Raw genomic sequence first — 72,089 nt, 5'->3', positions numbered from 1 at the left:
GTTGGATCACCTTTCTTGGGAATAGGCATAAATATTTATCTCTTCCAGTCAGTTGGTCAGGTAGCTGTCTTCCAAATTTCTTGGAAGTTAGAGGAGTGAGTGCTTCCAGTGCTGCATCCGTTTGCTCAAACATCTCAATTGATATTCCCTCAATCATTGGATCCTTGTTTTTCGCCAAAGCCTTCAGTGCAACTTGGACTTCTTCCTTCAGTATCATCAGTTCCTGATCATATGCTACCTCTTGAATCAGTTGAACATCAACCAATTCTTTTTGGTATAATGGCTTCGTGTATCCCTTCGATCTTCTTTGGAGTCTTTCTGCATCGTTTTACATTTTCCCCATAGAATCCTTCAGTATTGCAACTTGACGCATGAATTTTTTCATCAGTTCTTTCAGCTTGAGAAATGCCAAACAATTTCTTCCCTTTTGGTTTTCTATCTCCAGCTCTTTGCACATATCAGTATAATACTTTTTATTCTTGAGTTGCCCTTTGAAATATTCTGTTCAGTTCTTTTACTTCATCATTTCTTCCTTTTGCTTTAGCTGCTAGACGTTCAAGAGCAAGTTTCAGAGTCTCTTCTGATATCCATTTTGGTCTTTTCTTTCTTACCTGTCTTCTTAATGACCTCTTGCTTTCTTCAGGTACGTGTCCTTGGTGTCATTCCACAACTGGTCTGGTATTCGTTCGTTAGTATTCAACGTGTCACATCTATTCATGAGATAGTCTGTAAATTCAGGTGGGATATACCCAAGGTTGTACTTTGGCTCTCATGGATTTGCTCTAATTTTCTTCAGTTTCAACTAGGACTTGCAAGTGAGCAGTTGATGGTCTGTTCCATAGTTGACCTCTGGCCTTGTTTTGACTGATGATATTGAGCTTTTCCATCATCTCTTTCCACAGATGTAGTCAATTTGATTCTGGTGTATTCCATCTGTGAGGTTCACATGTATAGTAGCCATTTATGTTGGTGAAAAAAGGCATTTACAATGGAAAGGTCGTTGATCTTCCAAAATTCTATCCCAGGATCTCCATCATAATTTCTATCACCAAGGCCATATTTTCCAACTATTTGTCCTTTTTTTTTCCAACTTTTGCAATCCAATCACCAGTAATTATCAGTGCATCCTGATTGAATATTCAATCAATTTCAGACTGTAGAAGCTGGTAAAAATCCTCAATTTCTTCATCTTTGGCCTCTGGTTCTTGCATAAATTTGAATAATAGTAATATTAACTGGTCTTCCTTGTAGATGTATGGATATGATCCTATCACTGACAGCACTGTACTTCAGGATAGATCAGGAAATGTTCTTTTTGACCATGAATGCAATGTCATTCCTCTTCAAGTTGTCATTCCCAGCATAGTAGACCATATGATTGTCTGATTCGACATGACCAATACCAATCCATTTCAGTTACTGATGCCTAGGATATTGCTGTTTATGCATCCCATTTCATTTTTGACAATTTCCAATTTTCCTAGATTCACACTTCACTTACTCCATATTCCAGACAGTAATGGCTGTTTGCAGTTGTTTCCTCTCATTTTGAGTCATGCCACATCAGTAAATGAAGGTCCCAAAAGCTTGACTCCAGGGCATTAAGGTCGACTCTACTTTGAGGAGGCAGCTCTTCTCCAGTTGTCTTTTGAGTGTCTTTCAACCTTGCGGTCTCATCTTCCGGCACTATACCAGATGTGTTTTGCTGGGATGCATAAGGTTTTTACTGGCTAATTCTGTTCTGAAGTAGACTGCCGGGTCCTGCTTCCTAGTTTGTCTTAATCTGGAAGCTCTGCTGAAACCCGTCTGACATGGATGACCCTGCTGGTATCTGAATACTGGTGGCATAGCTTCCAGCATCACAGCAATATGCAAGCTCTGACAGTCCAACAAACTGACAGACATGTAGGGGGTGTGTACCATAAAACCTTAAAAATAATGGCACAAGTGGATATATGCCCAGCTCCGTTCATTGCTGCTTTATTCAAAATAGCAAATAAATGGAAACAACTGAATTGCCCAACAAAGGATCCATTGACAAACAAATTGTGGCACATACATACAATGGAATACTGGGCAACCATAAAAAAAAAAATGCGTCCATGAATCGTATTATAGCATGGATGGATCAGGAAGTTATAATGCTAAGCGAAATAAATCAAGCATACAAGGACAAATATTGTATGGTCCTTCCTTTATAAGATGACAAGCACAGATATAGTGAGACCAATATTCATTGATGGTTACCAGGGAAGGGGTTAGGGAAAATAAGGTTTATGTAGCAGAGACTAGTTATTTTCAGTGATGAGAAAAGTGGCCTTGAATGTGAATATAGTCAGCACATTACAACCAAAGTAAAAAAGAATGTTTGAGCACATATGCTAGATATAGGAAAATTGATGTATGAGTAGGTATATGTGTGTATATACATGAAAACAGATAGAAGTATCTATAACCCACTGCTGTTGAGTTGAGAGGTATCTATCGATATGTGTAAATACAAAAATGTGGGTGCAGGCACATATATTCATTGAAGACAAAAATATGAATACTCCACACACATAACCAAACACCTTTCAACGTTGATTTGCTGGGTTTTCAGGCTTAAGACTATAGTTTCCTGGGACAACTCAATGTACTGGCATTAACAGTTCACGAAAATAGTGATCTGAATTCTAGTAAAATGAGTAGTGTCTGGGCTTTTAAAAGCTTGAGGTATAATAGTGAGTGGTGCCATTCTCATATGCACCCCTTGATTCCCAAGAATCCTGGCTATGGGAGAAACACCATCATATATTGAACACTGGCTTAGAGCATATACAGCCTCCTGGAGAATATTGCCTTAGCCTCTGGCATCTAAAAGGGTGAAGTTACAGTCTCTTAGGTTTTAAAGGGTAAGATCTTCACCAACTTGGTTCCAGAGTGTGGGGCACTGTTCACTTGTCCCAGCAGGATGGAGGTGGGTGTGCTGCCCAAATCTGAGGGGGCAGGGATGCCATGCCCAAGGGGCAGAAGAATGAGCACAGCCAGGGCTGAGGGGGTAGTGTCACAATTCAGAAGGACTAGACAAATGAGGCCACCCAAAGTCGAGGAAGCAGAGTTCCAATGGGCCTGAAAAGCGGAGCTGAAGCCCAAGGCCAAGGAACCTCCTCCCAGAATCCAGAGAGTGTTGCTAACACCCAGAGTCTGGGGTGCAGAACAAGTGTCTAAATGGGCTCAGAGAACAGAGGATTATTTTTAAGCCTTGAGAACTAATGTAAAGTATTCTGCTGGCTTGCTTGGTGCCTGTTACCCTTTTTTCCCTCCAATTTGAAACGGAAATGTCTACCATGTTCCTGTTCCACCATTGCATTTTGGAAAGAGAAATGGTCAGGCATTTGACTGTGTTCTGATTCATGGGCTGAGGCCACTGGTTTGCCTGGATGGTCAGGGAATTGGAAGGAACATGATTGGAAAATTGGAGACAAGGAGTTATGGGGAAGAGACATGCAGATAGGCCTATCTGAATGGGCCAAAGTAGTGAAGATATTTGTGTCTCATGTGAAGGTTCATCAAAGGGTGACCTCAGCAGAGAAGGATTTTAATGTGAAGTGGATAGGATGACATGTTCTGTGAAAAACAGTCATCATTTTTCCCCAGCCACTCCCATCATTGCCCAATGGGCTCAAGACAAAAGTGGCCTTGATGGCAGGGATGGAAGTTATATATGGACTCAGCAACATAGAATTCTACTCACCAAGTCTGACTTGGCTACAGCCACTGCTGAGTGCCCAATCTGCCAGCAGGACAAAACAACACTGAGTCCCTGATATGGCATCATCCCTCGAGGTGATAAGCCAGCCACGTGGTGGTAGGTTGTTGGTTACTTTGGACCACTTCCATCATGGCAAAGGCAGTGTTTTGTTCTTACTGGAATAGACGCTCTGGATATGGATTTCTTTCCCTGCACGCAGTGTTTCTGCCAAAAATACCACCCATGGACTTACAGAATATCTTATCTACTGTCTTGGTATTTCACATGGTATCACCTCAGATCAAGGGACTCATTCCACAGCACATGAAGTGCAACAATGGGCCTGTTCTCATGGAATTCACTGGTCTTACCATGTTCCCCATCAAACTGAGGCAACTGGCTTGATAGAATAATGGAATGACCTTCTAAAGACACAATTATGACACCAGCTAGGTGGCAATACCTTGCAGGGTTGAGGCCATATTCCCCAGGAGGTTGTATATGCTCTAACCAGCATCCAATACGTGGTGTTGTTTCTTCTGTAGTCAGGATTCATGGTTCCAGGAATCAGGGGTGGAAGTAGGAGTGGCACCACTCACTATTACCTCTAGTGACCCACTCAAAAAATTTTTGCTTCCTGTCCCCAGGACAGGAATGCTCCCACCTGAAGACACATCACTGATCCCATTGAACTGGAAGTTAAGAATGCCAGCTGGCCATATTAGTTATCCTTATGCCTGTGGATCAATAGGCAAAAAAGGGAGCCACTGTATTGTCTGGTGTGACTGATCCTGACTAAGGAGAGGAAATCGCATTGTTATTACATAAAGGAGGTAAAGAAGAGTATGTCTAGAACGCAGATCTGTAAGGGCATCTCTTAGTACTACCATGCCCCGTGATTAAAGCCAATGGAAAACTATGGCAACCCAATTCTGACATGACTATGAATGGTCCAGACCCTTTTGGAATGAAGATTTGTATCACCCCACTAGGCAAAGAACCACTACCAGCTGAGGTGCTTGCTGAGGGTAAAGGGAATATTGAAAGTGGAGTGGAAGAAGGTAGTTCTAAATACCAGTTACATTCACTTGACCAGTTGCAGGTGAAAGGATACAACGCTGACATGCACCTTTCTTGACTTTAAACCATGAGGTATTCCCTTGTTCTGTTTGAATGACTACCTCTTGATCTATGCACAGGTTACTCATGAGCATAATTAAGTGTTCTGGAATTCCCATTCTTCACAGTTTTATCCATAATTCGTTATGATCTACACAGTTGCATGCCTTTGCATAGTCAATAAAACATAAGAAAACATCTTTCTAGCATTCTCTGCTTTCAATCAGGACCCTTCTGACATCAGCAATGATGTAATTCATTCTGTATACTCTTCTGAATGTGGCTTGATTTCCGGCAGTTCCCTGTCGATGCACTGCTACAACCACTTTTGAATGAACATCAGCAAAATTTTACTTGTATGTGATATTAATGATATTGTTCCATAATTTCTGCATTCACTTGGATCCCCTTTTTTTGGAATAGGCATAAATATGAATCTTTCCCAGTTGGTTGGTCAGGTAAGTGTCTCCCAAATTTCTTGACTTAGACGAGTGAGTCCTTCTGGTACTGTATCTGTTTGTTGAAATATTTCAATGGGTATTTTGTCAATTTCCTGGAGCCTTGTTGTTCACCAATGCCTTCACTGCAGCTTGAACCTCTTCCTTCAGTACGTTGAATTCTTCATCATATTCTGTCTCCTGAAGTAGTTGAATGTTGGCCAATTCTTTTTGGTACAGTGACTGTGTATATTCCTTCCATCTCTTTTGATGCTTCCTATGTCATTTAATATTTTCCCTGCAGAATCCTTCAATATTACAACACGAGGCTTGAATTTTTTCCTCAATTCTTTCAGCTCGAGAAATGCTGAGCTTGTTCTTCCCTTTTGGTTTTCCGTCTCTAGGTATTTGCACGTTTTATTGTACTACTTTAATTTGCCTTCTTGAACCATCCTTTGAAATCTTCTGTTTAGCCCTTTTATTTCATCACTTCCTCAGCTTACTTAACTACTTGATGTTCAAGAGTAAGTTTCAGAGTCTCTTTGAACATCCATTTTGGTCTTTTCTTTCTTTCCTGTCTTTTTAATGACCTTTTGTTTTCTTCCTATATAATGTTTTTGACATCAGTCCACAACTTGTCTGGTCTTCGGTCATTAATGAAAACTAAGAATAGCTTATTATTGGGATAAGTACATTCTCACGAGAACACAGTAACCAGGAAATATAGTAAGGAGGCTTATTTCACAGAAATAAAGGAAAGATGGTAACAAGTTTAGAAAATTCATACATTCAGGATGCATCACCTAATACAATGCTCAGTCTACATAGTAATGAGGCTCTAACTCTGGTTTCCTGAGTTTCACATATTTCAAAAGGCACTCATCTTGAGGCTAAATGCACTAAAGCTGGTAGACCACTTTACCAAAGAACTCCATAGGCTTAAAAAGTAGGTGCTCAACCATGTATTCCACAGATCATGAAAGGGATTTATGAAATCATAAAATACAACACATAGAAGTAAAAATGTTTGTATGTACTCTCCAGAACATCTTTAGGTTATGTTGCATTAAGTAAATGGTCTTTCAGAATAAATTCTTCTTTGAGATTTCACTGTCTCTTACTGTTGATGTTGTTGTGTCAAGTCAATTTTGATTATTAGGGACCCTATAGGATAGATTATAACTGCTCCATAAGTCTTCCTAGCATTGTAGAAAAGAACTTGAATGCTGCTTCAAGTTAAAACAGAGAGGTTTAAGGGTTTAAAACAATTGCAGTTAGGGAATTCCATAGCTTATTGAAAATGGAACCAGGTAGTCCTGGAGCAGGTTCTTTATACATGTATTCTTACGGGGTAAAAGAGGAACTAAACCATAAAAAAAAAAAAACTAAACTAGTGCCATCAAACCATAGGGAGGGCAATTACAGGAAAGTCAATAAATATTGTAATAACCACACTCTGGTTGGTTATTGATTATTAATAATATAGTTAGTGACTACAAATGGTTTCACAGGATGCTTAGATCATGGTCACAGGATGCTTACATGTATTTTCTTTGTCTGTCTTGCAAAAGTATCTTGGTAACAGCACCCAGACAGCACTCTTCCTGAATACATATGTTCTGAGGGATGCAGAGAGTCACTTGGTTAAAACCCCTAGGGGCATATGGTTTTACATCCTTGTTTTGACCATCAAGGAAAAACATGTTTTTCCTCAAAAACACAGCTGTTAGTCTAGAAATCCAGATTAAAACTAGATAGCATAGCCAGCATATTATGCCTCTGTCTCACTGACTGCCCTGAAAGTTGTCTTTTCCTGAAACACTAGGCTCTAATCTTCACAGGAGTAGATTACCATATCTCTTCTCCCACAGAGCCACTGGTGGGTTTGAACCACTGACCTTTGGGTTAGGGCTGAGTGCTTAACCGTTGGGGTATATAGTATCGAGCAATTTAACCTCTGAGAGTTTTTGTTTCCTCATATATGAAACAGGATATTGATAGTATGCTATGTTATGTAATTATTTGGGTCTTAAATGTGATAAAGTTTGTCAAAACTTAACTCAGTGTCTGTCACATAAAAAGCATCAAAGAAATATGTTATTATTAGTAATAGTATCATATTATTATTATAGTTATTTGTCTTTATTGTGATTTGTAGTATTTGGTTAGTTTTCAGAAAATTTGAAGAAGCAGATAGATACTCCATGGATCAAAATCCTGTGGAATTCACTCCAGAATTAAACTTCTTTGGCATATTCAAGGGATTTGAACTTCTCAATTCACAATATATTAACATGATAAACATTCATAAACATCTTGTACAAATACATCCTACAGATTTTAGAAGCATTGTAGGGTCTGGTCCAGTTGCTCATTGGGACTCCAACCGTGTTTTGAGATTGGGTCAGTGAACTAGGACTTTCGCACCTATTAACTTCCAGAAGGCATCTTTCACATCTTTGTTCCTCAGGCTATAGATGAGGGGGTTCAGCATGGGGTTAACCACTGTGTAGAATACAGAGGCCACTTTGACTGTCTGCCAAGAGCTTTTGGAGTTAGGCACACAGTAGAGGGAAAGGATGGTCCCGTGGAAGATGGTGATGGCAGTCAGGTGGGAGGCACAAGTGGAGAAAGAAGGCTTTGCGACGTCCACTGGCAGATTGGATTTTTAGTACACTCACAAAAATAAAAACGTATGAAGTGAGAGTGATTAGTAGTGTACTCACCTCATTGAAGGTGGCAAACCCAAAAAGCAGAAGGTGAGGAATGTGTATATCAGAGCTAGAGACAGCTATGAGAGCAGTATACTCACAGAAAAAGTGGTTGATTACATTGTGTCCAGAGAAGTCTAGAAGGAGAGCATAGCAAAGGAGTACCAAGGAGCCAAACATCCCCCACAGATATGAGCCAGCTACCAGCAGGGCACAGAGTCTTTGTGACATGGCCACTGTATAGAGCAGAGGATTGTAGATGGCCACTAAGTGGTCATAGGCCATCACTGCCAGCAGGAAGGACTCAGTCACCACTGCAGTGCAGGACAGGGAGAACTGGAGCATGCAGCTAAAGTAGAAGATGTTTTATCTGCCATGACCAAGTTTTCAAGTAGCTTTGGAGTAACGATAGAGGAGTAACAAAAATCAACAAAAGAAAGGTGACTAAGGAAAAAGTACATGGGGGTGTGAGATTTGGGGTTAATCTTGATGATCACTATCATCCCAAGATTCCCTACCACGGTGACAATGTACGTGATCAGAAACACAAGGAAGAGAGGGATCTGAAGCTCTGGGTAATCTGTGAATCCCAAGAGGGCAAAGGTTGTCTCCACACTCAGGTTTCTTTCAGCCATCACTGTTCTTCCTTTGAAGGGAAAGGGGTGGGAGGAGAGTGTTGTTCCTGTCAAAGGGGAAGGTTTATGGGGGTGAATGACAAATATGTTTTGTTATGGTAGAGAAAAGAAAGTGAGAATAAAAAGTTATTGGAACTAGTTCTCTCCATAAGGAACATACCTTATGCAAATAGCTGCTATGTGTATGCCAAACCAAGCTGGTGTCTAAAACATTTATGAATTTCCATTGCCCTTTGAAATATTAGAATACGGGTTTCCATAGAAACACTGGTGATACTGAGTGTGTAGGAGTTATATTCACATGTACATTAGCTTTTTCCTTGCAGGCACAAGTACCATCAAAGGCACATAACTGACACTAAGCCAATACATACATACATATAGGACATACATACAGTACATAAGCTAGCTCGATTCTGTGAAAAAAATGTAAAATGTTTGTCTCAAAGAATAAAATATACTGCTGCTATATTTTGCCTGTATTCTCAAATCAATTAAAATATTTAAAGGAATATGTTTGTATTTTAAGGAGAAAATGAAATACTAAAGAACCTAGGAAAAAAGCAGTGCAATTTCATTAGCACTTTTTATTCCATGAAGGCTACTACTCCTTTTGAATATCTTGATTGCCCAGTGATTGAGGCTAAGGGGGATAATGACTTCCTTTTGACATGAGGGCCCACTTTATTAAGGTTTATGGCTTAGGTTGATGTAAGGCTTATCTTCTGTTACAACCTAGGCATTATATGTATATATACACACACACACACACACACACACACACACACACACACACAGATATATGAGGAGCCCTGGTAGAGTAGAGGTGGCACGGTGGTTTAGAGTTTGGCTGCTAACCAAAAAGATGGGCTGTTTGAATCCACCAGTTGCTTCTTGGAAATTCTATGGGACAGTTCTACTTTGTCCTATAGGGTCGCTATGAGTCCAAATCAACTGGATGGGAATGGGTTCAGTTTTGGTTTGAGTAGAGTCGTGGTTAAAGTGCTCGGTTGCTAACTTAATGGTCAGCGATTCAAAACTCCAGCTTCTCCATGGGATGAAGATATACTTGTCAGCTTCCATAAAGATTTACAGCCTCAGAAATCATATAGGGCAGTTCTACTCTGTCCTATAGGGTTGCTATGAGTTGTAATTGACTCAACAGCAGCTGATAAATATATATGTATATGTGTATGTATATGTATATGCACACATACATGCGTACATGCACACATGCACACATGTATCATGTATACATGCATGTATGTATATATTTTAGCGGTTCCAAGATTTATCAAATTAGAGTTATAACAGGACTAAGTAGAAAGTTATGTTTGCATATAAATTATAACTTGTTGACTCAATTCTTAGAAAAGTTTATATACCAATTTAAGGTGCATGTAAAGAGGATAAGGATAAATATCCATTTTTAAGCAGAAAGTTTATTCTATTCCTTGTGAAATTGCTGTCAATGGATAATAAAGATAAATATTTCCATATTAACTTCTCTCTTTAATATGATGGGGCTCAGACTTAGCAGTTACAGTGACTTAATATTGAAAGAAAAATCAGAGAAGACCACAGTTAACACATCAGGAAAATAATATTTTCACCGGTTCATTAAAAACCCTGAGGCAACTCACCTGCTGCAGAGAAACAGGCCACCACTGTCCTGTTTCTCTGTAACCCGAGTGTTTCGGGAGCACTGCAGCTATTACGTCTACCTCTACAGCCCTTGGGACTCCAACTCTGGGGAATCACTAGCATCTGTGTCTCAAGCCAATTAATTAAGGCAAGTGCCAGGTTCTTTGTACCATTGTTAATGACTGAAATTTCCTTGTAATCACATCGAAAATTTGCAGCATGAAGTTGCCTACCAGGCTTTATTTGCACATTACTAAATGTCCTATGGAATTAACAAAACTAAGCTAATTTTTTTAAGGCAGGATTTCTCACATCAGAGATCCTTGCCACATCTATAATACAACTGCCTAGAATTCTAGGTTATGAACTTTCCTAGGCCCAAATCAGAATTCCTAGGAATGGGACACAATCATATCCACATTTAAGAAGGAGCTTGGGTGACACGTATAAACATTGAGGCGTAAAAACCACTGCTAAGTGCTAAAATCACATTGGTAAGATGGTAAGATCTGGTGCTTTTCTTTTTTTGTAACAATCTTGGTGGCATAATGGTTAATAGTTTGGCTGCTAACCAAAAGGTCAGCAGTTCGATTCCACCAGGTGCTCCTTGGAAACCCTATGGAGCAGTTATACCCTGTCCTATAGGGTCGCTATGAGTCGGAATTGACTTGACTGGCAATGGGGTCTTTTTTGGTATATTTAATAGGTTTAACTCATTCATCCATTAAGTCAACATATGTTTTAATATCTTATCATGCTGATTATTTTACATTTGCCTCTACATGTCCATTTTCTGCTTTTCTGTCTCTTTCAGTGTGTTCTTTTGCTCTGATATGTATGATATCAGAAGGTTGATATCAACGTTTAAGGTTCTATGTCTTTAGCAGCCGGTATTCTTTCTAAAATGATGTTACTAAGAAGCTATTGGTGTTAGGAAGGAGAGAGTTTGACACATTAGACTGTGAGGTTCATAATTATGATTTTTAATTTTTGTTACCTTGGTTACCCATCAGGACCGTCACATAAAAATCAACATTTTGTCTTCACACTCAGTGATATCATATTTACCATCACTTCCTGTACAATAACAAACATATATATACGGCCTTGGGGAAAAAGGAATAAAGAACTTGGTTGAAGTTTAGGGATAGTGCCTCCAGGCTCTTATTGCTAATTCTCCTATATGCATAACCCTAGTCAGTTATAATTTTTCAGAATTTCTCTGTAACTATGACACCCATATTGCTTAAGTCGGATTGAAGAATGTTTTTTTGTTTGTTTGTGTTTTAATCATTCACAATGTCAATATGTGAATCAAGGAATTTGAGTTTTACAGTTTGATGTTTACTTATTGTATTAGTTTCTTAGGACTGCCAAAAGAAATCACCACAAGCTTCGTAGCTTAAAACAACAGAAATTTATTTGTTTGCAGTTCTGGAAGCCAAATGTTTGAATTCATGGTACTGGCAGGGACATGTTCTCTTTGAAGGCATCAGGAGAAAATTCTTCCTTGACTCTTCCAGCTTCCGATGGTTCCTTGTGTTCCAAGGCTTGTAGCAGCATAACTCCAAGTTCTGCCCCCATCTCCACATGGCCTTCTTCCGTATGTGACTCTGTGTCCTTGGCTACTTCTCATAATGAGATTCTCACTGGATTTATGGCCCAGCCTAAGAGAGTATGAAGGATTCCTGGTGGCGCTGCAGTTAAGAACACGGCCCAAAGTTTGGCAGTTTGAATGCACCAGCTGCTCTACAGGACAAAGATGTAGCAGTCTGCTTCCATAAGGATTGCAGCCTTGGAATTCCTATGGTGCAGTTCTACTCTGTCCTATAGTGTTGGTATGAATGGGAATTGATTCCATGGCAATCAGTTTTCATTTTAAGGAGGTATGATTGTATTTTTAATCTTTAGCTTAACTATGTCTTCAAAGACCCTATTTCCAAAAAGGTCATATTCTGAAGTTCTAAGTGGGTATGAGTATTTTGGGGGGAGACACTATTCAATCCACTACACTTGATTTACTTCACATACGATTCAAAACTGTTTTGCTAAAGATTCAAGTAACTGGAGATCAAATTATCAGATAACTGGTGTATTGTAATAGATGTAAAATTCAGATGGGTATATTGACTAGATAATTTGAATTAGCATCTCTTCTAGAGACACTGAACAATATTCAACATCATAAAGCAAATTCTTTCCAGAAATAAATCAATCTTCAAGATTGTATTGTGTGGCTCGTTAACTTTCTGGCAGTCTCCTTCACATCTTTGTTCCTGAGATTGTAGATCAGGAGGTTCAGCATGGGGATGACCACTATGTAAAGCACAGATCCTACTTTGACGATGAGCCAGAAGGTTTTGGAATGGGGTACACAATAGAGGAACAGGACAGTCCCATGGAAAATGGTGATGGTGGTCAAGTGGGAGGCACAGGTGGAGAAGGCTTTTTGGCACCCCCCGTCAGAAGGCATTTTTATGACAGTAATGAAAATGAATATATAAGTAGTGAGGATGATCACCAGGCTGCTCACCTCATTGAACATGGCAATGACAAAACAAAGCACCTGGCTGATATAGGGATCAGAGCACGAGACAGAAACAATGACAGAGTGCTCACAGACAAAGTTATTTATGATAGTAGAACCACAGAAGGATAATGCCAGAAGAAAATAAGTAAGTGTCAGGGAAGTAACTATACCCCATGCACAGGGCCCGGCCACTAACGATGCACAGGTCTTTGAGGACATGACAACGGTGTAAAGCAGGGGGTTACAAACTGCCACAAAACGGTCATAGGCCATCACTGCCAATATGAATGTTTCTGCAGTTGCAAATATAGAAGCCAAGAAGAACTGCATGATGCACCCTGTGAAGGAGATGGTTCTGTCTCCCACAACCAAGTTTTCTAATAGTTTGGGTGTAACTATAGTGGAGTAGCAGAAATCAACAAAAGACAAGTGACTGAGGAAAAAGTACATGGGGGTGTGGAGTTTGGGGTTGATCCTGATGATCACAATCATGCCCAGGTTCCCCACCACAGTGACCATGTAGATGGCCAGGAACATCGTGAAGAGGGGCACCTGGAGGTCTGGGTATTCTGAGAAGCCCAAGAGGGTGAATGTGGCTCCAGTACTCTGATTTCCTACAGTTAACGCCATGATTATTGCTAGAGAAATTCTGAAGTAAAGATAATAGAAATTAGTAACAATATTAATGATAATAACATACTTATATAACATTTACCATTTCAAATATTGAGCTAAAACATTAAAATGTATTAATTAATTTACATCTCCAAGTAACACTATAAACTATAAAACAGGTAGCCCCATAATTTCCTTAAGAAAACTGATGTATATGTAACTGAAGGACCTTGTTTGAGATTACACAGTATAGTCAGTGATGAGCTGGATTTTGAACCCAGGAAATTGTTCTTGAGTGACAGAACTTCAGTAGTTTTCTTCAGGATAGCAGTTTCAGAAAACATGTGCATTTCACCATTCTGTCATTCTAAAAGTTCATGTTTATTAATAGCGCTAAGAAAACAAAGAATGTAAATTTAGTGCTAAAGGAAAAATTATAAAGGTAAGATCAGGAGAAGTAGGAGATATAAGACCACCATCATTAGAATACTGAGACTGAGAATCATAAGAGATAGCCTGGCTCAGGAAAACGGCATTTGTAAATGCCCACAATATTGTTTGAATTTTGCAAAAAATACGTGGATGTTTAAGGGGATATGCAGATTGCATATTGCTGTCGAGTCCTATTCATAGTGACCCTAAAGGACATAGTAGAATGGCTGGCACAGGTTTTCCAAGGCTGTAATCTTTAAGGAAACAAACTGTCCTATCTCTTCCTGCTGTTAGGATTGTGAGTTCGAAACACTCACTTCTCAGTTAGCACCCAAGCATTTAGCCACTGCTTTTCACCAGAGCTTCTTAAAGGAGACATAACCTTGTATATCTACAAGTTATTCTTTGATTCTTTCCTGAATGTACAATTACTTTAGGGTTCTAAAATTAATGTAACACCCTGGTAAAAACAATGAGCTTACATTTTTTTTTTGACATATTGCTCTTTTAGTCCTGTGTTTTCATTCTCATTTTAGTCCTTTCTTATTTAGTCATCTGATGCCCTTCAAATACTCATGTAGTCCACTTCATCATTATTTTTAACTCTCCATTATTATTATTATTTTTATTTTTAACTGACAACAATACCGGGAATATGATCTCATTCAATGCTCATACCCAAACCCAAACCAAACCCAGTGCTGTTGAGTCGATTCTGACTCATAGAGACCTATAGGACAAAGTAGAACTGCCACATAGAATTTCCAAGGAGTGCCTGTTGGATTCCAACTGCCTACCCTTTGGTTAGCAGCCATAGCACTTAACCACTACGCCACCAGGTTTACCTCAATGCTTATAGATTCCCTGAATCAGAGGGGAAGTTACAATGTATTTCCCCATATTTTCCAGAGCACGTTTACCAATAGTTATATGCTCATTGCCAACCAGTCCATTCCGACTCACAGGAATACTACTTTTTTACTTATTTTTCAGGGGTTTTGACTAAAGCTATATTTGTGATAATCTTTTTTTAGGCAATCTTTGTATGTGTTATTTTGAAAGAAAATGAAGTATCTTGTAACCACAGTTTATAATCAAAATATAGAATAGGCCAAAAAAAAAAAAAAAAAAAAAACTAACCAAGAAGAAACACACCTCTGAAATTTCCAGATTAATAAAAGATTCTTAATGTGAATTCCATAAATGAAGACAGCATGACAGCGTTTTTGCATTGCTCAAGGTTGAAAGGGATTATTATATCCTTTAGAGTTAAAAGATTATTTCTGACTCAAAAAAGAAAAAAAAATGTATTCCTATATGAGGAAGAGGAATAGGCTGGAGATTGACAAAGAGCCCCTGAGTCAGCATAATGAAAAAAGGATGGGCTTTGGAAAAAATTTAATTTCAGGTTCAGTATTGCCATCAGCTATGTGATCTTTTATGAATTACTCACATTTTCTGAGCCTCGGTTTCTTTACCAGTAATATTAAAAAAAAAAAAAAAGATAAAATAATCCATAGCTCATAAGAGTGAGAGGATTAAATCGGAAAATGGTGGTAAATACTTAACTCAGTGTAATAGTTGTGGAATTCAATAAATCTAGGCTCCCCACTTTCTCATTTTTTAATTTTTAGTGTTGTTATGAATTGATATGACTTTTAAACTTTTGTATTATTATAAAACTGATTAGAAATAGAGGAAAGGCCAAAGTTTCTAGCAATAGACGTGAGGGTACAATGTGGACTTTTGGCCTCTTTAGTCTTAAGTCACCAATTCCTACCCTTCAATACATTTTTCCTACTCTCCCCTTTCATGTCATATCACTATCTGGCTCTCTCTGGTCCTCCTTTTCTCATCTCAGGTTGGTTCCTACAGCAGGGATATCAAACGCCAACCACCCATCTGATGCATTGTGGTAGCTGATGCACAGTCCAACTCTCTGTAGTGATCTTACCCAACAATGTGAAATCATCAGTTTCTCTGGCCCTGGATTACTATGGTTATTATGACAGTCTGTGGTTCGGAAGACCTCACTTGTTCCTTATTACCTATCACAACAAATCTGACTTTCTCTGCTCTATTTACCTAAAGCCTTACTCTAGCTATTCCCCTCTATTCGTCCATCTGCAGTCATGCCGATAGTCTCAGGCCCTCATCAACAACACATACTCATTCATTCATTTGCTTATTTTATTATTCTTTTTACTTTGAATAGTCTCTTTTCTGGTCTACTACTGCAGCATTTGTAACAGATAAAACATTATATCAAAATGAATAGCACAAGGAAACGTTCTCTCTTTAACCCAGAAATATTTTCCACGTTCTCTACATACCTCCAGACATTACCTTTAGGAATACAAAATTTTATGATATATTATGTTCATGATTCTTTTATGCACAGTATTCTTTTCTTTACAATATAGTGAGGTTTTGAGAACATATCCACATTTTGATTTTTTTGGTTTTAACTATATTTTCAGTGTGCTTGTATTATGTCAGGCATATGGTGGATAGTTTCAAAGCAGAATTCAGAATGACACCCCAGGGAAAGAGGAAGGAAGTAGAGCTTAGCAACCTGAACCTGCAGGTACATGGACCTGGTAGATAATATGGCATTTAGAATAACACAGAGAGTTCCTTGTTTCAAAGGTTGCAGAACCTCAAAGCCCCCCATGCACTTCTGAAAGATAACACAGGATACATCACACAACCTGAAGACAGCTCATCTGAAGATCCAGGTCCTATTACTAATACTCTGCATGACAGCTCCCACTCAGAATTCAAGCATTCTTAAAAATATTAAGTAGGTAAATACAGCAGGAGTCCACAATAGATTTCAATGAATTTTCCAGGAATATGATTTTCCTTTCTTAATACCCAGAAAAACTCAAGAGAGCACAGAAAAAGAGAGAGACAGAGAGGATTAGAATTTAACCTCTATTAACAAAATGTAAGGCTTAAGTATGCTTCCAGAGCTTTGGGAATTTAGACACTAGAGAATATTTACTGAAATGTTTATTCTCAGAACATAAACCCATCAATTAGTTGAAATACTCTCCCATGAGCCATTCTGGAAGAATATAATTTCCTCCAAATCACTGGAAACAATGCCGCATCAAAAGTGCTTCATGAATTTCTTTAAAAAAATCAATTAAATAAAATATGCCAGTTGACTTAGAATACATGGTAACTACAGTAAAACACAAAAGAAAATAAAAATCAGCTGAAATGCAACAATTCAGATAACTGCTGTTGATGTTTGTTGAGTGACTTTTCTGTGTGTGTGTGTGTGTGTGTTTGTATGTATGTTGGGATGTATAGACAAAGCAAACTACATTCTAGCTTTTCAATTTAACATCAAATAATCATCATTATCCTTGTAAACCCTTGATCCACTCAATTGAAATTAATTTGTGTCTCTTCAAAACACGGGCTTACATTTTCCAAGATTATAGTGGTATAATGGAATCATAAAATCTCTTGATGTCCATACCTTCTTACATTTCCAAAAAAAAAAACGTAGCTTAATTAATTCTGTTGTTGTTGTTAGTTGCCCTCAATTTGGTTCTGGCTCATAGTGAACAGAAAAAAATGTTGCTTTGTCCTCTGCCGTGCTCACAATAATAGGTATGTTTGAGCCCATTGTTGCAGACACTGTGTCAATCCATCTCATTGAGGGTCTCTCTCTTTTTTGCTGACCCTCTATTTTACCAAGCATGATGTCATTCTCCGGGGATCTGTCCCTCTTGTAAGTGAGACAAAGTCTCACCATCCTCAATCTTAAGGAGCATTCTGTCTGTACTTAGTTCCACTGCTCCCAAATGTCACCCCAGTTAGAACAAATTATGCTTTCTGTGGGCTCCTGACACTCAAACTAACACTTGCCAGAGTCTCTACCACAACCCATTAAGATGACAGGAATTATTTTTCAAAGGGCATGAAATTCTTTATTGTAGATAGCATGGGCTTGCTCCAGAATCCTAGGAACCTGCACTGTTATTCTCCCACTAGGATTAACATCAGCTCCACACGGTGACTCATCTCACCACTGACACTCCTACAACCTAGACCAGCCATGGAGCACTTTCCTATACTGGGTCCCACTCAAAGATGGCAGCCTTCTGTGTCAATGGACGTATTAGTTTTCTATGCTGCATAACAAATTTACACAAACTTAATGGTGTCAATCAACACATATTTATGACTATAGTTTCTGTAGGGCAGATGTTCGTGCACAACTTAGCTGGGTTTTCTTCCTTAACAACCTACAATGCAGGTGTTAAGAACTCTCCTCCCCTCAAAAAACTGTCCATTTGACTTTAACTCATGGCAACTCCATGTCTTACAAAGTAAAACTACTCTATAGGGTTTTGTTGACTGTGATGTTTACGGAAGCAGTTTGCCTGGTCTTTCTTCCATGAGCTGCTACGTAGGTTTAAAGTGCCATCCCTTAGTTTAGCAGTCAATGGCAAATCCAGACATTTCCTTATATGCATCTTCATTTTGATTCTTTTCACTGTAATGAAACTGCAATTGCGTCCTGTGTGTCATTTTAGCAAATTCTCAAACCTCAGGGAGTGGTGGGAGTTAACATGTTAGATGTGAGGGGCCTGCAGACCCCCTAACTTGCAGCTGATATCTGAGGTCTTGAGGAGACATGGAGTCTGGAGGACTGTGCTCTTTATTTTTGAGACCTGACCTAACTCTGAGTGGTTAGGGTCAGAAGAAAAAGTGGGTCACAAGAAACTGGTATCACAACAAAAATGAACTGGTATGATTTTTTTTCACTTTTCTTTTCAGGCATTTTTTTTTACTCCAGTGGACCTTGTAATACTTTTATGAAAAGCAATTGCTGTTCTAAATTCTCTCTGTTTAAAAGCAAGAATTGTTTTTCTTGTCCTGATCCAAACATTGAGTTATAGAGGTGTTCTGTCCTATATCAGAAGTAATTGCAGTTGAAAAGCCATCCCTTTTTAGACAAACAACAGCTCCACCTTTGATCTCGACAAGACACTTATATCAGAGGGGAATTATACCTCATCAGTACAGTTCCCAAAACTTCTTAACTTAGATGAATTTGAATTATGAGAAGATCAAGGTCAGCAAAGGCACGAAAGAGGTGCAGATTTACCTATTATAGACATATATTTTATATATGTGTGTGGAAACCCTGATGGGATAATGGTTAAGTACTACGGCTGCTAACCAAGAGGTCAGTAGTTTGAAACCACCAGGTTTCAACTGAGCTTCCAGACTAAGACAGACTAGCAAGAAGGACCCGGCAGTCTACTTCTGAAAAGCATTAGCCAGTGAAAATGTTATGAATAGCAATGGAACATTGTCTGATATACTGCTGGAAGATGAGCCCCCCAGGTTGGAAGGCATTCAAAAGATGACTAGGGAAGAGCTGCCTCCTCAAAGTAGAGTCAATCTTAATGACATGGATGGAGTAAAGCTTTCAAGACCTTCATTTGCTGATATGGCACGACTCAAAATGAGAAGAAACAGCTGCAAACATCCATTAATAATCAGAACCTGGAATGTACAAAGTGTGAATCTAGGAAAATTGGAAATCATCAAAAATGAAATGGAACGCATAAACATCGATATCCTAGGCATTAAAAAAATATTAGTGAGCTGAAATGGACTGGTATTGTCCATTTTGAATCAGACAATCATATAGTCTACTATGCTGGGAATGACAACTTGAAGAGGAATGGTGTTTCATTCATCGTCAAAAAGAACGTTTCAAGATCTATCCTGAAGTACAATGCTGTAAGTGATAGGATAATATCCATACGCCTACAAGGAAGACCAACTAATGTGACTATTATTCAAATTTACACACCAACCACTATGGCCAAAGTTGAAGAAATAGAAGATTTTTATCAGCTGCTGCAGTCTGAAATTGATCGAACATGCAATCAAGATGCATTGATAATTACTGGCGATTGGAATCAGAAAGCTGGAAACAAAGAAGAAGGATCACTCATTGGAAAATATGGCCTTGGTGATAGAAACAGTGCCAGAGATCGAATGATAGAATTTTGCAAGACCAACGACTTCTTCATTGCAAATACCTTCTTTCACCAACATAAATGGCGACTATACACATGGACCTCACCTGATGGAACACACAGAAATCAAATTGACTACTTTTGTGGAAAGAGACGATGGAAAAGCTCTATATCATCAGTCAGAACAAGGCCAGGGGCCAATGGTGGAACAGACCATCAATTGCTCATATGCAAGTTCAAGCTGAAACTGAAGAAAATCAGAGCAAGTCCACGAGAGCCAAAATATGACCTTGAGTATATCCCACCTGAATTTAGAGACCATCTGAAGAATAGATTTGACACATTGAACACTAGTGACCAAAGACCAGAGGAGTTGTGGAATGATATCAAGGACATCATCCATGAAGAAAGCAAGTGGTCACAGAAAAGACAGGAAAGAAAGAAAAGACCAAAGCGGATGTCAGAGGAGAACCTGAAACTTGCTCTTGAGCGTCGAGCAGCTAAAGCAAAAGGAAGAATTCATGGAGTAAAAGAACTGAACAGAAGATTTCAAAGGGCCTCTTGAGAAGACAAAATAAAGTATTATAATGACACGTGCAAAGAGCTGGAGATGGAAAACCAAAAGGGAAGAACACGCTCGGCATTTCTCAAGCTGAAAGAACTGAAGAAAAAGTTCAAGTCTCGAGTTGTAATAGTGAAGGATTCCATGGGGAAAATATTAAATGATGCAGGAAACATGAAAAGAAGATGGAAGGAATACACAGAGTCATTATACCAAAAAGAATTAGTCGATATTCAACCACTTCAAGAGGTGGCATATGATCAGGAATTGATGGTACTGAAGGAAGAAGTCCAAGCTGCTCTGAAGGCATTGGCAAAAAACAAGGCTCCAGGAATTGATGGAATATCAATTGAGATGTTTCAACAAACAGATGAATTGCTGGAGGTGCTCAGTCATCTGTGCCAAGAAATATGGAAGACAGCTTCCTGGCCAACTGATTGGAAGAGATCCATATTTATGCCTATTACCAAGAAAGGTGATCCAACCAAATGTGGAAATTATAGAACAAAATCATTAATATCACATGCAAGCAAAATTCTGCTGAAGATCATTAAAAAATGGCTGCAGCAGTACGTCGACAGGGAACTGCCAGAAATTCAGGCTGGTTTCAGAAGAGGACGTGGAAGCAGGGATATTATTCTGATGTCAGATGGATCCTGGCTGAAAGCAGAGAATACCAGGGGGATGTTTACCTGTGTTTTATTGATTATGCAAAGGTGTTTGACTGTGTGGATCATAACAAACTATGGATAACACTGAGAAGAATGGGAATTCCAGAACACTTAATTGTGGTCATGAGGAATCTTCACATAGATCAAGAGGAAGTTGTTCGGACAGAACAAGGGGATACCAATTGTTTTAAAGTCAGGAAAGGTGTGCGTCAGGGTTGTATTCTTTCACCATACCTATTTAATCTGTATACTGAACAAATAATCCAAGAAGGTGGGCTATATGAAGAAGAATGGGACATCAAGATTGGAGAAAGACTCATTAACAACCTCTATTATGCAGATAACACAACCTTGCCTGCTGAAAGTGAAGAGAACTTGAAGCACTTACTCATGAAGATCAAAGACCACAGCCTTCAGCATGGATTACACCTCAGCATAAAGAAAACAAAAATCCTCACAACTGGACCACTGAACAACATCATGATAAACGGAGAAAAGATTGAAGGTGTCAAGGATTTCATTTTACTTGGTTCCACAATCAACACTCATGGAAGCAGCAGCCAAGAAATCAAAAGACGTATTGCATTGGGCAAATCTGCTGCAAAGGACCTCTTCTAAGTGTTGAAAGGCAAAGATGTCACCCTGCAGACTAAGGTGTGCCTGACCCAAGCCATGGTATTTTCAATTGCATCATATGGATGTGCAAGCTGGACAATGAATAAGGAATACCGAAGGAGAGTTGACGCCTTTGAATTGTGGTTTTGTTGAAGAATATTGAATATGCCATGGACTGTCAAAAGAACGAACAAATCTGTCTTAGAAGAAGCATAACCAGAATGCTCCTTAGAAGCAAGGGTGGCAAGACTGCGTCTTACATACTTTGGACATGTTGTCAAGAGGGATCAGTCCCTGGAGAAGGACAATATGGTTGGCAGAGTACAGGGTCAGCAGAAAAGAGGAAGACCCTCAAAGGGGTGGATTGACACAGTGGCTGCAACAATGAGCTCAAGCATAACAACGATTGTAAGGATGGCACAGGACCGGGCAGTGTTTCATTCTGTTGTGCATGGGCTCGCTATGAGTCGGAACTGACTCAACGGCACCTAACAACAACAACAAGAACTGCCCCTTAGGGTTTCCAAGGACTGGCTGGTGGTTTCAAACTACCGACCTTCTGGTTAGCAGCCAATCTCTTAACCATTACACCACCAGGGCTCAAAAAAAAAAAAAAAAGAAAAATCTATATAGGTATAGATATTTTACTATTTAAATGGCTGTACTTGTTAATATTATTCATATAAAACTAAAGCATACATATAGGGCATGAAAGAAAATTATAGAAACCAGAATCAAACACGGCATATCAAAAGCACAAAGAACCTTTCTAAATTTTACAATTACTTGTTTTTAAATTTTTCACCTTTTCTAGGCATAGTATGCAATTAAATACTTCCAGAATTCTTGAGTTGAAATATACCTTAAAATCTAGCCAAAATTTCTACTTAATATTTGAGACTTCTACACTTAATCTTAATCTTATCCATGAGATGGTCATGTAGCTTCCATCACCAAAATGTCCGACATTGGTACACTGTCTCCTGGAATATTTTATGGGGTTTCTATTGATTGTTGTGCTTAACTTTTATTATTATTTAAACTCAATTAATTAAACCTTGATGAGTAGTAAAAATTAATTGAAGTCATATGTGTATATACACATATGTGTATATATACATATATAGTTTCAAGAAAGCATATATATTTTATGTTGACCAACAATAATTCCTTAAAAAATACTCTACACTGCAAATTATGTATTTTCTTAACCAAAAGAAGTAAGCTCTCTTTTATGATGAGGCAAACTTGAAAATGAGAACAGTAACATCACAAAATGACTGTTCCCAAGACACAGACATGAGGCTGTAGTAGAAATGCATCCATGATCTGTTCCATCTTTATAGCTTTCTTTACCTGGCATGAGTGCAAGGTCCTAGACTCAGCCCCAGGAATGCCTACTTCTCATGTACTACAGGTAGCCCCAACATAAAGCCTTTGTCCTGAGCATATCCTTCCCAATAACAAATGGGACTGGAAGGATCCATTTTGAACATCCATTATTGTTCATGCTATTTTTATAATTAAATTCTCCTTCAATATTTGAATACATACCTTATCTTAACTAGGCAAAACCTTGGCAGGTAAGAGAAATTGCTACTATTGCTGTCATTAATTAAAACACTTATTATGTCAACAACAAAACGATACACAGAGAAAGCTTTGATATTGCCCCCTAGCAATTTCAAATAAATGTGTTGAAAATCCATGGGTTAGAAGTAGGGTTTTATTCAAATTGAAACTAGGACAAGGGGAGTTCAAAATCAACAAACATCTCCAAAGTCTTCTGCCATTTTCTCTATCCGTCCTCAGTAGTATCACCACTGCCAGTTCCTGCAACATACAATTTAATTCTCAGGAACATTTCATGCCTATTAGGGAAAATTCAAACATGTCCAATCATAAAAAGGGCTCTGTTAGATTCTTTAACTAATCCGTATGAGCTGGAGCTCCATGTTTTCCACCTTAATTGAAAAATACCAGAAAAGAACTGAACTGACCTGAAACCAAGAGCTTTAGATTAATTAATTAAATGAGGATTTTCTTTTATTATTAATGAACTTCAGAGCTTTTCTTCTCAGAAATTGAACGTCCTTTAAAAAACTAACAGACCTGAGGTTTCTAGCACAAGTAACAGTGCATTTAACCGAGTGTGCCAGGAAAATGGCATTTTATTTCCTAGATATAAGAAATATCAGAGATTAAAAAAAAAAAAAAACTGAACCCAAACCCACAGTCCATATCCTCCCAATCTCTGGAGTTTATATCTGCTACAATGATCGTGGAGATATAGACCCTAGAGGATCATAGCTAAAATATTGCTCAGTGATCCACAAACCAAGAAATTAGTTGAAACACTGTTTCTTGTGTCATGGTATGGATGTATTTTCTTTAAAATTGTTAGGGATAATTACTAGGTGTATTCCATCAGCCTTCTTTTAGAAATTGAATTATTAAAAAAAAAATTCACACTTATGGAAGAAAGCATGAACTACAGATTTTTTTGGAAAAAGAACATATAAAAATAGAAAAGAAATAGGTACTATTAACTCAATTGCATTACAAATTCCACATTCATGTTTATAGTGGAGAAATTTGGCAAAGGCTACCTTAACCAAAAGATGAAGGTTACCATCATTAGTGATACCATGTGAATTTCATGCACTCCCTGATATGATGCAATGATAAAGGCACCTCACTTCTGCGATAGACCTCTCCAAAACTCATAATCCCAGTTTAATTGCAGAAAATCATCAGACATACCTAGATTTGGGGGACATTCTATAGGGTACCTAGCCAGTGCTCTTTAAGATTGTCAAAGTCATGAAAAACAAGAAAAAAGTTAGAAACTGTCACAGAGCAAATGGCACTAGAGAAACTCTATCACTAAATGCAATATGATACCCTGGATTGGATCCTGAAACAGAAGACATTTCTAGAAAAACTTGCAAGATTCAAACACGGTCTGGAGTTTAGGAATACTAACGTACCAACAATCAATACCCATGGAAGCAGCACTCAAGAAATGAAATAATGTATTGCATTGGGAAAATCTGTGACAAAAGATCTATTTAAAATTTAAAAAGCAAATATTTCACTTTGATTACTAAGGTCCACTTGACCCAAGCAAGGTGTTGTATTCTCAATGGCCTCATACACATGTGAAAGTTGGACAATGAAAAACGAATACCAAAGAAGAATTGATGCATTTGAATTGTGATGTTGGTGAAGAATATTGAATACAGCACGGACTGGCAGAAGAAAGGACAAATCAGTCTTGGAGGCAGTACAGCCAGAAAGTTCCTTAGAAGTGAGGATGGTTAGACTTTGTGTTACTTACTTTGGACACATCATCAGGAAGGACTGATGGCTGGAGAAGGACATCTTGCTTGGTAAAGCAGAGGGTGATTGAAGAAGAACTAGCTGCTTCATGAGATGGACTGACACAGTGCGTGTACCAATGACTCAAACATAACAAGAATTGTGAGGAATGGGCAGTATGGGGCAATATTTTGTACTGCTGTACATGCTGTTGTTGCTGTTAGGTGCTGACGAGTCAGTTCCAACTCATAGTGACCCTATGCAAAGCAGAACGAAATACTGTCTGGCCCTGTGCCATCCTTACAATCATTGTAATGCTTGAGCTCATTGTTGCAGCCACTGTGTCAATCCACCTGGTTGAGAGTCTTCCATTTTTCCTCTTGCCCTGTACTTTGTCAAGCATGATGTCCTTCTCCAGGGACTAATCCCTCCTGACAACACGTCCAAAGTATATAAAACACAGCCTCACCACCCTTGCTTTTAAGGAGCTTTGTGGTTGTACTTCTTCTAAGACAGATTTGTTCATTCTCTTGGCAGTCCATGGTATATTCAATATTCTTCTCCAACACCAATATTCAAAGGCATCAAGTCTTCTTTGGTCTTCCTTATTCACTGTCCAGCTTTCACATCCATATGAAAATACCATGGCTTGGGTCAGGTTCATCTTAGTCTTCAAGGTGACATTTTTGCTTTTCAACACTTTAAAGAGGTCCATTGCAGCAGATTTACCCAACTCAATGAGTCTTTAGATTTCTTGACTGCTGCTTCCATGTCCGTTGATTGTGGATCCAAGTAAAATGAAATCCTTGACAACTGCATTCTTTTCTCCATCTATCATGATGTAGCTCATTGGTCCAGTTGTGAGAATTTTTGTTTTCTTTATGTTGAGGTGCAATCCATACAGAAGGCTGTGGTCCTTTATCTTCATAAGTAAGTGCTTTAAGTCCTTTTCACTTTCAGCAAGCAAGGTTGTGTCATCTGCATAATGCAGGTTGTTAATGAGTCTTCCTCCAATCCTGATGTCCCGTTCTTCTTCATATGGTCCAGCTTCTCAGATTATTTTCTCAGCATACGGACTGAAGAGGTATGGTGAAAGAATACAACCCTGACGCACACCTTTCCTGACTTTAAGCCAATCAGTATTCCCTTGTTCTCTCCAAATAACTGCCTCTTGATCTACAAAAAGGTTCCCCGTGAGCACAATTAAGTGTCCTGGAATTCCCATTCTTCACGATGTTATCCACAGGCTCCCTATGAGTCAGAGCCAACTTAACATCACCTAAAAACAACAAATATATATATATATATATATATATATTTGTCATATATATATATGACAATGGTACCAAGTACCTGTAGGAAAGTTTTATAATGAGACAGGGAAGGAAAGACAGACAATAGAAAATGCAGTAATGAACAGATTATTTTTTGTGAAAAATTGGTGCTCAGTTCCACTAGGGATCTCTGGAAGACTCTATAGGACCAGTTTTAGAATCATCCCACACAAGGCGTGAGAAAGCTGGTGTTTTCATCCACCAACTACCATCTCCTGTTGTTTGAGAGACATTCCTGGAGGTATTCACACTCTGGCACTTTCAAGCTCCCTGTGCATGAACAGATGACACTCCTTCACTCAGGAAAAAAAAAAAAAAAAAAGGAACAATAAAAGCCTTCAAGCAGAGATTCATGGGTATTTATAATTAAAAAAAAAAACTACACAAAGGGAAAATTAAAAGAAGAAAAGAAATTAGCAGATAGCAAACATAAAATAGGCTGATTCAACAAATAAAAAAATTGTTTCTTTGAGAAAACTAATAAAATGTATTAGGCACTCAAAAGACTAATCAGGAGGAAAAAAAAAAAAGAAGTCAAAACTCACTAATACCACCCATGGGAAATGATCATCCCTGTGGATTCTGCCACATTTACAAAGAGATTTTTATTTAAAAAAAAAAAAAAAAACTTGTACCATTAAATTTGAAAACTTAGTTATCATGGATGAATTACAGGAAAGACAAAATTTAATAAAAATGAAGAAGAAATTGAGTTAATAATATTCTGACCGTTATCAAAGAAAGCAAATCCATAATTAAAAAAAATTATGCAATTGAATACTTTCCTATTCCCCAGTGAATTCTAATCTTTACTTTTTTTTCCACTGAAGATGGAATTTGCAATTTGTTTTGAGAAGCTAATATAATTTCGATGCCCCAAACTAACAATGACACTACAATATAATAAATTACAGAACAATTTCACTCATAAACATTGATTTTAAAATTCTAAACAAAATATTGATGCATTAAAATAATCAATAAATAAAAAGGGTAATATGTCACATATAAATCACCTTAGAAGCAAAGCTGAGCTTTTCGTCATCTCTTTCTACAGATGTAGTTGATTTGATTCCTCTGTTTTCCATCTGGTGAGGTCCAAGTGTATAGCTCCATTCATGTTGGTGAAAAAAGGTATTTGCTATGCAGAAGTCATTGGTCTTGCCAAATTCTCTCATGTGATCTCTGGCATTGTTTCTATCACCAAAGTCATATTTTCCAACTACTGACCCGTCTTTGTTTCCAACTTTTCCCTTCCAATCACCAGTAATTATCAATATATCATAACTGCATATTCGATCAATTTCAGACTGCAAAAGTTGGTAAAAATCTTCAATTTCTTCACCTTTGGCCTTAGTGGTTGCTGCATAAATGTGAATATTAGTCATATTAACTGATCTTCCTAGTAAGTATATGGATATTACCCTATCACTGACAGCATTGCACTTCAGGATAGATCTTGAAATGTTCTTTTTGATGGTGAATGCAATACCATTCCTCTTCAAGCTATCATTCTGGGCATAGTAGACCTTATGATTGTCTGATTCCAAATGGCCAATACCAGTCCACTGAAGCTCACTAATGCCTAGGATATTGATGTTTATGTATTTCATTTCATTTTTAATGACTTTCAGTTTTCCAGTTTGAAACCACAAGGTGCTTCTTGGAGACTCTATGGGGCAGTCTACTCTGTCCTATAGGGTCGCTATGAGTTGGAATTGACTCCATGGCAATGGATTTGGTATGGTTAAGTCCAACTTTCCTAGATTCATACTTCACACATTCCACATTCCAGTTTTTAATGGATGTTTGCAACTGTTTCTTCTCATTGTGGTTCGTGCCACATCAGCAAATGAAGCTCTTGAAAGCTTGACTCCATCCACATCAATAAGGTCAACTCCACTTCGAGGAGGCAGCTTTTCAATATCATCATTCTGAACAAGGCCATGGGCTGACTGCAGAACAGACCATCAATTGCTCCTATGCAAATTTAAGTTGAAACTGAAGAAAATCGGAACAAGTTACAAGTGCCAAAGCACTTTCTTGAGTATATCCCATCTGAATTTAGAATAGATGTGATGTGTTGAACACTAATGACCAAAAATCAGATGAGTTGTGGAATGACATCAAGGACATCATACATGAAGAAAGCAAAAGGTCATTAGAAAGACAAGCAGGAAAGGAAAGACCAAAACAGGTGTCAGAAGAGACCCTGAAACTTGCTCTTGACCATAGAGTAGCTAAAGTGAAAGGAACAGTGATTAATTAAAAGAGCTGGACAGAAGGATTCAAAGGGTGGCTCAAGAAGACAAAGTAAAATATTATAATGACTTGTGCAACAACCTGGAGATGGAAACCCAAAAGGGAAGAAGACAATCGGCATTTTTCCAGCTGAAAGAACTGAAGTAAAAAGTCAAGTCTTGAGTTGCACTATTGAAGTATTCTATGGGGAAAAAATATTAAAAATTTCAGGAATATTATAAGAAGATAGAAGGAATACTCAGAGTCACTATGCCAAAAATAATGGGTTAACATTCAACCATTTCTGGAGATAGCATATGAGCAGGATACAATGGTACTGAAAGAAGAAGTCCAAGCTGAACTAAAGGTATTAGCAAAAAGCAGGACCCCAGGAATTGACTGAATACCAAATGAGATGTTTCGACAAAGGATGCAGCACTGGAAGTGCTCACTCGTCTATGCCAAGAAATTTGGAAGGTAATTACCTGGTCAACCAACTGGAAGAGATCCATATTTATGCCCATTCTCAAGAAAGGTGATCCAGTTGAATGGGGAAATTATTGAAAAAATATCATTAGTCACATGCAAGTAAAATTTTGCTGAAGATCATTCAAAAGTAGCTACAGCAGTATATCCATAGCGCGTTACCAGAATTCAAGCCAGATTCAGAAGAAGCCATGGAACAAGGGATATCATTTCTGATGTCAGATGGACCCTGGCTGAAAGCAGAGAATACCAGAAAGATGTTTACCTGTGTTTTATTGACTATGCAAAAGCATTCAACTGTGTAGATCATAACAAATTATGGATAAAACTGAAGAATGGAAATGCCAAAACTCTTAATGGTACTTGTGAAGGACCTGTACATAGATCAAGAGGCAGTTGTTCCGACAGAACAAGGGGATCCTGTGTGGTTTAAAGTCAGGAAAGGTGTGCCTTAAGGTTACATCCTTTCAACGTATAGATTCAGTCTGTGTGTTGAGCAAATAATCCAAGAAGCTGGACTATGTGAAGATGAATGGGAATCAGGATTGGAGGACACTCACTAATAACCTGTATTACACAGATGACACAACCTTGCTTACTGAAAGTGAAGTGGACTTGAAGCACTTACTGATGAAGATCAAAGACCACAGCCTGAAGTATGGATTACACCTCAACATAAAGAAAACAAAAATCCTAACAAATGGGCCAATAAGCAATATCATGACAGATGGGGAAAAAGTTGAAGTTGTCAAGGATTTCATTTTACTTGGATCCACAATCAACACCCCTGGGAGCAGCAGTCAAGAAATCAAAAGATGCATTGCATTGGGCAAATCTACTGCAAAAGATCGTCTTAAAGTATTAAAAGTAAAGATATCACTTCGGAGATTAAGGTGGGCCTGACCCAAGCCATGGTGTTTTCAATTACCTCATATGCATGTGAAAACTGGAGAATGAATAAGGAAAACAAAAGAACTGATGCCTTTGAATTGTGGTGTTGGAGAAGAATATTTAGTATACCACAGACTGCCAAAAGAACAAACAAATCTGTCTTGGAAGAAGTACAACCAGAATGCTCCTTAGAAGCAAGGATGGCGAAACTACATCTCATATACCTTGGGGAGGTTGTTAGGAGGCATTAGTCCCTGGAGAAGGACATCATGCTTGGTAAATTAAACGGGCAGTGAAAAAGAAGAAGACCCTCAAGGAGATGGATAGACACAGTGGCTGCAACAATGGCCTTAAGCATAATAACAATTGTGAGAATGGGTCAGGATTGGGCAGTGTTTCCTTTTGTTGTACATAGGGTCACTATGAGTTGGAACCAATGGACGGCACTTAACAATAACAACAGCAAGAAGGAAAATTTGGTTCAATACTAAAAAATCAAGGAATTTAAGTTGCCTTTTTAAAATATTAAAAGAGCTAAATCGCATAAGTTGTCTTATGAAGAAAAGTAGTTGACAAAATTAAATAATCTACTCACAAACAAAAAAAAGCAAAAAACACATACACGTACAACAGCACAGGGCTTAATAATCTGGAAAAGAATCTCAAATAACCTACACCAAAACACATTCTTAAATATGAAATATTAAATAATTTCTCTGTGAGATCAGGAAGTCAGGGAAGCACACTTTTATCATTTTTATTCAACATTGTTTTTGTTGTTGTTAGGTACCATTGAGTCAGCTCTGACTCATAGCAACCCTATGTACAACAGAATGAAACACTGCCTAGTCCTGCACCACCCTCACAATTGTTGTTATGCTTGAACTCATTGCTGCAGCCACTGTGTCAATCCATTTCTTAGGTGCTTCCTTTTTCTCTGACCTTCCACTTTACTGAGTATGAGGTCCTTCTCCAGGGATTGGTTCCTCCTGATAACGAGACTTGCCTTTCTCACTTCTAAAGAGCATTCTGGTTGTACTTCTTCCAAGACAGGTCTGCTCATTCTTTTGCCAGTCCAGAAGAATATTCTTTGCCAGCACCAACAGCATCACTTCTTTATTCATTATCCAGCCTTCATATGCATATTAGGCAATTGAAAACACTATGGCTTGGTTCAGGCACACCTTCGTCCTCAAAATGACATCTTTCTTTTTTAACACTTTAAAGAGGCCTTTTGCAGCTGATTTGCCTAATGCAATGCATTGATTTCTTGAGTGCTGCTTCCATAAGCATTGATTCAAGATCCAAGTAAAATGAAATCCTTGACAATTTCAGTCTTTTCTTCATTATTCGTGATGTTGCTGAATTATACCGAAGTCAAATAATGCAAGAAAAACAATTAAAAGATAAGATTGGAAGCAAGAAAATCACAATATATTTAACCCAAAATATTTAATTATATATAAAAAAAGTGGAAAATCTAAAATAATCTACAAGTAAAGTGTAAAGCTTTAAGGAAATCTTAGAGTGACAAGAAGGAAAATTAATGTAAAATTAAATTGTATTCTAGTCTAAAAGCAAGACACATTTTGCAAATGACATGAAAAAATATAACCCAAAAAATATCGAGTATCGAAGGATGTGCAAGATGTCCAAGACTTGTGCAGAATATATATATATATATATATAACTTTTACTACAAAAATTAAAGTAAATTAAATAAACAGAAATATGTAGCATGATCATAATTTGGAAGATTAGGTGACAGAAACTTGTTAAAATGCAGTTTATCAGTTTTTATTCAAGGTCTGAATCACAGTCATGGTTTTAAGGGTTTAAGTGGTAACACTTCTATGTTTAATGGTAATCCATATTCGCTGCTATTTTCATAAATATCAGCCTTGTGATTATTTTGTGATACAGTGTATTTCCATTTGATTACAAGATTCTTTACATTATTACATAGTGGAGAGTTCTTAAATACTCTGATGCTCAGCAAAAGGAAAAATATCGTATGAGACTACATTCTCAAACCCAAAAAAAGGTTTACACACAGAAAAAAAAAATCTGCCTTTGGTGGTTACTAGGGAGGGTTGGAGTGGGGAGGGTAAATCACTAACTAAATAGTAAAAAAAAAATAGACAAGGTAATTTTGGTGAAGGGAAAGAGAATATGCAATATAGGGAAATTCAACACAACTTGACCAAGGCAAAGTCATAGAAGTTTCCTTGACACATCCAAACACCTGGAGGGACCAAGTTACTTGGGCTGGAGACTGAAGACCATGGTCTCATGGGACATCTAAGTCAACTGACATAACATAGTTCATGAATAAAATGTTCTACATCCTACTTTGGTGAGTAGCATCTGGGATCTTAAAAGCTTGCAAGTAGCCATCTAAGGTACGTCCATTAGTCTTATCACTTTTGGAGCAAAAAAGAAGGAGGAAAACCAAAAACACAAATAAAATATTAGTCCAAAGGACTAATGGACCACATGAACCACAGCCTCCATCAGCATGAGCCTTGAAGAACTAGATGGTACCCTATTACCAACATTGACTGCTCTGACAGGAATCACAACACAGGGTCCCTTACAGCAGGAAAAAAAAAGTAGAACACAATTCAAATTCACAAAAAAAGACCATACTTACTGGCCTGACAGAGAGTGGAGGAACCCCTGAGACTGTGGCCCACAGACACCCTGCTAACTCAGAACTGAAGCCACTCCCGAAGTCTACCCTTCAGCCAAAGATTATCGTTGTTGTTGATGTTGTTGATAGCTGCTGTTAAGTTAGTTCCAACTCATAGCGACTCTGTATACAACAGAACAAGACATTGCAGAGTCCTGTGCCATCCTCACAATCGTTGTTATGCTTGAGCCCATTGTTGCAGCCAAAGATTAAAACCACTGCCATCAGTTTGATTCTGACTCATAGTGGCCCTATAGGACAGAGTAGAGCTGCCCCCATAGGGTTTCTGAGGAGAGGCTGGTGGATTAGAACCACCAATCTTTTAGCAGCCAGGCTCTTAACCTCTGCATACACAATATCTCTCGTGAGGAATGTGCTTCTTAGTTCAATCAAGTATACAAGACAAAATGGGCAACACCTGCCCAAAGCAAAGATGGGAAGGCAGGATGGGCATGAAAACTGGATGAATGGACACCAAGAGCCTAAGGTGGACAGGGAAAGGGGGAGAGTGCTGACACATTGAGCAATTGCAACCAATGTCACAAAACAAATTGTGTATAAATTTTTGAATGAAAAACTAATTTGCCCTAAAAACTTTCACCTAAAACACAATTAAATCTTTAAAAAAAGTCAACCCAGTGAACGTAATTGATAGAATTAAAGAGGCATTTGACAAAGATATGTGATTTTAATATCAAAAAAATCATGTAGATATAGACAAATATATATCTTAGAAATCACAAAAAACATAGTATTGCAGGCAGTCCTTATTTTTGTCAGTCACTGAACTGTAACTTTTACCTAGCATAGTGGAGTAGCAAGTAACTATGCAACATGAACAAATATATAAATAAACAAGCAAATAATTATAGTAAATAGAAACAGAAATGTGCCATGTTTCATACTATATGCCTTGAAAAGAAAAAATATATATATTACAAAAGAATATGTATACTAAATTGATAAAAAATTGATAGTTTTGCAAAATTACTTGATACATAAATATACAAAAATCACTCATATGTCTTCATACAAGTAGCAAAAAAATGACAGTTTTAATAAGTAAGCCATTTTGATAAATAGAATTTGCCCTCCTGAATCAAATTTCCAGCTTTTCTGAGAACAAATGTTTAAGATACATCTCAAACAGGACACCATAACATTCCTTGATGCCAACACAACAGGCATGAGAAATTGATTTTCATATCCAGGGCAATTTCAGGTAGTCCCTGTTTTTCACAGTGTTTATTCAATACTTTTCTCTTTAAGTGAGGTTCAAATGTCTACTCATATAAAGTTGGGCCATACCTAAATAGACGTGGAGTATGAGAAACTCCTGCAGGTTGCAATAGAACAGAATTCAAGTGAGTGCCTGACTACTCAGAGGAGGCTTCTACTCCTAAAGCCCAGGATAGGAAGAGACAGGGTGTCTCCAGAATATTTCTGAATCTAATAACAACCCTCAAACCCATCTGCTTCTCAATATTCACAGACTCTTCTCAATAATGTTAGGCTCATAAAGATTAATCTCATTATACCCTTTATATCTATGAAGTTAGTTGTTCACTGAAGCCCAGAAATGCTTGAGACCTCCCTCATCACCCATTTGCCAATCCCCATATGGTTTCTGACACATCTCCTACTTCTTTCCAACCACTTATATCATTCCACCATGATCTCTGGGATTCAAAATATCAGTTACTGAGTAAGGACCATTTTACTGTAATATAAATGCTTTCCTTTCCTATTTATATGTTTAATAGTTTAAAAAATGGGTATATAAAAAATTTATCACCTACATAATGTATATAGAAAATAATTGGAAAAAAAAAAACATGATGTCTGTCTTTGTTATCTAGTGCTGCTTATAACAGAAATACCACAAGTGGATGGCTTTAACACAAAAATTTATTCTCTCACGGTGTAGTAGGCTGCAAGTCCAAATTCAGGACATCAGCTCCAGGGGAAGGCTTTCTCTCTCTGTTGGCTCTGGAAGGAGGCCCTGGTCCGCAATCTTTCCCTGCATTAGGAGCTTCAATCTGGACTCTGCTTTCTTGGTGGTATAAAATCCCACTCCCTGCTTCTTCCCTTTCCTTTTATCTTATGTAAAACAAAAGGTGGTGCAGGTCATGCCCCAGGGAAACTCCTTTGACCTTGGATCAGGAAGGTGATCTTAGTAATGGTGTTACAATCCTACCCTTATCCTCTTCAACATAATCTAATCTTGCCTCATTAACCACAGGCAGAGATTAGGATTTACGACACACAGGAAAATTACTAACACAAAATGGAGGACAACCACACAATACTGCGAATCATGGCCTAACTAAGTTGACACATATTTTGGGGGACAAAACTCAACCCACGACAATGTTGATAATGATAGTTATTTTGTTGCTTATCATAATAATTTTTGTAATGACATTGAAAGTAGTGAATTAGACATGGGAAATTTACTGGTAATTCAATTGTTTCACTTAATCACTAGCTTCTAAATTACTCCGACAAAACAGGAAATAACTGTCTTAAAAATCTATAATTTAGAGAAAGAATTATTTTTAAAAAATCATATTTACTGTTTTTGAGAAAGAGTATAGCCAATAACCTAAAGAAGCAAGCATGGCAGGATAAAATACTGATGGTACAATTATTTTTAAAAAGTCACATCATTGTTATTTATTAGGTCTCTGGGTGGCACAAGCAGTTTGCACTCGACTACTAAACATAAGGTTGGTGGTTCGAACCCACACGGAGGGGCTGATGAAGAAAAGTTTAGCGGTCTGCTTCTATAAAGATTACAGCCAATAAATCCCTCTGGAGATGTTCTACTCTGTAACACAGCTTTCCCATGAGCCTGAAATGACTGGAAAGTAAGAGGTTTTGGGTTTTGTTGTTATTTATTAACCCAGATAATCTTGGAAAACTTTAAATATTTCTGAGCCTTGACTTCCTCATCAGTAAAATGAGATGGTTAATAATATAAAATTTAAATTAGTAGAATGGAAGTAATTTTTTTTTATAGTGAGTGCAAAAAATATAGGACACAGTCTGACATATAATAGATATTCATCTTCATGATATTTTAGAATTATGGGCAAAGTATGTGATATCCTAAACCATAATTCTAAAAAATCATGAAGATGAATATCTATTATATATCAGACTGTGTCCTATAGCTTTTACACTCATTATAAAAAAAACATGTGTTAAGTATGTAATATCCTAAACCACTCCCACGCACATGTCAGTTTGCCATACTGTGGGGGCTTGTGCATTGCTGTGATGCTGGAAGCTGTGCTACCAGTATTCAGATACCAGCAGGGTTACCCATGACCGACAGGTTTCAGCTGAGCTTCCGGACTAAGACAGACTAGGAAAAAGGAACTGGCAGTCTACTTCTGAAAAGAATTAGCCAGTGAAAGCCTTATGAATAGCAGTGGAACATTGTCTGATATAGTGCTGGAAGATGAGCCCTCCAGGTTTGCAAGTCACTGGAAAGGTGACTGGAGAAGAGCTACCTCCTCAAAGTAAAATCGACCTTAATGACATGGATGGAATAAAGCTTTCAGGACCTTCATTTTCTGAAGTGACATGACTCCAAATGAGAAAAAACAGCTGCAAACATCCATTAATAATCAGAACCTGAAATGTAGGAAGTATGAATCTAGGAAAATTGGAAATGGTCAAAAAAGAAAAGGAATGCATAAACATCAATATCCTAGGCATTAATGAGCTAAAATGGACTGGTATTGGCCATTTTGAATTGGACAATCATATAGGCTACCATGCCAGGAATGACAACATGAAGAATGGTGTTGCATTCATTGTCAAAAAGAAATTTTCAAGATCTATCTTGAAGTATAACGCTGTCAGTGATAGGATAATATCCATATGCCTACAAGGAAAACCAGTTAATATGATTATTATTCAAATTTTACACACCAACCACTAAGGCCAAAGATGAAGAAACTGAAGGTTTTTATCAGTTTCTGCAGTCTGAAATTGAACATGCAATCAGGATGCATTGATATTTACTGGTGATTGGAATATGAAACAAAGATGAAGGATCGGTAGTTGGGAAAATGGCCTTGGTGATAGAAACAATGCCGGAGGTCAAATGATAGAATTTTACAACACCAACGACTTCTTCATTGCAAATACCTTTTATCACCAACATAAACAGTGACTATACACGCGGACCTCTCAAGATGGAACACACAGGAATCAAATCGACTATATCTGTGGAAAGAGACTATGGAAAGGGCTCAATATCATCAGTCAGAACAAGGCCAGGGGCCGATCATGGAACAGAACATCAATGACTTATGTGCAAGTTCAAGCTGAAATAGTAGAGAATCAGAGCAAGTCCACAAGAGCCAAAATATGACCTTGAGTATATTCCACCTGAGTTCAGAGATCATCTAAAAAATAGAGTAGACGTGTTGAACACTAATGACCAAAAATCAGACGAGTTGTGGAAGGACATCATACATGAAAGAAGCAAGAGGTCATTGAAAAGACACAAAAGAAAGAAAAGACCAAGATGGATGTCAGAGGAGACTCTGAAACTTGCTCTCGAATGTCAAGCAGCTAAAGCAAAAGGAAAACGATGAATTAAAAGAATCGCATGGAAGATTTCAAAGGAAGGCTCAAGAAGACAAAGTATTATAACAACACGTGAAAAGAACTGGAGGTAGAAAACCAAAATGAGAGAACATGCTTGGCATTTCTCAAGCTGAAAGAACTGAAGAAAAAATGAAGCCTGGAGTTGCAATAGTGAAGGATTCTATGGGGAGAATATTAGACAACACAGGAAGCATCAAAAGAAGATGGAAGGAATATAGAGTCACTATAACAAAGAGAATTAGTCAATGATGTTCAACCATTACAAGAGGTAGCATAAAATCAGGAACTGATGGTGCTGAAGGAAGAAGTCCAAGCTGCTCTGAAGGCATTGGTGACAAACAAGGCTCCAAAAATTGATGGAATATCAATTGAGATGCTTCAACAAACAGATTCAGCACTGGAAGTGCTCACTCGTCTATGCCAAGAAATATGGAAGACAATTTCCTGGCCAACTGACTGGAGGAGATCCATATTTATGCCTATTCCCAAGAAAGGTGACCCAACTGAATGCAGAAATTATAGAACAATACCATGAATATCACATGCAAGCAAAATTTTCCTGACAATCATTCAAAACTGGCTGCAGCAGTATATTGACAGGGAACCTCCAGAAATTCAGACCGGATTCAGAAGAGGACATGGAACGAGGGATATCATTGCTGATGTCAGAAGAATTCTGGCTGAAAGCAGAGAATACCAGAAGGATGTTTACCTGTGTTTTATTGATTATGCAAAGGCATTCAACTGTGTGGATCATAACAAATTATGGACAACATTGCAAACCATGGGAATTCCAGAACACTTAATTGGGTCCATGAGGAACCTGAACATAGATCAAGAGGCAGTTGTTCCGAAAGAACAAGGGGATACTGTGTGGTTTAAAGTCAGAAAAGGTGTGTGTCAGGGTTGTATCCTATCACCATACCTACTTAATCTGTATGCTGAGCAAATAATCTGAAAAATTGGACTATAGGAAGAAGAACAAGGCATCAGGATTGCAGGAAGACTCATTAACAACCTGCCTTACGCAAATGACACAACCTTGTTTGCTGAAAGTGAACAGGACTGGAAGCACTCACTGAGGAAGATCAAAGACCACAGCCTTCAGTATGGATTGCACCTCAACATAAAGAAAACCAAAATCCTCACAACTAAACCAAAAAACAACATCATGATAGAGAAAATATTGAAGTTGTCAAGGATTTCATTTTACTTGGATCCACAATCAACACCCATGGAAGCAGCAGTCAAGAAATCAAAAGTTATATTGCACTGGGCAAATCTGCGGCAAAGGACTTCTTAAAAATGTTGAAAAGCAAAGACCTCCCCTCAAAGATTAAGGTGTGTCTGACCCAAGCCATGGTATTTTCATCATATGCATGTGAAAGCTGGATAATGAATAAGGAAGATGGGAGAAAAATTAAAGCCTTGGAATTGTGTTGTTGGGGAAGAATATTGAATATACCACGGACTGCCAAAAGAATGAACAAATCTATCTTGGAAGTAGTAAAACCAGAATGCTCCTTAGAAGCAAGGATGGAGAGACTGGGTCTTACACACTTTGGACATGTTGCCAGGAGGGATCAATCTCTGGAGAAGGACATCATGCTTGGTAAAGTACAGGGTCAGTGGAAAAGAGGAACACCGTCAACGAGGTGGATTGACACAGTGGGTGCAACAGTGGGCTCAAGCATAACAAAGACTGTAAGGATGGTGCAGGACTGGGCAGTGTTTTGTTCTGTTGTGCACAGCTTTGCTATGAGTTCAACCCACTCGAGGGCACCTAACAACAACAACATCTTAAGCCACCTATGGATTTTGAAAATCAGACTCAATATTGACAGCCATGGACATTGGGCACATCTTGAGAATTCAATGTAAGAAACACTGATATTGAAAGCGGCAGAACACTTTTAATTTATGTCAGACATGCATGGCAAGATGATTTGATGGACGACTTTTTGTGTTGTTTAAATTTAACTTCGCACTCAAGTTGCTTAGATATTTTTACAGAATTAGAAACCTGCATTGTTGGTCAATATAAATTAATCTGGAAAACCTGCAAAGGAATCACAAGTGAAGGAAGAGCATACGGAATTGGAAAACATAGCACAGTCATTAAATAACTGTTACAATCTACTAATAATGATGCTATGTGGAATCATTGTTCTAAGCATGAAGGAGCTTTGGGATCCAGAGAAATTCTACAGAAACTCATGGGTGTGTTAAAACATGCAGTAAAATTGTTAATTTTACAAAAAGTAGCTCACCGAGTAGGCTACCTCTTGAAACACTTTGTTCAGAGATTGGAACTAGTCATACCCACTTGCTGTATCATACCAAAGTTCATGTTTTGTGATTGGGTCAGCGAAAGAGGACTTTTGTGTCCATTAATTTCCAGAAGGCAACCTTCACATCTTTGTTCCTCCGGCTATAGATGAGGGGGTTCAGCATGGGGTTAACCACTGTGTAGAATACAGAGGCCACTTTGTCTGCTGAGAGTTTTTGGAGTTAGGCACACAGTAGAGGGAAAGGATGGTCCCGTGGAAGATGGTGATGGCAGTCAGGTGGGAGGCACAGGTGGAGAAAGAAGGCTTTGCGACGTCCACTGGCAGATTGGATTTTTAGTACAGTCACAAAAATAAAAACATACGAAGTAAGAATGATTAGTAGTGTACTCACCTCATTGAAGGTGGCAAACCCAAGAAGCAGACTTTGGGGAATGTGTATATCAGAACTAGAGACAGCTATGAGAGCAGTATACTCACAGAAAAAGTGGTTGATTACATTGTGACCAGAAAAGTCTAGAAGGAGAGCATAGCAAAGGAGTACCAAGGGGCCAAACATCCCCCACAGATATGAGCCAGCCACCAGCAGGGCACAGAGTCTTTGTGACATGGCCACTGTATAGAGCAGAGGATTGCAGATGGCCACTAAGTGGTCATAGGCCATCACTGCCAGCAGGAAGGACTCAGTCACCACTGCAGTGCAGGACAAGAAGAACTGGAGCATGCAGCTAAAGTAGAAGATGCTTTTGTCTGCCATGACCAAGTTTTCAAGTAGCTTTGGAGTAACGATAGAGGAGTAACAAAAATCAACAAAAGAAAGGTGACTAAGGAAAAAGTACATGGGGGTGTGAGATTTGGGGTTAATCTTGATGATCACTATCATCCCAAGATTCCCTACCACGGTGACAATGTATGTGATCAGAAACACAAGGAAGAGAGGGATCTGAAGCTCTGGGTAATCTGTGAATCCCAAGAGGGCAAAGGTTGTCTCCACACTCAGGTTTCTTTCAGCCATTGTCACACTTCCTTTCAATGGAAAGAGATGAGAAGAGAGAGTTGTTCCTGCCAAAAGAGAAGATGTGGGGAGTGAATGACAAATGTGTTATGATTTGTTCTGGTAGAGAAAAGATAACATGAAGAAACAGTTATTGGAACTAGTTCTCTCCATGTAGAAAATGCCTCACCCAAATAACTGCAATGTGTATACCAAACCAAGCTGATGTCTAAAATGTCAAAGCATTTCCATTGTCTTTTGGGATATTGGAATATGGGTTTCCTATAAGTACTTATGATATTGAGTGTATAGGAGTTATATTTACACACGAGTTAACTTTATCCTTGGATGCGCACATTAGATAGTAGCATCAAACACACATAACTGGTACTGAGCAAACTTTTTCACATACCTACAGCACATAAGCTAGTGAGATTCTGTGAAAAAAATGTAAAATTTTTGCCTCGAGAAACAAAATATGCTGCTGCGTTTTTTTGCCTATATACTCAAATTAAATAAAATATTTAAAGGAATATACTTCTAAGTTTAAAATAAGATACCAGACAACCTAAGAAGAAAGCAGAGTGATCTCATTCCTAAACCAAAACCCACTGCCGTCGAGATCTCATTAGCACTTTTTAATCCATGCGGGCTACTACTTCTGTTGAATTGCTTAGTTGCCCAGTGGTTGACGCTAAAGAGGGCAATGACTTCCTTTTGACCTGAGAGGTATACCCACTCTATTAGAGTTTATGGCTTAATTTATCAGTTAAAGCTTAGCTTCTATCATAGCCCAGGCATTATACATACATGAGGAGCCTTGGTGGAGTAGTGGTTAGGAGTTTGGCTGCTAACCAAAAAGATCAGCAGTACAAACCCAGTAGCTACTCCTTAGAAACCTATGGGACAGTTCTACTCTGTCCTATTGGGTCAATATTAGTCCAAACCAACTTGATGTGAACGGGTTTGGTTTTGGTTTGGGTGGAGTAGTGGTTAAAGCTGAAAGGCTGGCAGTTCAAACCCCCAGCTTCTGGAGGGAGAAAGGTGTTGTAGTCAGCTTCCATAAGGATTTACAACCTTGGAAACCATATGGGGAGTTCTGCTCTCTACCATATGGTCGCTAAGAGTTGCAATCCACTTGATGACAACAGACACATAGATGTGTAAGTATGCATATGCATTCATAATACACACATGCATACACGCACATATGCACACATGTGTACATGTGTATATGTATATATTTTAGAGGTTCCGAGATTTATCAAATTAGAGTTACAACAGGACTAACCAGAAAGTTATGTTTGCATATGAATTGCAGCTTGCTTAGTCAATTCTTTCTTATAAAAAGTTTATATACCAATTTAAGGTGCATATAAAGAGGATATGGGAAAATATCCATTTTCAAGTAAAAAATTTATTCTATTCTTTGTGAAATTCCTGTCAATGGATAATAAAGCCAAATATGTCCATGATTATTAAGTTCTTTCCTTAATATGATTGGGCATAGACTTAACAGTTTTAGTGACTTAACATTGGAAAAAAAATCAAAGGACGTCCTATTATCATATCAGGGAAATAATATTTTCACTATTTCATTAAAAAAAAAAAAAAAAAACCTGAGGCAACTCACCTGCTGCAGAGAAACAGGCCACCACTGTAAGCTGAGTATTTCGGGAGCACCACAGCGATTACATCTACCTCTACAGCCCTTGGGACTCCAACTCTGGGGAATCACTAGCAACTATGCCTCAAGCCAATTAACTAAGACAAGAGCCAGGTTCTTTGTACCATCGTCAAAGACTGGAATTTCCTTGTAATCACACAGAAAAGTTGTAGCACGAAGTTGACTACCAGCCTTTATTTGCACATTACTAAATGTCCTATGGAATTAAGACTCGACGGCACTGGGTTTTGGTTGTTTTTTAAGCTAAAGCAGGATTTCTCACATCAAAGGTTCTTACCACATCTGTAATAAAATTGCCTAGGATTCTAGTCTTCTAGGCCCCCAAAACTTCTGAGATCAGAATTCCTAGGAATGGGACTCAACAGTATCCACATTTAAGAAGGAACTTGGGTGACACATAGGAACTTTAAAGTGTAAAAACCACTGCTAAGTGCTAAAATCATGTTGGTAAGATGGTAAGATCCAGTATTTTTTTTTTTCCCCTGTCTTCTGTATACTTAACAGGATGCTAGAAATGAGAATAGAATAGTAGATTGAACTCATTCATCCATTAATTCAACACATTTTTTAGCGTCTATCATGCTGATCATTTTATGTTTGCTTCTACCTGTCCGTTTTCTGCTCTTCTGTCTCTTTCTATGTGCTCCTTGGTATGATACACGGAAGATTGATATCAACGTAAGATCCCTTGTTGTTTAGCCGCAGATTATTTTCTCTAAAATGTTGTTACTAAGAGGCTATTGGCATGAGGAAGGAGAGTGTTTGACGTAACAGGCTGAGATTTGTGAGATTCTTAACTATGACTTTTTTTTCACTTTTGTTACCTTGGTTACCCATCAGGACCTTCACATAGAAATCAACATTTTTTCTTCACCCTTGGTGGTATCATGTTTACCATCACTTCCTGTACCATAACAAACATATATGAGGCCTTAAGGAAAGAAATAAAGAACTTGGTTGGAGTTTAGAGATAGTGCCTCCAGGCTCTTAGTGGTAATTCTCCTACATGCATACTCCTCCATAAACCAAACCAAACCCTTGGTGTCAAGTTGATTCTGACTCAGCAGCCCTATAGGACAGAGTAAAACTGCCCTGTAGGGTCTCCAAGGAGCAGTTGGTGGATGCAAACTGCTGACCTTTAGGTTAGCAGCTGTAGCTCTTAACCACTGTGTCACCAGGGCTCCAAAATCCTAGTCAGCTATAATTTTTCAGAATTTTCTGTAACTTTGACATGCACATTGTTTAAAGAGGATTGAAGAATTTTGCTGCTGTTGTTGTTGCTGTTTGTTTTTTAATCATGTACCATGCTAATATGTGTGTCAAACAATTTGAGTTTTATGATTGAATGTTTACTTGCTAAATATTAGATTCTTAGGGCTACCACAAGAAATTACCACAAACTTGGTGGCTTAAAAGACCAGAAATTTATTTGCTTACAGTTCTGGAGGCCAAATGTTTGAAATGAAGGTAATGGCAGGGACATGGTCCCTCTAAAGACCCTAGAAGGAAATCCTTCCTTGACTCTTCCAGCTTCCCATCGGTCCTTGTATTCCTGGGCTTGTAGTAGCGTAACTCCAAGTCCTGCCTTCATCTCTACATGGCTTTCTTCTCTGTGTGACTCTGTGTCCTTGTCTGGTTGTCATAATGAGACTTACTGGATTCATAGCCTGCCCTAAGAGAGTATGTAGGAGTCCTGGTGGCACAGTGGTTAAGAATTTGGCTGCTAACCTAAAGGTGGCAGTTCAAACCCACCAGCTGCTCCACAGGAAAAAGATGTGGCAGTCAGCTTCCATAAAGATTACAGCCTTGGAATTCCTATGGGGTAGCTCTACTCTGTCCTATAAGGTCTCTTTGAGTGGAAATTAATTCTGAGGCAATGGGTTTTAGTGTTAAGAAAATATGAATTTATGTTAATCCTTAACTACATCTGCAAAGAATCTGTCTCCAAAAAGGTTATATTCTGAAGTTCTAGGTGGGTATGAGTATTTTGGGGGGAGATGCTATTCAATCCACTATGCTTGATTCACTTCACGTATGATTCAAACCTATTTTAGTAAAGATTGAAATGACTAAAAATCAAATTATTAGATAACTGGTATGCTGCAATAGATTTAAAAAATTAGATGGGTAAATTGACTAAATAATTTGAATTACCATCTCTTCTAGAAACATTGAATGATTTTTAACATCATAAAGCAAACTCTTTCCAGAAAAATACATAAATCTTCAAGATTGTGTTAGGTGGCTCATGAACTTTCTGACAGTCTCCTTCACATCTTTGTTTGTAGATCAGGGGGTTCGGCATGGGGATGACCACTGTATAAAACACAGATTCTACTTTGACTATGAGCCATGAGGTTTTGGAGTGGGGTACACAATAGAGGAACAGGACAGTCTCATGGAAAATGGCGATGGCGGTCAAGTGGGAGGCATAGGTGGAGAAGATTTTTTGGCGCCCCCCATTGAAAGGCATTTTTATGACAGTTACAGAAATGAAAAGTGTAGCGAAGATAATCACCAGGTTGCTGACCTCATTGAATATGGCAAAGAGAAAACAAAGCACCTGGATGATACAGGGATCAGAGCAGGAGACAGAAACAATAACCGAGTGCTCACAGACAAAGTTATTTATGATGGTAGAGCCACAAAAGGATAATGTCAGGAGAAAATAAGTGAGTGTCAGGGAAGCAACTATACCCCATGCACAGGGCCCACCGACTAATGATGCCCAGAGCTTTTGGGACATGACGACGGTGTAAAGCAGGGGGTTACAAACTGCCACAAAACGGTCATAGGCCATCACTGCCAACATGAATGTTTCTGCAACTGCAAATATACAAGCCAAGAAGAACTGCGTGATGCACTCTGTGAAGGAGATGGTTCTGTCTCCCACAACCAAGTTTTCTAATAGTTTGGGTGTAACTATAGTGGAGTAGCAGAAATCAACAAAAGACAAGTGACTGAGGAAAAAGAACATGGGGGTGTGGCGTTTGGGGTTGATCCTGATGATCACAATCATGCCCAGGTTCCCCACCACAGTGACCATGTAGACAAGCTGAGTTTTGAACCTCCCCTCAAAAAACCGTCCATTTGACTCTAACTCATGGCAACTCCATGTCTTACGGAGTAAAACTACTCCACATGGTTTTGTTGACTGTGATGTTTATGGAAGCAGTTTGCCAGGCCTTCCTTCCAGGAGCTGCTAGGTGGGTTTAAACTGCCATCCCTTAGGTTAGCAGTCAATGACATGTCCAGATCTTTCCTTATATGTCTCTTCATTTTGATCCTTTTTTGCCATAATGAAATTGGAATTGATTTCTGTGTGTCATTTTAGCAAATTCTCAAACCTCAGGGAGCTGTGGGAGTTAACAGGTCAGATGTGAGGGGCCTGCAGACCCCCTAGCTTGCAGCTGATATCTGAGGTCTTGAGGAGACATGGACTCTGGACGATTGTGCTCTTTATCTTTGAGATCTGACCTAACTCTGAGTGGTTAGGGTCAGAAGAAAAAGTGGGTCATAAGAAACTGGTATCACCACAAAAATGAACTATCTGATTTTTTTTTTTTTCTCTTCTTTTCAGGCATCTTTTTTACTCCAGTGGACCTTGTAATACTTTTATGAGCAATTGCTGTTCTAAATTCTGCCTGTTTAAAAGCAAGAATTGTTTTTCTTGTCCTGATCCAAACATTGAGTTATAGAGATGTTCTGTCCTATATCAGAAGTAATTGCAGTTGAAAAGCCATCCCTTTTTAGACAAACAACTCCACCTTTGATCTCAACAAGACACTTATATCAGAGGGGAATTATACCTCATCAGTCCAGTTCCCAAAACTTCTTAGCTTAGATGAATTTGAATTATGAGAAGATCAAGGTCAGCAAAGGCACGAAAGAGGTGCAGATTTACCTATTATAGACATATATTTTATTTATGTGTGTGGAAACCCTGGTGCAATAGTGGTTAAGTACTACGGCTGCTAACCAAGAGGTCAGCAGTTTGAATCCACCAGGTGCTCCTTGGAAACGCTACGGGGCAGTTCTACTCTGTCCTGCAGGGTCGCTATGAGTTCGAATTGACTCTAGGGCAGCGGGGTTTGTTTTTTTGGTTTTGAAGGCATTGTTGTTGTGTGCCGTCCAGTCACTATATTTCATTTTCCCTGGATTAAAATGACAACAGGTTGTCCTATCCTTCCTGCCTTCTCCTGTTTATGCTTGATAACTCATCATGAAAAAAAATGTACCTCTTGTTGAAATATCACTTAAGAAAAGAGCAAGAAGTATTCATAAAAGGAACACACACACACCCACCCACAAACACACACCACTGTATTTTTTTTCCTCCACTATGTAGTTTTTTTTATATATATATATATAGTTGCATACATTAACAAGAACCATTTTCTCCTAAGTTAAAATATTTGATTTCATTTCTCTTGGGTAAATAAGCACTTAGGGAAGAAACTGCTCAATTTTATATAAAGTTCCTGTGTAAGTTCATAAGATACCACTAAACTGTTTTTCAAGTATATTTTACCTGCTACATTTCCATTTGAAGTACATGAATATTCCACCTCATCCGTGTTCACAGGAATATTTGACATTTCTATCTTTTTAACTTTAGCCATTCCATTGGGTAAGTAGTGGTGTCTCATTTTAGATTTAATACACGTTGCACTGATGACTAATGATGCCGAGTAGCTTTTCAAGTGCTCATCGGCTGGTTGGATAACTTCTGTATATGTTCTACATATACATCAATTGTCAGGCGTATATATTGCAAGTATTTTCTCACAGTTTGTGGCTGACCTTTCCTTTTTCTTAATGGTGTCTTTGAAGAGCAGTCATTTTTCATGTTGATAAAATTCATTTTATCAATTTTTAATTCATTCTTTTTGTTCTATGTAAAAAAGCCCTTATGCCAAGTGTTCAAAAATTTTCCTATATTTCTGCCATTTTTAAATTTCTGTTAAGTTTTAACTTTCAATTCAAATTAATATTTGTGTATGGTATGAGGTAAGACCTAAGGTTAATTTTTCAATAGGAGTATCTCATTGTTCCCAAATTATTTTGTTGAAAAAGTATCCTTTCTTCGTTGAAATTTAAATGAGAAAAAATGTATGAGTATATTTGGACACTATTCTATTCCATTGATCTATAGGTATCTCCTTACTCCATTAGCCTATTCTTTTAATTATTCAAATACTTTCTTTAGAAAAAAATGATAAAATGACTATTAGGCTGGTAAAACAATACTTCAATTAAATTGGGTTTCCTAGTGAGCAGGCCATATTTTTTATTTAATAAAGATGAATTCTGCTATTCAGTGTAATAACTATCAAAAGGTTGCCTTGTGTACAAGACACCATAAGCTGAAGCACTTGTTAAAGCCACCTCTAGAGGACAGAATTTCTGTTTAGAATTCTAGGGGAATATCCTGGATTTGTGCATATTTGATAAACTAGGAATTTGATTTACTTTGGGAACACACATAAAAAATTACACCATATATGGTAAAGTATTTTAAAATAATTCACATATATTGCAACAAGTTGAGAATTTTATTTAATTTTTTTAATTTTTGGTTTACATGTGCTTTAGAGCTATTTCACTAAACATTGATGTATGGAAACATCAGGCATCATAAAATCATACATATGCTACTACTGTAGATGTATTAACTCACAGGCTACTGGGTAAAATAATCTGAATAATAAATTATACTATGCGAGTTGAACAATCTTTAGCATAATGAATCAAATTATTTTTGGAATATAAAATACTGAACCTAACAATATCATGGTGATTGAAAAAGGAGTTTTGTTTTAACTAATTTTCTGAATGTGTCCGTCACATCCTTGTTCCTAAGGCTGTAGATTAACGGATTCAATGTGGGAATCACTACAGTATAAAACACAGAATCCACTTTAATTATGAGCCAGGAAGTTTAGGGGTTAGGGATACAGTAGAGGAAAAGGATGGTCCCATGGAAGATGGTGATGGCGGTCAGGTGGGAGGCACAGGTAGAGAAGGTTTTATGGCGTCCACTTGTAGAAGGCATCTTCATGACAGTGATAAAAACGAATACATAAGAAGTAAAGAGGATCATCAGGCTGCTTACCTCATTGATTATGGTGACAATAAAACACAGCATCTCACTGATGTAGGAGTCCAAGCAGGAGACGGAAACAATTACAGAGTGGTCACAGATAAAATTATTTATAATGCTAGACTCACGATAAGTTATTGTGAGAAGAAAGTACGTGAGTGTCAGAGAGCACACTACACCCCATGTGTAGGATCCAGCCACCAGCAGACCACAAAGCTTCTATGACATAGTAGTAGTATACAGCAAGGGGTTACAAACTCCCACAAAACGGTCATAAGCCATCGCCGTTAACATGAATGTTTCTGTCACTCCAAATATGCAAGCAAGACAAAACTGCATGATGCAACCAGAGAAAGAGATAGTTCTGCCTTCCACAATCAAGTTCTCCAGCAGTTTGGGTGTAACTACAGTGGAATAACAGAAATCCACAAAAGACAAGTAAGTGACTGAGGAAAAAGTACATAATCGTGTGGAGTTTTGGATTGATCCTGATAATTATTATCATGCCTAGATTCCCCACCACGGTGACTGTGTAGGTGGACAAGAAAGTCAGGAAGAGTGGAACCTGGAGTCCTGGGTATTCTGAAAAACCCAACAGTATAAACGTGGGTCTGATACTTTGATTTCCTTTGGATAACATGATTCCTGTTGGAGAAAAAACACAAGTTAACTAGGAAGAAGCAGAGAGAGGAAAGAGGTTTCACGTGGTTCTGTGGGGAGTGATATGAAACAGTGAGTCTCAAAGTATGGCCCCCAAATCAGCAACATCAGAATCATTTGGGAACTTATTAGGAGTGCAAATTCTTCAGCCCTACTGCCAACCTCCTAAATAAAAACTCTGAGATGGGACTCATAATCTGGGGTGAAATCAGGGCTCCAGGTGATTTTGTTGCATGCTAAAGTGTGAAAAACACTGGTGTAAAAAATATATAAATGAAGAAAACCTGTTGCCATTAAGTTGACTCAGATTCATAGTGACAATATAGGACAGAGTAGAACTGCCCCTTAGGGTTTTGCAGCTGATCTCTCAACCACTACACCAACGAAATCCAAAACCAAACCCTTTGCCATCAAATAGAGTCCAACTCATACTGAACCTACAGGACAGAGTAGAACTGCCCATAGAGTTTCCAAGGAGAGTTTCTAAGGTCAACCATTAGACCACCAAAGTTTCCACTACAACGACAGGGCTCTCTCTCTCTCTCTCTCTATATATAAAACTTTGGAAGTACTGGTGGTGTAGTGGTTAAGTGCTACAGCTGCTAACCAAGAGGTAGGCAGTTCGAATCCACCATGCGCTCCTTGGAAGCTCTATGGGGCAGTTCTACTCTGTCCTATAAGGTCACTATGAGTTGGAATTGACTCGACGGCAGTGGGTTTTTAATATATTACTCTTTATTATATGTTACTATATATATTACATATACATATAACTATTTAAATGCTAGTCTTTGTTAGTATTATTAATATGAAACTAACCTATACATATAGGGCATAAAAGAAAATTAAAGAAACCAGAATCCAGGGTGGTACAATAAAAGCACAAAGAACCTTTAAAAATTTTAGAATTATTTACTTTTAAATTTTCCACCTTGTCTAGGCATAGCATGGAATTAAATACTTACAGAATTTTTGAGTTGAAATATACCTTAAAATGTATCTAGCCCAACTTTTCACTTAATAGTTCAGATTTCTACACATAACCTCATCCCTGAGATGCTCGTGTAGTCTCTGTCATCAAAACCTCCATCAATGGTACACTGACTCCTGAATATTTTATGGGGTTTCTATTGATTGTTGTGCTTAACTTTTATTATTAATTAAATTTAATTAATTAAAATTTTATAAGTGGTAAAAATTAAAGTAATTTCTTTCTTATGCATATGCATATGTGTGTATACACACACATATATACATATATAGTTTCAAGAAAGCACATCTGTCTTATATTCACCAACAATAATTCCATTAAAAAAAAATTCTACACTGCAAATTATATATTTTCTTAACCAATACGAAGCAAGCCCTCTTTTATGATGAGATAAACTTGGCAATGAGAATAGTAACACACAAAATGACTGTTCCCAGGATATAGACATGAGGCTGAAGCTAAAACACATCAGTGATCTGTCTCAACTTTATAGCTTTGCCTGGACTCAGCCCCAGGAGTGCCTACTTTACATGTACTACAAGTAGCCCCGACACAGAGTATTTGTCGTGAGCGTATTCTTCCCAATAACAAAAGGGACTGGGTAGATACATTTTAAACATCCATTATTGTTCACGCTATTTTAATAATTAAGCTCTCCCTCAACATTTGAACATATACCCTATTTTAACTAGGCAAAACCCTGGCAAGTTAGGGAGATGGCTACTATCTCTGCTACTACTTAAAACACTTATTAGGTCCATAACAAAAAGATACACAGAGAAAACTTTGACGTTGTGCCCTAGCAATTTCAAATAAACTTGTTGAAAACCTATGGATTAGAATTAGGATTTTATTCAAATGGAAACTAGGACGAGGGGAGTTCAAAATCAGCAAACATCTCCAAAGTCTTCTGCCACTTTTCTCTATTAATTCTCAATAGTGTCACCACTGCCACTTTCTGCAACACACAGTATAATTCTCAGGATCATTTCATGCCCTATTGTGAAAATTCAAACAGGTCCAACCATAAAAAGGGATCTATTACATTTTTAATCCATATGAGTTGGTGTTCCATGTTTTCTACCTTAAGAGAAAAATACCGGAAGAGAACTGAACTGACCTGAAACCAGGAGCTTTTGATTAATTAATTTAATGAGGATTTCCTTTTAAGATTAATGAATTTCAGGCATTTTTCTTCTCAGTAATTGAACATTCTTTAAAAAAACTAACAGACCTGAGGTTTGTAATACAAGTGACAGTACATTTAAATGAGTGTGCCAGGAAAATGGCATTTTATTTCCCAGATATAAGAAATATCAGAGATTAAAAAGAAAAAAAAAAAACTGAACCCAAATCCACAGTCCAAAACTTCCCAGTCTCTGGGATTTATATCTGTTGCCATGACCGTGAGTCGCTATGAGTCAGAATCGACTCGATGGCACGGGGGGTTTGGGTTGCCATGACCGTGGAGATATAGACCCCAGAGAATCATAACTAAAACATTACTCAGTGAACCACAAACCAAGCAATTAGTTGAAATTCTCTCTTGTGTCATTGTGGTGGATGTATTTTCTTTAAAATCGTTAAGGATAATTACTGAATCTATTCCATTAGTCTTCTTTTAGAAATTAAATTATTAAAAGAATTCATATTTCCTGAAGAAAACATGAACTACAGAGTTTGAAAAAGGAACATATAAAAAATAAATAGCTGCTATTAAGTGTATTGCATTTGAAATTCTACATTTAAGTTTATAGTGGAGAAATGTGCAAAACTACCTTAACCAAATGATGAAGGTTACCATTATGAGTGATGCCATGGGCATATCATGCACTCCCTGATATGATGTGATGATAAAGGCACTTCTCCTGTGTGAAAGTCTTCCTCAAAACTCAAAATCCCAACTTAATCACAGAAAGCCATCAGGCAAACTTAGATTTGGGGACATTCTATAAGATATCTAGCCAGTGCTCTTTAAGATTTTCAAAGTCAAGAAAAATGAGAAAAAAGTTAGAAACTGTCACAGACCAGATGACACTGGAGAGACTATAGCTAAATGCCATGTGATACACTGAATTAGATCATGAAACAGAGAGAGGACACTGATAGGAAAACTTGTGAGATTTAAACACAGTCTGGAGTTTAGTAATACTAACACACCAACAATCAACACCCATGGAAGCAGCACTCAAGACATGAAATGATGTATTGCATCGGGAAAATCTGTGGCAAAATACCTCTTTAAAGTTTAAAAAGCAAAAGGTCACTTTGATGACTAAGGTGCATTTGAATCAAGCCATTCTATTTTCAATCTATTCATATGCATGTACTCCATGTGTCTGTCATTTGTCATACTGTGGGGGCTTGCCTGTTGCTCTGTTGCTGGAAGCTATTCCACCAGTATTTGAATACCAGCAGGGTCACTCATGGCTGACAGGTTTCAGCTGAGCTTCCAGACTAAGACAGACTAGGAACAAGGACAAAGCAGTCTACTTCTGAAAAGATTTAGCCAGTGAAAACCTTATGAATAGAACTGAAACATTTTCTGATATAGTGCCTGTAGATGAGCCCCCCAGGTTGGAAGGCACTCAAAATACGACTGGGGAACAACTGCTCCCTCAAAGTAGAGTCGACCATAATGATGTGGATGGAGTCAAGCCTTTGGGACCTTCATTTGCTAATGCGGCCTGACTCAAAATCAGAAAAAAACAGCTGCAAATATCCATTAATAATTGGAGTGTGGAATGTATGAAGTATGAATCTAGAAAAACTGGGAATTGTCAAAAATGAAATGAAAAACATAAACATCAACATCCTAAGAATGAGTGAGCTGAAATGGACAGGTATTGGACATTTTGAAGCAAACAATCATATGGTCTACTATGCCGGGAAGGACAACTTGAAGAGGAATGGCTTTGCATTCATCACCAAAAAGAACATTTCAAGATCTATCCTGAAGTACAATGTTGTCAGTGATAGGATAATACCTATAAACCTACAAGGAAGACCAGTTTATACAACTATTATTCAAATTTATGCACCAACCACTAAGGCATAAACAGTATACAAAACATTATAAAGAATGTAGAAGAAAAACTAGATAACTGGGAGCTCCTAAAAATCAAACACTTATGCTCATCCAAAGACTTCACCAAAAGAGTAAAAAGACTATGTACTGACTGCAAAAAAGTTTTTAGCTATGACATTCCTGATCAGCATCTGATCTCTAAAATCTACATGATACTGGAAAACTCAGCTACAAAAAGACAAGTAACCCAATTAAAAAATGGATAAAAGATATGAATAGACACTTCACTAAAGAAGACATTCAAAGAAGACATTCAGGTAGCTAACAAATATATGAGGAAATATTCACTATCATTAGCCATTAGAGAAATGCAGATCAAAACTAAAATGAGATTTCATCTCACTCCAACAAGGCTGGCATTAATCCAAAAAACACAAAATAATAAATGTTGGAGAGGCTGTGGAAAGATTGGAACACTTCTATACTGCTGGTGGGAATGTAAAATGGTACAACCACTTTGGAAATGGATTTGGCACTTCCTTAAAAAGCTATTAATAGAACTACCATACAATCCAGCAATCCCACTCCTTGGAATATATCCTAGAGAAATAAGAGCCTTTACACAAACAGATATATGCACACCCATGTTTATTGCAGCACTGTTTACAATAACAAAAAGATGGAAGCAACCAAGGTGCCCATCAACAGATGAATGGATAAATAAATTATGGTATATTCACACAGTGGAATACTACGCATCGATAAAGAACAATGAGGAATCTGTGAAACATTTCATAACATGGAGGGACCTGGAAGGCATTAAGCTGAGTGAAATCAGTCAGTTGCAAAAGGACAAATATTGTATAAGACCACTATTATAAGAACGTGTCAGATAGTTGAAACTGAGAAGAACACATTCTTTTGTGGTTACCAGAGGGGGGGAGGGAGGGAGGGTGGGAGACGGGTATTCACTAATTAGATAAGAACTACTTTAGGTGAAGGGAATGACAGCACTCAATACAGGGGAGGTCAGTACAATTGGATTAAACCAAAAGCAAAGAAGTTTCCTGAATAAACTGAATGCTTTGAAGGCCAGCGTAACAGGGGCAGGGTTCTGGGGACCATGGTTTCAGGGAACATCTAAGTCAATTGGCATAATAAAATCTATTAAGAAAACATTCTTCATCCCATTTTGAAGAGTGGCGTCTGGGGTCTTAAACGCTAGCAAGCAGCCATCTAAGATGCATTAATTGGTCTCAACCCACCTGGATCAAAGGAGAATGAAGAACACCAAGGACACAAGGTGATTACGAGCCCAAGAGACAGAAACGGCCACATGAACCGGTGAATACATCATCCTGAGACCAGAAGAACTAGATGGTGCCCAGCTACAACTGATGACTGCCCTGACAGGGAACACAACAGAAAAACTCTGAGAGAGCAGGAGAGCAGTGGGATGCAGACCTCAAACTGTCATAAGACCAAACTTAATGGTCTGACTGAGACTAGAAGGACCCTGGTGGTCATGGCCCCCAGACCTGTTGGCCCAGAACAGGAACCATTCCTGAAGCCAACTCTTCAGACATGGATTGGACTGGACAATGGGTTGGAGAGGGATGCTGATGAGGAGTGAGCTTCTTGGATCAGGTGGACCCTTGAGACTATGTTGGCATCTCCTGCATGGAGGGGAGATGAGAGGGTGGAGGGGATTAGAAGCTGGGGAAATGGACACGAAAAGAGAGAGTGGAGGGAGAGCATGGGCTGTCTCACTAGAGGGAGAGTAATTGGGAGTGTGTAGCAAGGTGTATATGGGTTTTTGTGTGAGAGACTGACTTGATTTTTAAACTTTCACTTAAAGTACGATAAAAATTACTAAAAAAAAACTGCAAAAAAAAATTCAACTCTCCTTAGTTTACATAAAAGGATACTGAGCTGCCAACTCTGAGATGATGAGTAATCTGAGGATGCAAAGAGCATTTCCAGACCTCCACATCAGTGTTTTTGTGTTGTATTACATTTCCTTCTGTCTTACAAGGTCCATTCCCTACAAAGTTCTTGTCTGAGCCCGTTTTGATTTCTTTCTTCTGGAAGGTTTAATTTGTTATGTTTAGTGTTTTATTTTTAATTAAAAACCACCAGCAATTTGGTCCACAACTTCCTTATGGCGTTTTTCACTTCCTTATTCCTGAAAGTGTAAATCACAGGATTGAGCAGGGGAGTTACAATGGTGTAAAATATGGCCACCATCTTATCGAAGGAAAAAGCAGATGGAGGTCGGGCATACAGAGATATGCATGGGACAAAGAATAAAACCACAACAGAAATGTGAGATCCACAGGTGGCAAGAGCTTTCCTCTGGCCTTCAGAGCTATGTGTTCTTAGCGAGAACAAGATGACACAATAAGAGATAAGCAACAATAAGAAATTTATGATGCAAATAAACCCACTACTGGCAACCACCAAAAGGCCAAGTATGTGAGTATCAGTGCAGGCAAGCTCCAGTAATGGGTACAAATCACGTAGGAAGTGATTGATGACATTGGGGCCACAGAAGGGCAGCTGGAAAGTAAAGAGAATTTGTATCACAGAATGCAAGAAGCCTCCTGTCCAGGCTACCCCCATCAGGATACCACAGAGCCTCCCGTTCATGAGAGAGAGGTAGCACAATGGCTTGCAAATGGTAACATAGCGGTCATAGGCCATGGCAGAGAGAATAATTATTTCAGCACCAGCAAATAAATATTCAGCAAAGAGCTGGGTCATGCAGCCCTCGAAGGAGATGGTTTTCCTCTCGTGGAGTGAGTCTACAATCATCTTTGGGGCGAATGCAGAGGAATAGCACACATCCAGGAAGGCCAGAAAGACGTACATGGGGGAGCCCAGGAGTGCTGGGCTGCTGATAATGGTCACCACAATCAGCAAATTGCCCCCAACAGTTGCAAAGTAGGAGAACAAAAATATAACAAATCCTATTTTTTGAACATTTGGATTCCGTGAAAGCCCCAAGAGGACAAACTCAGTTACAAAGCTTTGATTTTGCATGATGTCAGAGGAAAAGGCGGAAGCTACCACAGTGACCTTGAAGAATCTGAAATTATGAGAAAGAGATATTTGTCTCAGAATAGTATATGGTATTAACTAGTCATCAACAGGTTGGTGCATCCATAAGCAAAGTTATTTTAAGTGCTTCTATTTTTGTTGAGAATACGAAATTAGAAATTTCTTGAAGGTGGTAGTGAGACATCAGGCAGCATTGAGCTTAAATACTTTAAAATAGAGCTTCTGTATGAGGGAAGGAAAACACTCATATGTGGTAGGGATGAAAAAAAATTTTTTTTAATCTAGGTGCTGACTCTGATTAGTCCATATTGGCTACCAAAAGTGACTTGTTGAGAAGGAGTCTGAAACACATCGAAGCTCTGAAGAAAGGAGGACCGTAATGTCTTACTCTTGCCTGTTACTGGCATGGCAAGGGAACAAGCATGACTTGCAAGGGAAATGCATCTCTCACCTGAAGATTGCCTTACCTACAAATAGAAGAAGAGATAACTTGCAGTTTAAGAGGCACTTGGAAATCATACCTATTCTCTCAAATATTTCTTTATAAGTCTGAGCTGAACTGGACATTTATGGTGAATTAATTAATTCCTTATAAAAAATAAAGGCCTGTGGAAAAGTGCCTAGCTGTATGCTTAGCAAGTAATAAGTTAAGTGCTGGGTTGATCTTTTAATTCATCATTTTAAAATGAAAACAGAAACTGATAAAAAAAATAATACCTACTTCAAAATGTTGTGCTGATGACTAAGTAAGGCAATGGAAGGAAAGCAATTTCTGAGTGCCTAGTGTCTAGGATACAGTCCATGTTAAGTCTTATTATCCATGTGTTACTGGTAACAAACTCATCGTTTGAGAGGTTATATTCAAAAGAATAACAGAGGTAGATTTGGATTTTCTGGCTCCAAAGCCCAAGTTGGTTCCGCTGAATTAATATGGAAAACCAAAAAACCAAAACCAAACCCAGTGCCGTCGAGTCGATTCCGACTCACAGCGACCCTATAGGACAGAGTAGAACTGCCCCATAGAGTTTCCAAGGAGCGCCTGATGGATTCGAACTGCCGACCCTTTCATTAGGAACTGTAGCACTTAACCACTACGCCACCATGGTTTCCTTAATATGGAGAGGGATGAGAACTTTTTTTTTTTTAGGGAGAACTTCAGAGCAAGGATGGCCTTTTTACAGTCTCCATTCACCTCTGAAGGTTAAAATCTTCTGATTCCTTTGTTCATGCATAAATGAGTTACCTAAAGGCAAAGAAACTGCAAATGATTTATAATCAGAGGGTAATGGCCTTATCATATACATTGTTGTTGTTGTTGTTAGGTGCCGTCGAGTGGTTCGGACTCATAGCAACCCTATGCACAACAGAACAAAACACTGCCCGGTCCTGTGCCATCCTTACAATCGTTGTTATGCTTGAGCTCATTGTTGCAGCCACTGTGTCAGTCCAACTTGTTGAGAATATTCCTCTTTTCTGCTGACCCTGTACTCTGCCAAGCATGATGTCCTTCTCCAGGGACTCATCCGTCCTGACAACATGTCCAAAGTAGGTAAAACGCAGCCTCGCCATCCTTGCTTCTGAGGAGTATTCTGGTTGTATATCTTCCAAGACAGATTTGTTTGTTTTTTTGGCAGTCCGTAGTATATTCAATATTCTTAGCCAACACCACAATTCAAAGGCGTCAACTCTTCTTCAGTCTTCCTTATTCATTGTCCAACTTTCACGTGCACATGATGCAATCGAAAATACCATGGCTTGGGTCAGATGCACCTTAGTCTTCAGGGTGACATCCTTGCTCTTCAACACTTTGAAGAGGTCTTTTGCAGCAGATTTGCTCAGTGCAATGCGTCTTTTGATTTCTTGACTGCTCCTTCCATGGCTGTTGATTGTGGATCCAAGTAAAATGAAATCCTTGACAACTTCAATCTTTTCTCTGTTTATTATGATGTTGCTCATTGGCCCAGTTGTGATGATTTTTGTTTTCTTTATGTTGAGGTGTAATCCATACTGAAGTCTGTGGTCTTAGATCTTCATTAGTAAGTGCTTCAAGTCCTCTTCACTTCCAGCAAGCAAGGTTGTGTCATCTGCCTAATGCAGGTTGTTAATGAGTCTTCCTCTAATCATGATGCCCTGTTCTTCTTCATATAGTCCAGCTTCTTGCACTATTTGTTCAGCATACAGATTAAATAGGTATGGTGAAAGAATACAATCCTGACACACACCTTTCCTGACTTTAAACCAATCACTATCCCTTTGTTCTGTCTGAACAACTGCCTCTTGATCCTTGTAAAGGTTCCTCATAAGCACAATTAAGTGTTCTGGAATTCCCATTCTTCGCGGTGTTATCCATAGTTTGTTAAGACCCACACAGTCGAATGTCTTTGCATAGTCAATAAAACACAGGTAAACATCCTTCTGGTATTCTCTGCTTTCAGCCAGGATCCACCTGACATCAGCAATGATACCCTGGGTTCCACGTCCTCTTCTGAAACTGGCCTGAATTTCTGGCAGTTCCCTGCTGATACACTGCTGCAGCCATTTTTGAATGATCTTCAGCAGAATTTTTCTTGAATGTGATATTAACGATATTGTTCTGTAATTTCCGCATTTGGTTGGATCACCTTTCTTGGGAATAGGCATAAATATGGATCTCTTCCAATCAGTTGGCCAGGAAGCTGTCTTCCATATATCTTGGCATAGATGACTGAGCACCTCCAGTGTTGCATCTCTTTGTTGAAACCTCTCAGTTGATATTCCATCAATTCCTAGAGCCTCGTTTTTTGCGAATGCCTTCAGAGCAGCTTGGACTTCTTCCTTCAGTACCATCAGTTCTTGATCATACGACACCTCTTGAAATGGTTGAATATCGACTAATTCTTTTTGGTATAATGACTCTGGGTATTCCTTCCATCTTCTTTTGATGCTTCCTGCGTCATTTAATATTTTCCCCATGGAATCCTTCACTATTGCAACTCGAGGCTTGAATATTTTCTTCAGTTCTTTCAGCTTGAGAAACACTGAGCATGTTCTTCCCTTTTGGTTTTCCATCTCCAGCTCTTTGCACATATTAATTGCACATGATAATTGCTGGTGATTGGAATGCAAAAGTTGGAAACAAAGAAGAAGGATCAGTAGTAGGAAAATATGGCCTTGGGGATAGAAACAATGCCAGAGATCCAAAGATAGAATTTTGCAAGACCAACGACTTCTTCATTGCAATTGCCTTCTTTCACCAACATAAACAGAGACTATACACATGCACCTCGCCAGATGGAACACACAGAAATCAAATTGACTACATCTGTGGAAAGAGACGATGGAAAAGCTCAATATCATCAGTCAGAACAAGGCCAGGGGCCAACTGTGGAACAGACCCTCAACTGCTCATATGCAAGTTCAAGCTGAAACCGCAGAAAATCAGAACAAGTCCACGAGAGCCAAAATATGACCTTGAGTATATCCCACCTGAATTTAGAGACCATCTGAAGAATAGATTTGATGCATTGAACACTAGTGACCGAAGACCAGACGAGTTGTGGAATGACATCAAGGACATCATCCATGAAGAAAGCCAGAGGTTACTGAAAAGACAGGAAAGAAAGAAAACACAAAGGCAGATGTCAGAGGAGAACCTGAAACTTGCTCTTGAGCGTCGAGCAGCTAAAGCAAAAGGAAGAATTGATGAAGTAAGAGAACTGAACAGAAAATTTCAAAGGGCCTCTCGAGAAGATAAAGTAAAGTATTATAATGACATGTGCAAAGAGCTGGAGATCTATACATACTCATCATAAAACCAAAAAAAAAAGCTGCTGAGGAATCAATTCTGACTTAAAGCAACACTCTAGGGCAGAGTAGAGCTGCCCCCACTGGATTTCCAAAGAGTGGCTGGTGAATTCAAAACGCTGACCTTTGGGTTATCAACTGAGCTCTTAACCATACACGTAATATACATATATAAATTGACAGCAACTGTGAGTCAACCAGACAATTACATCAACTCCTGACTTCATTTTCCATAGGTAGACACAGCTTTGAAGGATGACTGTGTCCTCCTCACCTGTACACAGAGTAGAAGTTTATCAGTCAAACAGTTTACATAATTATATTTGATGCACATAGATGAATGTACACTTTTATTCTAAAAGTGAAATCAGGTGGGGGAAGTTTTACAACAAAAAGTGATGCAGTGACATTTCTAAAAATAAAATTTTGGAAGTGTCCAAAATGTTCACTATGAGTAGGAACTGACTTGGTGACACCTAACAACAACAAAGATGAATAAAAGAATAGTGGGGCTTATTGTGAGAATTATCAATGAACTGATTTTGATGAATGTCACTTAGATTAAAGAATAAAATTAACAAATATTCAATAGTATAGGTTAATGCCTTCTGTACGCTTGCTTTAAAACAGCCATTTCCTTATGTTCCCGGGAGCCTAGGCAACTCAAAATTCTGGCAGCACTATTAACTCCATATGCAGCTACAAGCTGTCACCCAGAAAACAAGAATATTAAACAAACCCAAAAAGGTCCTTAGATCTGTCAACAACCATTTATTAAAAATGAAAAAATATCAATATATGAGCCAACAGTGGTCAGTTTAGCCAAGGACCAAAGCCAAGAGAGGCAATGAAGTGATACAAGTAAGAACATCAACTCTAGACTCATACAGGCTTGGGTTCAAATCCAAGCTCTTCTATTTAGTTATGTCTCATGGAACAAGTTACTTAAAACCCTTGGTTTACACGCTTCTGGTGAGTATAAGAATGTCTATTGATAGAATCAGATAACACAATACACATAAAAATGTTCAATAGGAGATCAAGCCCCCAGACCACTGACACAGAGAAGAATTACCAAGATTTTTATTTATAATTCCCACATTATCATGAACAGCGCTAGTAAGTGCTTTTAATGATAAGCTCTTTGACTCAACCTTTTATTTAACAATGTAAATGATTTCATTTGGTCACATTGTAGATATGCTAATTTTTAATGCATAGAATTTTTAAATAAACTTTGTAGTCCTTTAGTATCTCTCAAACTCACATGAATCCACTTCTATTCAGGTAGTTTCTTTAGACAAAGAACTTTAAATTGAATCTATATTAATAATTAAATAAATCTTAATCTTTTCATTTCCCCTATATGGGGAGTTCTAAGAGTAATGCAGTTTTAGAACTAAAAAGCGCTTTAGATATAAACAAATCAGCCCCCTCTGCTTTTAGATCAAAAGAATTTCCAAAATTAGTATTAAAATGTTTATAATGGAGAATACAATGTCCTCATGGCTTATGATCACAAAGTCCATGATTTTAAGTCATTTAAAAGTTAATTGTCCTGTATTGGGTCCTAGAACAGGAAAAAAGGACAGTAGTGAAAGAAGTAGTGAATTATGAATAAAGTCTGCAATTAAATTAACACTAATATCCCAATGTCTGTTTCATAGATTTTCCAAATGAACTCAGGGTTACATGAGATGTTAACATTAGGTGGAGCTACGTGAGGAGTACACAATAACTCCCTACAGAATCTGAGCAACTTCTCTCTAAATTTAAAATTACTCAGGATTAAAACCTTTTTTAAAAAAGAAAAAGGTAATGACTTTGTTTCTGCTGTCAAAAACGTAGCCATCCCAGCTTCATCATGGAATAGCCATGCGCCCTTGAACGAAACACTCAGCCTCAGTGTTCTCACCTATAAAGTAGGGAGAGTAACACTTGTTCAAGCTGCCTCACTTAAGAGAGTCCAATAAGAAGGTTAATAGGACAGGGACGGGCAAAGTATGAAGCTTTAAACACGTGAAAGAGTGATGTCGGAATTATTTTCAAGCAGTGACTACACACACAGAGTGAGCTAGAAAATTGACTCTGCCTCAAGAATAAATTAAGCATTGTTAAAATCACTTTTTTTAAAAAATTATACTCCTTGCTAAATTGCAATGAAACTGTTTCCATTCGTGTAATCCTTTTGGAAAACAATTTAGTAAATATTTCTGACTTATAAACACCTTTGTATCATGTATACTAGTTACCCGAACTCTAAACAATTATTCTAAAAGTGAGATGAGGTGGAGGAAGTTTTATAACAAAAGGTGATGCAGTGTCACTTATAAAAATAAAATTTTAAAGAAATGCCCAAAATGTTCAATAACAGTAAGATGTTTATGTAAATCAGACTACTTCAAATTAATAAGGCATGACACTGTGAATAAAATGCTAATGAATAATATTGACAGACATGGAAGGTGAAGTATTTTTACAGTATGTTAAATGAGAAAAGCAGAAGAAAATTTTAACATTCACCCCTATTTGTATAGACATATTAATAACATTTTAAAATCTAGACGGGAACACATGAAAATGGTAGAGATTTTTTCCTTTTCATTATGTAGGTTTATATACTTATAAGGATATTTCATATAGTTATAATCAAGGTTAAACCCACAACACCATATTTTCCATCAACTAAACAGTTCATAAAAAGGAGGTGGGATCTGGGGATTACTTCATAATCTAATATAATTTGTTTGTGTAAGTAGAATTACCATGCTAACACAATAGAGGTTAGACTATTACGTTAAAATGTTACAATTGTTATAAATTTTCCATAAATAGCCATACCATGAGGTAAACCTTACCCAGCTCCTACACTCACTCTGATATCAATTTTAAATTCATGTCTCCTTCTAAGGAAGCAGTTTATTCTGTCCACACTTCTCTGAGAGGATTCCATGGTCTCTTCTTTCTTGATAGCCATACACAGCATGAGAGATTGCTTAGGGCCCCCCAAGGCCAGCTGTGAACTGTGTGCTCTGGGGCATCTCTTGGGACTGTGATATTGGACGTTTTCCTCGCAGCCCCAAATTGCCCCCATGACCACTATTTCCATCCTATTAGTTTGAATATGAAACAGCAAAATTAATTCTAAATACTAATCATTGAAAAACAATAGAAACTTCTGTTTCAACTTTGAAGTATATATCACGTTCAAAACTATGTGCAGATTTAGTACTAAGGTTGTCAGTATAAGCAGTGTTTTTGTTATTGTCTTTCATGCAATAGAGATATAAATGTATATTTTAGAATCCTTTAAATGTACATATATGTGTATATAAGTCATACCTGCATATGTGTATATGCATAGGTAAATAAACATGGTTACTATAAATTAAAAGAATACATTTAAATTCCATTCTTAATCATCCTCCCTGTTGTTTCTTAGTCCACTGTGTTTTTGATCCAGATTATTATTATCACTTATTTCAGCAATAATTATACTTTGTCTGTCTACCTAAGCATATTCCCTTCCCTAATAACCTGGGAAATCTCTTCACTTTGCATACGCTTTTCTCTCTTTCAGTGTTGCTCCACTGGTTTCTCTAAACATTTCATCTTATACTCTATTCCTGGACTTAAAAAAAAATACTAACCCCTCTCTCCACCTGTATACTTCCTGATGGATGCCTGAGCCTTATTTGTTCTCTCTTAGTAGTTTAGTCTATTTTAGGAGAGAGATGCAAGGTGCCCCATCTAGCACCACAGCAGTTCAGAGCTTCAGTCATTTAGACATTTTTGAACAATTCTGAGACAGAAACCTAGTGCTACCTATGACATCAAACACACTTAGGAAAAATTTCAAAGTCAAGGCTCTGCTCTGTGATTTGAATAAATCATATTTCCTTACTGTCAATGCCCTGCCCCGAAATATTTCTGGAAACATTAAAGCTGCGTAAATGAAAAAGCAGCACTCAAGATACCAGGATCCTATAACAGTATGCTTTAAAATCTCAGACAAATCCCACTTTTCAGCCTAAAACTCCAGGATGGGAAGAGTATTAGGGGAGAAATGAAAAATGAGAATATATTCAGAAAGCATAAATAAAATGCCATATCGAGAGCTAGGAAAAAATATGAACTTCTTGCACTTTTAAGTTATTTGGATTTAACTTGAAGATGACAAGCTGAAGACAGATCTAGTTTCATTAGATTTTAAGTAATTGGTACTGTCAACCCAGAAAAAGGTTTCTATTACTTTAGCTGTTATTTGTGCAGCATTAGTTATGCATTACTTCTTATATTTCCACAAACTTTGCTAATACCATTATCTCCTTTATAAATGAGGTGCCTGAGAACCAGAGAGATGATGTAACTAGCCCAAGTGTGCACGTCATTGATAAACCCATGTATTATACCTGGTAGCCTGAATGCTACACTCATACTTTAAGTGCTACATTACACTTTGAAACTCCCTCAGAAAATGCAAAATTGTGAATTATAAATCTCACCATGTATCAGTTCCTTGAAAACTCTGGTGATGGCAATCTCATATTCTTCATCGAGAAAAGTCCATTCAGTGGCTGGATAAAAGGTGCAGGTTGTTCCCAAGCCTTTTTTCTACACCTGAAAGAGAGAGAAAGAGCTTCACAGGCACACAAGGTGGAGAATATTCCCCACAGCTTCTCAAGTGCTGCCTTCAACGTGGTCTCAGGGAACAAAAAATAAAGATTCAAAAGTTTTCTACTTTAGTTCCAGCTAGAATTTAAAGAAGTTTCCCAGAGAGGACATGAACCTATAGTACTGTCTCTCAGTTGCCCCCTGGGGTTTGAAAATTTCCCAACAGTATGAGTCTGCAAGACATGGTTTTATATGGTCTGACTCGCTTAAGAGTTTGCAAAACTTTTATGTCCCTGAGTAATCAGGGTTTTTTTTTTTTTTTTTCTCCTGCTTTTTTTTATAGCTGTTCTTGAGTTTCTATTTGAAGGTGCTTACATTTCCCTTTATGTTCAGGAAGAGAACACTGTGTATGCTGGGATGGAAATGCCTATGTTCTTATTAAAAGCAAGAGCTGAGTTCTGGGATAAGGCACAGCATCAATCCATGAGGATAGCATATCTAGTTCTCAGGTTTGGGGACCAATGAATGCTTATTAAAGAGTAATACATTTCGTGTATAAATATGCAAAAATGTATAAAAACCAACTAAACCAAACCCAGTGCCATCGAGTCGATTCTAACTCATAGCGACCCTAGAGGACAGGGTAGAACTGCCCCATCGAGTTTCCAACGAGCACCTGGCAGATTCGAACTGCCAACTCTTTGGTTAGCAGCCATAGCACTTAACCACCTTGCTACCAGGGTTATAGATTAATACAAATATTATCTTTTTTCTCAATAACTGATCCCTATTTTCCATGACTTTGAAACCAAGAGCCTGGTTTCTGACTCTGAGTGGAACAAATGGTTAACACACTTAGCTACTAACCCAAAACTTTGAAGTTCAATCCACATCTAGGCACCTCAGAAGAAAGGCCTGGCCATCTACTTCCACAAAATCAGTTCTTGAAAACCCTATGATGTACAGTTCTTCTCTGACACATACGGGTTCCCCGTGAGGCAGATTAGACTTGATAGCAACTGTTTTTGTTTTCTAAGAATTTTTTCTCTTTTCCTTTAATTGGAAAAGAATGAATGACAGATCCATTGAAGTTTGAGGGGAAGCCTGGATTTGACCCATAAGGCCACTTCAGAAAGGGGTCAAAACAGTTTGTTGCTCCATGTAATCTTTAAACATTTTACTTTACCTATTTATATGGCTATTCGTACCCCACAAAAGATGCAAAATTGAAGTGATTCATCAGAAAAGTCAAGGCCTAGAAGCACCTTCACATCAGTTGCCTATGGGATTAAAGAATGTGTGTTGTTTTCTTTTTATTAAAATTTTAGATGTCTGCCTCAACCAGAAGAACTGGCCAATATGGACCACACATGCAGTGATACAGACAGAAATCCCCAGGGAACTGCCTGAGTCACGGCATGGAGCCTATGGAAGGTCTGGGTGATCTGGCTAGGCAGCAGCAAGAGGGGCACTCAAGGTAAAGAATGTCTTCTCCACTCTCAACACCCTCAGTCAGAGCATGGACAGGTGAGAGCTGATAAGGGCCCACACACACAGCACAAGGCCAAGGAGTAAAAAAAAGTAGCAGGGGACAATTTTTATCCCAGAGCCCTGAACATGTGCTATGTCGCCCAAACTTAGCATGTCAGCACCACTCTGGTAACTCAATGTGGTGCAATCCTGTGAAAAAAATAAATACCCAACCTGCAATAATCATTTGCTTGCCAGATGACCCGATTGGAGCAGGGGTCCCAGCCACAGGACTTGGCATAACATCATTGGGGCTGAATAAGAGCTTATGGAGGCTGCTGGTTGACCCCATGGATGGGCTAGAGTATGGAAGAGCAACTTGAAAAGGAGAAATAGGAAGGGGCCCATGCAGTCAAGTCCAGGTTGGGGAGCCTCGTCTGGAAAGCACCTCCAGCTTCCCAATACTGGGCATTGGAGAGCTTAGAAAATTTTCAGAAGACACTCCAAAGTGTGGAAGCAAGGATAGTGTTCTGCTGGCCCAGGTCTAAGGGTAACACATTGCTGTCATTTTGATACTATACTGCTCTCTAAAATACCAGTTCTCTAAATCTATGAACATAAAGTGACAATTGATGCAATTTATAGAGTCAGGGGAAAGATAATTGTTCCAGACAGAGGGAATAGCTTATGAATGCACAGTCCCTATGGAAAGAACATGACTCGTCACTAAGAGGAACAGAAAGGGGCCACATGGACTGGAAGATCAGTCAGGGGTTGTCTATGAGAGAGGAGTTCAGAGAGGTACGAGAGCAGCAAGATTACTGCAGCCTGATCTTCAGCAACCGTAATGTTTTAACTTACCCTGAATGACATGGAGTGCAATTGCAGTCATGATATGATCTTATTCATGGTTTTAAAACATTTCTCTGTGCTGAGGGTAGAGTATTGGGGCAGAGGGTTCAAAGATAAAAGCAGGGAGACTATGTAGGAGGTAATTGCAATAATCCAGGTGATTACAATGATGGCTTGGAATTAGGTGACAGCTCCCAAAATGATAAGAAGCTCTTGAATTTGGGATACATGTTAAAGTTAAAGCCAACAGGATTTCTGGATAGAGTGGATGTGGGGAATGAGAAAATACAAATAGATCAAATGTGCCAACAGTCAAGATGAAGGATGACATAGGTGGAATCAATCTGGGGATGGGAGCAGAACCAGGAATACAGCTTTGGGTTTGTTCAGTTTGAGATATCTATTTGTCATTTAGTTGGAGATACCATGAAAGCAGGTGGATGTCCAGATTTCAAGCTCAAGGAAGATTCTGGGACTTAGATATTAATTTGGGAACCTTGGTCATGTAAAGAGTATGTGAAGGCAGAGGACTATATCAACTAGGTTAAATGGTGCTAATAGATTTAATAAGATGAGAAACTGGCAATTGCTGTTAAATTTTATGTTACAGAGATCTGAGTTGTCCTTGAGAATAGGATTTACAGATAGTATTAGGTATTAAAGTGTGACTGACAGGAATTTAAAGAGAATGGAAGAAGAGAAATGGGAGACAGGCATCATCGTGATCCCTTGAGTTCTGCTGCAAAAGAGGGAGAATGAAATGAAGTATTACATAAAAAGGAAGTGGAGTAAAAAAAAAGGTTTCTTTAAGGATGAGAGAGGTAATGAATTGCTTCTTTGCTAATGTAACTATTCCAAGAGAGAGTGAAACATAGATGAAATAAAAGACAGAAGAGATTCTTAGACAAGTAAGTGTCCTTGTGTAAACAGTGAGAAGATGACATCCCATGCAAAAATAAAGAGAATGGTTGCCTTTGGTAAGGGTCACAGACACTTTGTTTAAAATAGCAGTTAAGAAGGCAGCATATAAGTGAATGGAGGCTGGTAGAATGATAGATATAGTTGTAGGAGTCTGGAAGTTCTCTTTTGATGGTTTAAATTATCTCAATTAAATATGAAGGAAGTACATCAATGTTTCCCATTAAGTTTGACACTTGTGGTAGTTTTTTGGGCAGATACCTTTCTTCAAATTAAAGTATCCTTCTATTCTTTTCTTTGCTAAACCTTAGTATCATGAAGAGTTGTGAATTTTTGCAATTCTAATACAGAGGTGATCATATAATTTATCAGCTGGTATTAGTAACAAGAAGTCCCCTGAAAACAAAAGAGTAAGACTAAGATTTGTTTCAGATGTCAGGATGCCAAAAAAAAAAAAAAAAAAAAGTCAGACACTGAGCTGTTAAATAACATGCTTAATGAGTAAAGTCTATTTAACGTGAACTAATTTGGGGATCCCACAAAATGATACGAAATTTGTGAGAACTAATTAACAAGGAATATCAGCATTAATGAACAGAACAGTTCATAAATGTAATAGATGATATAGATTCTGATATTACTTTATTTTTTAGCAGTGACTTAAACAAGTTGGAAATTTAGTTCTCTCTTACATAAATGAAATTTGTATGGGGCTGGTATTACAACTCTATGATAGGGATATGGAATCCTTCAGTCTTCCTTTTCCACTAATCTTGACACACATCCTCATGGTCCAAAAGTGCTGCCTGAATTCCCACAACGATTCCACAATCACAGAATTATCATTTAATACACCACCTTCATTTATATTTTATTGGCCATAATTCGTCACGTGGCCACACCTAACTACATTGGATGCTGGGACATGTCTTTTAGCTAGGAAGAAATATGCCTTAAAAAACCAAACATACAAACATTGCCATCCCTTGAATTCTGACTGGGAAAGTTTCCAGATTTGTGATCTTTATAAGGAAAGCAGACTGTCACATCTTTCTGCTGCAGAGCAGGAGATGCTTTCGAACAAACACTCCTTACATCAGCAGCCGAGGGCTTACTTACAGTGCCACCAGGGCTGCTCAACTAGGATCAGTACTCTAAAAGTAATTTTTTTTTTCAGTTAAAATAGCTTCAGGAAGTTCCTATTCCTGATATCTAAGATATTTTTTTTCCTTCTTTCCATGAAGGTTTTTCAAAGTATGGTTTGAATGGCAAGAAGCTTAATAATCTGATTCCTGTCTTTTAGTGAATTCTTTTCATTATTTTATTCTAAACAAACATAAAATTCAACTCTCCTCAGATTCCCTAAGACGATACTGAGCTGCCAACTCCAAGATATGAGTGACCTGAGGGTGGAAATAGCATTTCCTGACCTACCCATTAGTATTTTTCTGTTGCATTACATTACATTCAGCAATACAGGTTCCAGCCCCTATAAAGTATTTGGTCAAGCCCATTTTGATTTCCTTCCTCTTGAAATTTAATTTTTTTAAGCTTAATGTTTTATTTTTCATCAGAAAGCACCACCAGTCTGGTCCACAATTTCCTCATGGCATTTTTCACTTCCTTATTCTTGAAAAGGTTTTTTTTTTTTTTTTTTAAATTCCTGAAAGTATAAATCAAAGGATTGAGCAAGGGAGTTATGAATGTGTGCAAACTATGGCCACCATCTTGTCGAAGGAGAAAGCAGATGGAGGTCGGGCATACACAATTATGCATGGGACAAAGAATAAAACCACGACAGCAATGTGAGATCCACAGGTGGAGAGAGCTTTCCGCCGTCCTTCAGAGCTATGAGTTCTTAGAGAGAGCAAGATGACACCATAGTAGATGAGCAACAAGGAGAAGATTATGGTGCAGATAAACCCACCATTGGCAACCACAGAAAGGCCAAAGATGTGAGTGTCAGTGCAGGCAAGCTTCAATAATGGGTACAAATCACATAGAAAGTGATCGATAGCATTGGGGCCACAGAAGGGCAGCTGGAAAGTAAAGAGAATTTGTATCACAGAATGCAGAAAGCCCCCTGTCCAGGCTACCCCCATCAGGATACCACAGAGCCTCCAGTTCATGATAGAGGAGTAGTGCAATGGCTTGCAAATGGCCACATAGCAGTCATAGGCCATGGCGGTGAGGATAATCACCTCCACTCCAGCAAAGAAGTGCTCAGCAAAGAGCTGGGTCATACAGCCCTTGAAGGAGATGGTTTTCTTCTCATAGAGGGAGTCCGCAATCATCTTTGGTGCAAATGCAGAGGAATAGCAGGCATCCAGGAAGGACAGGAAGGCCAGAAAGAAGTACATGGGGGATCCCAGGAGTTTCGGGCTGCTGACAATGGTCACCACAACTAGCAAATTGCCCCCAACAGTTGCCATGCAGCAAAACAAAAAATACAACAAATTCTATTTTTTGAACACTTGGGTTCCATGAAAGACCCAAGAGGACAAATTCAGTTTCAAAGCTTTCATTTTGCATATTTTGGAGGAAAAGGTGGAAGCTACCACAGTGACCATGTAGAATCTGAAATTATGAGAAAGATGTTTGTCTCAAACGAGTTTATGATATTGGCATAGTCATCAAAGTATCGATGAATCCATAAGCAAAATTATTTTAAGTCCTTTGTTCTTGTTAAAAATACAAAAAAAGAAATTTCTTGAGCTATGAGCCAGAGCTGAGGTTAAACCCTTTAAAACAGTCAGAGTTTCAATATGTGGGAATGGAAACATTCATATGTGGTAGGGATGACAAATAGTTTTTAAAGTGGGTGCCAGCTTTGACTTGTTAGGAGTGGCTACCTAGAGGGAAATGTTGAGGAGGATTCTGAAGCACATCCAAGATCTGAGGAAAGGAGGACTATAATGTATTAGTTATGCCTTCCATTGACATGGCATGGGAACCATGATGACTTGCATGGGAAATGCATCCTTCCCCAGGAGACTGCCTTAAAAAAAAAAAAAAAAAGCCTTATCTACAAATAAAAGAACAGATAACATGTATTTTAAGAGACATTTGGAAGCCATGCCCACTCTCCCAAATGTTTCTTTAAAAGTTTGAGCTGAACTGAGCCTTTAAGATGGAGTACTTCATTCCGTATAAAAAATAAAGACCAAGGGAAAAAGTGCCTAACTGTATGCTTAAAGAGAGTATATATTAAGTGTCGTTTTTTTAAAATTCATTTTAAAATGAAAACTGAAACTGACTAAAATAATAATAATAATACCTACTTTAAAATGTTGTGTTGTTGACTAAGTGAAATAACTCAAGGAAAGCAATTGCTCAGTGCCTAGTTTCTAGGATACAGTCCATATTAGATTTTATTACCCCTAATAACCCTAATTTGGGAGGTTAAGTTAAAAAATTAACAAAAGGTATATCTGGGATTTTCTGGCTCCAAAGACAAAGTCCATTCCACTGGATCAATAACGAGCAGTGAGAACATTTCTTTTCTGGGAGAACTTCAGAGCAAGGATGGCCTTTGTACAGTCTCCGCACAGCTCTCAAGGTTAAAACCTTCTGATTCATTTATTCATGTTTAAATTAGACACCTCAGGGAAAAGAAACTCCACATGATTTATAATCAGAAGGTAATGGCCCTACCATATAAATAAATATCAAATACATATACAAAGGGCAACAACCATGGAAGTGAAGAATAGAAACAACATATTCAACATAAGCCAGTCTGAAGACTTTATTAATTCTTAACCAATTCTTTAAACAACGTGACCTAACATGATCAAGTGCAACTCCTCAAGGCATATTCATTTCAAAATTATATAATGTCATTGTAAAACAGTAAATACATTGCTTACAAAAGCATCTGACAAGACTATGATGAGGGCCAATTTTGAAAATGTGAAAGCGTTGGTTATCCCAAAGAACTGTTGCAAACAGTGATTATTATTATCTCACTCAATAAACCAGCTGCTTTCCCCATAGAAAGCATTTCCACGATTCAACCAGATAATTATTTCAACTTCTTACTTCATTTTCCATGGGTAGACACAGCATTGAAGAATTAGCCTGTCCTTGTTTGTACCTATAATAGAAATTTATCACTCAAATCATTTACATAATTATATGTTTGCAAAAGAGATGAATAAAATACTTGTGGGGCTGATTTTGTTGAATGCCACTTAGAATTGACAAATAAAACTAGTGAATATACAATTTTACAGTTTAATGCAATCTGTTTGTTTGCTTTTAAACAACCATTTTCCTTATGTTCCCGGGGACCTAGGCAATCCTAAATTGTGCCAGCACTGTTAACTC

At 38.1% G+C, this 72,089-nt stretch overlaps 4 protein-coding genes and 3 pseudogenes across 4 annotated transcripts; all 7 read right to left on the bottom strand.

The window, feature by feature from the left end:
- Positions 1–7,606: 7,606 nt before the first annotated feature.
- Positions 7,607–8,671, bottom strand: LOC135229378 (olfactory receptor 5D14-like; annotated as a pseudogene).
- Positions 8,672–12,469: 3,798 nt separating this feature from the next.
- LOC100654845 (olfactory receptor 5D13-like) lies at positions 12,470–14,973 on the bottom strand. Its single transcript, XM_064278981.1, has one exon. It carries the CDS (start codon positions 13,518–13,520, stop codon positions 12,498–12,500), a length of 1,023 nt encoding a protein of 340 aa, XP_064135051.1. The 5' UTR covers positions 13,521–14,973; the 3' UTR covers positions 12,470–12,497.
- Positions 14,974–38,406: 23,433 nt separating this feature from the next.
- Positions 38,407–41,682, bottom strand: LOC100653622 (olfactory receptor 5D14-like; annotated as a pseudogene).
- Positions 41,683–41,812: 130 nt separating this feature from the next.
- On the bottom strand, positions 41,813–47,300 carry LOC135229410 (olfactory receptor 5D13-like). The gene has a single exon (XM_064279001.1). The coding sequence runs from the start codon at positions 45,325–45,327 to the stop codon at positions 44,470–44,472; it is 858 nt and encodes a 285-aa protein (XP_064135071.1). The 5' UTR covers positions 45,328–47,300; the 3' UTR covers positions 41,813–44,469.
- Positions 47,301–47,434: 134 nt separating this feature from the next.
- Positions 47,435–49,024, bottom strand: LOC135229434 (olfactory receptor 5D13-like; annotated as a pseudogene).
- Positions 49,025–54,016: 4,992 nt separating this feature from the next.
- Positions 54,017–57,256, bottom strand: LOC135229412 (olfactory receptor 4C15-like). The gene has a single exon (XM_064279002.1). It carries the CDS (start codon positions 56,103–56,105, stop codon positions 55,185–55,187), a length of 921 nt encoding a protein of 306 aa, XP_064135072.1. The 5' UTR covers positions 56,106–57,256; the 3' UTR covers positions 54,017–55,184.
- A 12,170-nt stretch (positions 57,257–69,426) lies between these two features.
- On the bottom strand, positions 69,427–70,319 carry LOC135229432 (olfactory receptor 4C15-like). Its single transcript, XM_064279011.1, has one exon. The coding sequence runs from the start codon at positions 70,190–70,192 to the stop codon at positions 69,458–69,460; it is 735 nt and encodes a 244-aa protein (XP_064135081.1). The 5' UTR covers positions 70,193–70,319; the 3' UTR covers positions 69,427–69,457.
- Positions 70,320–72,089: the final 1,770 nt, after the last annotated feature.

Source organism: Loxodonta africana, unplaced genomic scaffold (assembly GCF_030014295.1).
Source record: "Loxodonta africana isolate mLoxAfr1 unplaced genomic scaffold, mLoxAfr1.hap2 scaffold_29, whole genome shotgun sequence".
NCBI lineage: Eukaryota > Metazoa > Chordata > Mammalia > Proboscidea > Elephantidae > Loxodonta > Loxodonta africana.
Note: the sequence above shows the minus strand (reverse complement) of the source record. Positions and strands in the feature narration are given on the sequence as shown.

Excerpts from the sequence above, each read along its gene's own strand:
- LOC100654845 (XM_064278981.1), bottom strand. The coding sequence starts at position 13,520 with ATGTTATATAAGTATGTTATTATCATTAATATTGTTACTAATTTCTAT.
- LOC135229410 (XM_064279001.1), bottom strand. The coding sequence starts at position 45,327 with ATGGTCACTGTGGTGGGGAACCTGGGCATGATTGTGATCATCAGGATC.
- LOC135229412 (XM_064279002.1), bottom strand. The coding sequence starts at position 56,105 with ATGCAAAATCAAAGCTTTGTAACTGAGTTTGTCCTCTTGGGGCTTTCA.
- LOC135229432 (XM_064279011.1), bottom strand. The coding sequence starts at position 70,192 with ATGGCAACTGTTGGGGGCAATTTGCTAGTTGTGGTGACCATTGTCAGC.